Raw genomic sequence first — 72,089 nt, 5'->3', positions numbered from 1 at the left:
TTTTAGACAAACAAAGTTCGTTTCTCATTTGCTTTTCGCTGTAAGGAAGTGTATTTGGAAGAAAAGTATATACTTTTTGTGATAAACGTTTATTCTTTTCCAGGATGTAAAAACAATTTCATAAAGACTAGCTAAAAAAACATTATTTTCTTGCTAATTGCATTGTCCCTCACATCTTTCTCACATCCACGAGGATTTTTAGTTCTTAACACCTTTTCCTGTTATACCAACAATGTAGAAGAAATTATACGATTTTATAAATTTTTAAAATTTTTTTTACCTTTCGCCTGGACGGAGAATCGAACCGCGGACCATGCACATTGTAAGCCAACACACTAACCACTGAGCTATGTACCTGTTATGGTCATCAATAGATAAATATCCATTTAAGTTATATTTATATAGCATAGCTTGCGGCGCCCACGAACCGAATAAACAACGTTTATTTAACAGAAACAAACAGTTAGTTTGGCACCGTGGAGCAGTGGTAGCTACGTCCGACTCTCATGCCAAGGGTCGTGGGTTCGATCCCTGCTTCGGCCAAAGTTTTTTTTTTTGCTTTTGTTTTTTTTTTACATATATTCCAGATATATTCTATATATTAAATTTTTTTTACATATATTCCAGATATATTCTATATTAAATTTTGAACTGTAAAATGTGTCTTATTAAAGACCTAAAGTCAGAAAAGAACAGTGTTTGATATAAACGAAATGGACTGTGTTGTTATTTCAAAAATAACTTTTTTTATTGAAAAAATAAAAATTTTGTAACAAACGAATTTTTTTGGTGATAAAAGTTTAAAATTTTCGAAGCAATTCAAAAAACTCTAACAAAAGAAAAACGTTTTCGGTACACGTTTTCCAAACGTTTTTTTTCTTTGCGTGTAGAGAAATTGCAAGTTTTTGCTAGAGATTTCATACATGTAGGAGCTATACCTCACTTTACATCTACAGTATTAGTATCACGGTTGCCACTTGTGCCAAATATAATCCACCAAAATTTGAAGAAAATTTTATCAAAAATCGACCAAATACAAAAATATCTTGAAGTTGTTGATCAAATTTTTGTGGTTAGTATATATAAAAATTTTGTTTTACTCGAAAGAAATGTTTTATATGTAATTTAAAAAAAAAAAATTAACATTTTTTTACTACAGAAAAAGTTGTCAAAATTTTATTTCTATAGGAAATTTCGGCAAAATTTTATTTCTATAATAAATTTTGTCAAAATTGTATTTCTATAGAAAATTTCGGCAAAATTTTATTTCTATAGAATATTTTCTCAAGCCTTTATATCTGTAGAACATTTTTTCTATAGTAAATTCTTGCAAAAATGTATGCTTTTATGATGTTATGATTTGAAATTCACGTTTTTTCGCATGTATGTATGTTATTTTTATAAATTGTAATAATCAGTTCACGGTAAAACTGCATTGTCAGCCAACACTTCTTCGATTGAATAGTTTTAAGTCTTCCAAAAGAGTAAGTTTTTACTCATGTCTGTAAACAATCATTCTAAATGTTCGAAAATGTTGGCATTGTTGGATCAAATAAATAAAATGAAATAAAAGTGAAAAAGTTTCATACATACAATAAAACTTTTTGTTATTGTAATGATTTTTCTATGGAATAACGAACGATTTCGTATAAATGTATATTTTCATTGTCGTAATGAAAAGTTTTCGTTGTGTCAATGAAAACCAATTGTTGGATCAATTTTTATGAATTTTTTTCTTCTGGAGACTCCAATAGAAGGTCACATCATTTCCCAACTACCCAGCAAAAAAAGCGTCGCCAAAAAAGTACTGGAAATGTTCTTTTCGGATCCGGAAGTGGTGCAAAATTGACACAGAAGTGATGAATTTAACATGGACTTGTCATAGGACGAAAGTTCTCCATTTCAACAGCCGTTGCACTGAATTTGCATCACTTCTTTAGGTGTGATCCGAATTCAATATTTTGGATGTAAATTAAAAAATTCTGTGATATTTTGTCAAATAAATAATTTTTATATATTTTTTTTAATTTTTAATGGATTCTAACGCTTGCCGAAAACGTTTGACCTCAAATATTTTGAAAAATTCACAATTTTTTCAGATTGGATTTAGCATTTTTTTTCGACAAAATTTAAATGATTTGACCATTTTATGAACTCGTACTCTGTGTTTAACCTATGTGAAACAAAAAAAAAAGTTAAAATTATCCATTAAAAGTATGAAAAAAACCAAGTTATACAAAATTGAATTAAAAGAACTTCCTGGGTAGTTAAAATAAAGAACATCATTGGGAGTGCATCTTCTGGAAGTGCTTTTAAAGTTGTGCCTTTGGAAGAACTTCCAAATTTTTTTGCTGGGTACTTATTTGACATAAATAAGTCTAGTGTACCTTGCTGGTTTCCGAAAATCTTTAATCTTAAATCAACAAATTTCTTTGGCTTTAAACTGTCCGCCTATTGTCATTGATTTTTTATTTATACAAATGACCATTCGATTGGTTCTGCATTGACTACTTCTGTCCTATGTGGCAAACAAAAAACCAAATCTCCTCAAAATCAAATTCAACTAATTGTCCATTGTCAATGAATGGCTGGAGCAGCTGCAATCGGATTTGATTTAGAATTCGTGATTTTTCTCAAAGAGACAAAAGAAACATGATTTGTTGGCAGCGAAAAATAAGTCAAATTCACAAAACTAAAAAAACATAAAACAAACAAATCGTCCAATAAAACTCTTGTAAAACAAAAACTAAATAAAAATACAAATTAAACGGATTTGATGGAAAACAATCGCAGAACAAAAACCACCATACATATTTCATTCAGAAAATTAAAATGTAAAATGATGTTGTACTCGAGTCATGTTACATGTTCGTTGTTCGTTGGCTTGTTGTTAAATTTCCGTTTAAGTGTGGTTGCTATATTAGGCGAATTTTAAGGTCAACAGAATGTCAAAAAAACAGTCATAGGAAGGAGGCCATTTTACATTAAGGTGGACAGATGGAAATAAATTTTAACGGTAAATTAAAAATTAATTTAACGGTAAAATTAAAGCTATCCCTAAAATTCCTAAAGATAAAGATTCACATCAAGGGCAAGAACTCACCGATGCCAAAAACTGAACTGATAGACTGAAAAGCCATAATTCCAGTCAATGGATAGCCATAATTTGTGTCAATGCTTTTAAACAATAAAATTAAGAAAAAATATAGTGCTATAGGCCACATTAGGTTAGGTATGGTGGCAGTCTGATATTTCAGGCTCACTTAGACTACTCAGTACAGCGCTGCCCGAGTCTATATTTAGCTCACTGACATGTGGCTTCATTTTCATACACATGTCCGAATTAGAGGTGCACGTGATACGAAATTGTATAAGTTTTTCACGTACGTGATTAACTAACCCAAAGTCGTACGTATTGAATTTATTTGCAATTTTAGTGACATCTAGAGTGTTAAGAGCTTAAGAATTTTAATCAGCTAATGTTCTCAGCCAGGTCCCTCAGGTGAATTACTCATAAAATTTTTCGTGAATCACGACATTTTTCGTGAGTCATAACATGACTAATCGTAAGTGTTCGTGAGTGTGAGTTTTAAAAAGATTTTCGTGCGTGAGTAAAATATCACTCACGTGCACACCTCTATTTCCAATTTGTTCCACATTGCGGTGTAACCACATGGAAAAGTTTTGAAACACTCCGAAATGTCACCAGCATTACCGCTGAAAATCTTTTTGGTGCAAGTCCGGTATTGTAACCATTGCACCATGGTAGTTCCAAGATTTAAACTGATTCAAAAATGTGATGTTACTTCAGACATTCTTTATTTTTGAACAATAAAATTAGGAAAAAAACAAGAATATACGGCCGTAAGTTCGGCTAGGCCGAAGCTTATGTACCCTCCACCATGGATTGCGTAGAAACTTTTTTTAAAAACTGCCATCCACAATCGAATTACTTGCGTTGTGGTAACGCTTGACGATGGAAGGTATCTGAAAAGCTCCTAACACCGTAATATATACCATATAGTCCATACACTGAAAAAAATATTGTCATGAGGTCAAAGATATATATATATATATATATATATATATATATATATATATATATATATATATATATATATATATATATATATATATATATATATATATATATATATATATATATATATATATATATATATATATATATAATGTTTGTTTCCTTGTCCAAAAGTCGATAAACTTTTCAATGAAGTTGTATTGTCCTTATAATTAAGTGATAAGAGGCTCCGGAGGTCAAATCTGGTGATTGGTTTATATTGGGGCTATATATAATTATGGACCGATGTGGACCAATTTTTGCATGGTTGTTAAAGATCATATGCTGACGCCATGTACCAAATTTCAGCCGGATCGGATGAAATTTGCTTCTCTTAGAGGCCTCGCAAGCCAATTCGGGGGATCGGTTTATATGGGGGCTATATATAATTATTGACCGATGTGGACCAATTTTTGCATGGTTGTTAGAGACCGTATACTAACACCATGTACCAAATTTCAGCCGGATCGGATGAAATTTGCTTCTCTTAGAGGCCTCGCAAGCCAAATCGGGGGATCGGTTTATATGGGGGCTATATATAATTATGGAGCGATATGGACCAATTTTTGCACGGTTGTTAGAGACAATATACTAACACCATGTACCAAATTTCAGCCGGATCGGATGAAATTTGCTTCTCTTAGAGGCCTCGCAAGCCAAATTTGGGGGTCCGTTTATATGGGGGCTATACGTAAAAGTGGACCGATATGGCCCATTTGCAATACCATCCGACCTACATCAATAACAACCACTTGTGCAAGTTTCAAGTCGATAGCTTGTTTCGTTCGGAAGTTAGCGTGATTTCAACAGACGGACGGACGGACATGCTCAGATCGACTCAGAATTTCACCACGACCCAGAATATACACAGTCTCACATAAGTTTACATACCCTTGAGGTTTTTACCTTATAACTAAACATGTTTCTTGTTGTTGTTTATAATCCAGACTAAAAACATCTTCTTGAAAATGGACAAATACTTTGTTTTTCACATTAATTTACAAAATCTAAAGCATATATATATGCATATTTTATTATATTTTAATAATTAAAGAAAATACAATTTCTTAAACCGTATGTAAACTTGTGTAAGACTGTGTATATACTTTATGGAGTCTTAGAGCAATATTTCGATGTGTTACAAACGGAATGACAAAGTTAATATACCCCCCATCCTATGGTGGAGGGTATAAAAAGACCGATTAAATACGTATATAATTCAGTTTGACAAAATTTTCTATAGAAATAAAATTTTAACAAAATATTTTATAGAAATAACATTTTTGCAAAATTTTCTATACAAATAAAATTTTGACAAAATTTTCTATAGAAATGAAAACAAAATTTTATATATATAGCAAAATTTTCTATAGAAATAAAAATTTGACAAAATTTTCTATAGAAATAAAATTTTGGTAGATTATTTTTGGCTAGAGTGGCAACCATGTTTATGAACCGATATGGACCAATTTTTGTGTGATTGCGTATCGGCTATATTTAACAATGGATTGAATAGTCTAAGTGAGTCTGAAACTTAATCGGGCTGCAACGTTAACCTAACCTAACTATAGACGGATATGGACCAATTTTGGTATGGTTGTTAGCGACCATATACTAACACCACGTTCCAAATTTGAACCGGATCGGATGAATTTTGCTGCTCCAAGAGGCTTCGAAGTTCAAATTTGGAGAACGGTTTATATGGGGGCTATATATAATTATGGACCGATATGGACCAATTCTCGCATGGTTGTTAGAGGCCATATACTAACACCATGTTCCAAATTTCAATCGGATCGGGTGACATTGGCTTCTCTTAGAGGCTCCGCAAGCCAAATCTGGGGATCGGTTTATATGGGGGCTATATATAATTATGAACCGATGTGGACCAATTTTTTCATAGTTGTTAAAGACCATATACTAACACCACCTTCCAAATTTGAACCGGATCGGATGAAGTTTGCTCCTTCAAGAGGCTCCGGAGGTGAAATCTGGGAATCGGTTTATATTGGGCTATATATAATTATGGACCAATGTGGACCAGTTTTTTCACGGTTGTTAGAGACCATATACCAACACCATGTACCAAATTTCAGCAGGATCGGATGAAACTTGATTCTCTTTGTGGTCCCGCAAGCCAAATCTGGGGATAGGTTTATATGGGGACTATATATAATTATGGACCGATGTGGACCAATTTTTGCATGGTTATGAGAGACCAAATACCAACACCATGTACCAAATTTCAGCAAGATCGGATGAAATTTGCTTCTCGTAGAGACTCCGCAAGCCAAATCTGGGGGTCCGTTCATATGGGGGCTATACGTAAAAGTGGACCGATATGGCCCATTTGCAATACCATCCGACCTACATCAATAGCAACTACTTGTGCCAAATTTCAAGTCGATAGCTTCTTTCGTTCGGAAGTTAGCGTGATTTCAACAAACGGACGGAAGGATGGACGGACATGCTTAGATCGACTTAGAATATATATACCAAGACCCAGAATATATATACTTTATGGGGTCTTAGAGCAATATTTCGATGTGTTACAAACGGAATGACAAAGTTAATATACCCCCCATCCAATGGTGGAGGGTATAACATAAAAAATGAAAAAATAGCGCTTTACTTTTCTGCATTCAATATTATACCCTTGTATAAATATGTGAAATTGTTGTTTTATTTATTAAGAGAAAACTTTCAGTTCAGCCGAAGTCATCGATAGCGTTCGCCCATGTTGACGTCATCTCTTTCGGTCAACACTTTTTCTACTCTCCATCATAGGATGGGGGGATATATTAACTTTGTCATTCCGTTTGTAACACATCGAAATATTGCTCTAAGACCAAATATTCTGGTTCGTGGTGAAATTCTGAGTCTATCTAAGCATGTACGTCCGTCCGTCAGTCTGTTGAAATCACACTAACATAATAAGTAAGTGTTATTGATGTATGTCGGATGGTATTGCAAATGGGCCATATCGGACCACTTTTACCTATAGCCCCATATAAACCGACCCCCCAGATTTGGCTTGCGGAGCCTCCTGGAGGAGCAAAATTCATCCGATCCGGTTGAAATTTGGTATGCGGTGTTAGTATATGGTCTTTAACAACCATGACAAAATTATTTCAAATCGGTCCATAATTCTATATAGCCCCCATATAAACCGATCCCCAGATTTGGCTTGCGGAGCCTAAAAGAGAAGAAAATTTCATCCGATCCGGCTGAAATTTGGTACATGGTCCAATCACACAAAAATTGGTCCATATCGGTTCATAATCATGGTTGCCACTAGAGCCAAAAATAATCTACCAAAATTTTATTTCTATAGAAAAATTTGTCAAAATGTTATTTCTATAGAAAATTTTGTCAAAATTTTATTTCTAGAGAAAATTTTGTTAAAATTTTATTCGATTCATAATAAAATTTTCATCATTTTCAAATTTTTATTTCTATAGAAAATTTTGTCAAAATTTTATTTCTATAGAAAATTTTGTTCAAATTTTATTCGGTTCATAATCATGGTTGCCAGTCGAGCCACAAATAATCTACCAAGATTTTATTTCTATAGAAAATTTTGTCAAAAGTTTATTTCTATAGAAAATTTTGTTAAAATTTTATTTCTGTAGAAATTTTTGTCAAAATTTTCTTTCTATAGAATATTTTGTCAAAATTTTTATTTCTATAGAAAATTTTGTGAAAATTTTATTTCTATAGAAAATTTTGTTAAAATTTTATTTCTGTAGAAAATTTTGGCAAAATTTTATGTCTACTTTGTCAAACTGAATTATATACGTATTGGATCGATCTTTTTTGATTTAATATATACCACGTATGGACTTACATACAATTTAGAAGATGGTGTTAGGAGGTTTTAAGATACCTTGCCATCGGCAAGCGTTACCGCAACTTAAGTAATTCGATTGTGGATGGCAGTGTTTAGAAGAAGTTTCTACGCAATCCATGATGGAAGGTACATAAGCTTCGGCCTGGCCGAACTTACGGCCGTATATACTTGTTTGCTTTGTTGTCAAGACGCAAAAAGTTGACAAATTTAAAGACAATTTCTTTAATTTTCAAAATTGTTGTTGACCTAAGTCATACTATTTCTTTCATTTTAAGATACCCATTTTTAATTTGAATCACTGAATTATAAGGAAAAAACGACTTTATAGAAAAGTTAATCGTCTTTAGTACAAGGAAAAATACTTTATATCAGAGAAATTCGTCTTCTATGCTAAGCAAAAAGCGCATTCGTATTTTAAGGACATGAAATCTTTGGTCTCACGACTATATTTTTTTCAGTGTAATATATACCACGTATGGACTAACTTACAATTTAGAAGACGGCGTTAAGAAGTTTTAAGATACCTGGCTATGGGTGAGTATTGCCACAATCACTATCTTTAGTAGAAATTTCTACGCAATCCATTGTGGAGGGTACATAAAATTCGGCCTGGCCGAGCTTACGGCCGTATTTACTTGTTTTCTTCAAGTTCTATCAAAGTCCTTTAAAAACGTGAAAACTTAAACTTTCAGTTCCAATTCAGACTAGACACATCCTATTTTTATACCCACCACCATAGGATGGGGGGTATATTAACTTTGTCATTCCGTTTGTAACACATCGAAATATTGCTCTAAGACCCCATAAAGTATATATATTCTGGGTCGTGGTGAAATTCTGAGTCGATCTGAGCATGTCCGTCCGTCCGTCCGTCTGTTGAAATCACGCTAACTTCCGAACGAAACAAGCTATCGACTTGAAACTTGGCACAAGTAGTTGTTATTGATGTAGGTCGGATGGTATTGCAAATGGGCCATATCGGTCCACTTTTACGTATAGCCCCCATATAAACGGACCCCAAAATTTGGCTTGCGAGGCCTCTAAGAGAAGGAAATTTCATCCGATCCGGCTGAAATTTGGTACATGGTGTTAGTATATGGTCTCTAACAACCATGCAAAAATTGGTCCACATCGGTCCATAATTATATATAGCCCCCATATAAACCGATCCCCCGATTTGGCTTGCGAGGCCCCTAAGAAAGGCAAATTTCATCCGATCCGGCTGAAATTTGGTGCATGGTGGCAGTATATGGTCTCTTACAACCATGCAAAAATTGGTCCACATCGGTCCATAATTATATATAGCCCCCATATAAACCGATCCCCCGATTTGGCTTGCGAGGCCTCTAAGAGAAGCAAATTTCATCCGATCTGGCTGAAATTTGGCACATGGTGTTAGTATATGGTCTCTAACAACCATGTAAAAATTGGTCGATATCGGTCCATAATTATATATAGCCCCCATATAAACCGATCCCCCGATTTGGCTTGCGAGGCCTCTAAGAGAAGCAAATTTCATCCGATCCGGCTGAAATTTGGTACATGGTGTTAGCATATGGTCTCTAACAACCATGCAAAAATTGGTGCACATCGGTCCATAATTATATATAGACCCCATATAAACCGATCCCCAGATTTGACCTCCAGAGCCCCTTGGAAGAGAAAAATTCTTCCCATTCGGTTGGAATTTGGTACGTGATGTTAGTATATGGTATCCAACAACCATGTAGGAATTGGTTCCTATCAGTCCATAATTATATATAGCTCCCATATAAACCGATCCCCAGATTTGACCTCCGGTGCCTTTTGGAGAAGCAAAATTCATCCGATTTGCTTGAAATTTGGTACATTGTGCTAGTATATGGTCGTTAACAACCATGCCTAACTAGGTCCATATCGGTCTATAGTTATATATGGCCCTCAGATAAATCGATCCCCAATCACACAAAAATTGGTCCATATCAAGTTCATAATTGTATGTATTTAGCCCACATATAAGCGACCCCCATATTAAAATTCTGGCTCTCTACGTACCGTGCAAAAGTCCATATCAATTCGAAATTATTTGTAGACTTATCTATACATACCTTTTTATCTAATATATACCACGTATGGACTAACTCAAAATTTAGAAAACGATGTTAAGAAGTTTTAAGATACCACAACCCAAGTAATCCGATTGTGGACGACAGTCTTTCGTAGAAGTTTCTACGCAATCCATGGTGGTGGGTACATAAGATTCGGCCTGGCCGAACTTGCGGCCGTATATACTTGTTTAACGCTCTTTTGCTTTGTGGTCATGATGCAAAAAGACAAGAAATTTAAAGACAATTTAGCTTTGAAGAATTTTGGGAGAATTATTATAGCCAAGTTGATCTTAGTAAAACAAAATGCTACTTCTTGTAAAGATACCCAGTTTTAAGTCAAATTGCTTAACTATAAGGACAAAACGACTTCATTTAGAAGTTTATCAGCTTTTGGTCCAGAGATCTTTGACCTCACTACAACATTTTTTTTAAATATAGGAATGCCCCGGGCATTCGGGTCTGCAACGGCTGCAATCATTAACAGGAAACAATTGAGTGGCCTCAAGATTCTTCAGTGAAACTGTAAGGGGCTTATAAGGAAAATGATTGAAATTACACATTTCATTGTTAGGAAAAGTATTTTCATTGACAAGCTGAAGAAAACTAAAGGCTCCCAGAGACAGGACAGAACTAAACGGTGGTGGGGGAATAACCTTCATTTAGAGTTTTGAGAATAATGAAGAGAACTGAAAATCCTTTTGACCATTGTGACAAGAAAAAATCTTTATCTGCATGAATAAAATGATTGCACTGCGGAAATATAAAACTCCCTCTACAAGGCCGATATTTATGGTCAGTGGGGGAAAACAGTAATTTCCACAATGTTCATTTGGCTTAGCCTAAAAGGCAAGGGCACCGAAACTGTCCATGCATTTATCACCCATAATCCAAAAGTTTATTATGCCTATGTGTATGCCTGTCACGCTTTGACCAAGTCAATGATAACATTCCTATGAAATGAACTTCATTGGCAAACCTTGAGCTCCACCTTATACATATATTTTGTGTCTTTTTTGAGTTGATGCCAATTTAATTGGCCATCTTGCCATGACCACCACTAACCATATCACCTACTATAAAAAATTTTATCAATGAATTTTCCTACTATTCATTGGAATTGGAATTTTTTTGTCTTCACTTCCTTCAAGACTACTACTACAATTGCCAAAATGTATGAACGTTTAAATTTAAATGGTAGAATGTGCAAATAATTTAAAGTCCCTCCACCAAATACTAGCTCTGGAGAAAAGGAAAAAAATTGAGAAAAACCAAACTTGCCATTAAAATAATATTAACACCATTTGGCACTTGGCCCGTAGGCGGTGTAGTGGCCATAATTTAACCATTGATGAGGAAAACGACGACAAAAAACATTAAATAAACATTTCTAAATAGTTTTTGATAGTAACAACGTTAAACGTCATCATTCCAATGTTTGCCAGATTGATAGCCTAAACATTGTCCAGCATTTGGTGGTACTGCAAGTATTCATTGAGAAACACATTATGCATTTTTATTACAGCATAAAGACTTTTGCCCAGTCCAAGTTGGCAGATAGCTTAAATTTGTAATCTGCTTAAATTATCCACCAGTGGATGATATAGAGCTAGTCAATCTATGGGAGCATAAACAAGTTCGACAACATCGACTTTCAGTTGCCCATTTGTAATTGCTTTGAGAAATAATTTTGGAATCAAAAATGCGTTTTTAAGATGACCCTATTAAATATCGACCTCTATCAAAAACTAATTTTAAACTAAAAGTCTTTAGTTGATATTAAAGATTACGCCAATTAAATTTTAGGATGCGAAATTTACACAATATTAAACAAATTTCTTTAAAATAATTAAAAAATTAAAATAAAGATTCAATGTTTCGGTTAATTTAATGATAAATCAAAAATGTGTTTCTTTACTTCAAGGAAAATTTGCCTAAGTGCAAATTTCAAAAATGTGTATCCCCCATTTAATAAAAACAATTTTTGAAGCAAGGATTATTGATTCAAAAATGTTTTTATACCCTTCACCATAGGATGGGGGTATATTAACTTTGTCATTCCGCTTGTAACACATCGAAATATTGCTCTAAGACCCCATAAAGTATATATATTCTGGGTCGTGGAGAAATTTTGAGTCTATCTAAGCATGTCCGTCCGTCCGTCCGTCTGTTGAAATCACGCTAACTTCCGAACGAAACAAGCTATCGACTTGAAACTTGGCACAAGTAGTGGTTATTGATGTAGGTCGGATCGTATTGCAAATGGGCCATATGGGTCCACCTTTACGTAGAGCCCCCACATATAGGGACCCTCAGATTTGGTTTGCGGAGCCTCTAACGGAAGCATATTTCATCTGATCCGACTGAAATTTGGTACATGGTGTTCGTATATTGTCTCTAACAACCATGCAAAAATTGGTCCATATCGGTACATAATTATATATAGCCCCCATATAAACCGATCCCCCGATTTGGCTTGCGAGGCCTCTAGAGAAGCAAATTTCATCCGATCCGGCTGAAATTTGGTACATGGTGTTAGCATACGGTCTCTAACAACCATGCAAAAATTGGTCCACATCGGTCCATAATTATATGTAGCCCCCATATAAACCGATCCCCCGATTTGGCTTGCGAGGCCTCTAAGAGAAGCAAATTTCATCCGATCCGCCTGAAATTTGGGACATGATGTTGGTATATGGTCTCTAACAACCGTGCAAAAATTGGTCCATATCGGTCCATAATTATATATAGCCCCCATATAAACCGATCCCCCGATTTGGCTTGCGAGGCCTCTAGAGAAGCAAATTTCATCCGATCCGGCTGAAATTTGGTACATGGTGCTAGTATACGGTCTCTAACAACCGTGCAAAAATTGGTCCACATCGGTCCATAATTATATGTAGCCCCCATATAAACCGATCCCCCGATTTGGCTTGCGAGGCCTCTAAGAGAAGCAAATTTCATCCGATCCGGCTGAAATTTAGTACATGGTGTAAGTATATGGTCTCTAACAACCATGCAAAAATTGGTCCACATCGGTCCATAATTATATGTAGCCCCCATATAAACCGATCCCCCGATTTGGCTTGCGAGGCCTCTAAGAGAAGCAAATTTCATCCGATCCGCCTGAAATTTGGTACATGATGTTAGTGTATGGTCTCTAACAACCGTGCAAAAATTGGTCCATATCGGTCCATAATTATATATAGCCCCCATATAAACCGATCCCCCGATTTGGCTTGCGAGGCCTCTAGAGAAGCAAATTTCATCCGATCCGGCTGAAATTTGGTACATGGTGCTAGTATACGGTCTCTAACAACCGTGCAAAAATTGGTCCACATCGGTCCATAATTATATATAGCCCCCAAATATAAACCGATCCCAAGATTTGGCTTGCGGAGCCTCAAAGAGAAGCAAATTTCATCCGATCCGGCTGAAATTTGGTACATGATGTTGGTATATGGTCTCTAACAACCATGCAAAAATTGGTCCACATCGGTTCATAATTATATATAGCCCACATATAAACCGATCCCCAGATTTGGCTTGCGGAGTCTCTAAGAGAAGCAAATTTCATCCAATCCGGTTTAATTTGATCTTTATATGATCTTTAACAACCGTGCCAGAATTGGTCCATATCGGTCCATAATTATATATAGCCCCCATATAAACCGTTCTCCAGATTTGACCTCCGGAGCCTCTTGGAGGAGCAAAATTCATCCGATCCGATTCAAATGTGGAACGTGGTGTTAGTATATGGTCTCTAACATCCATGCAGAAATTGGTCCATATCGGTCTATAGTTATATATAGCCGATCTCCAATCACACAAAAATTGGTCCATATCGGTTCATAATCATGGTTGCCACTCGAGCCAAAAATAATCTACCAAAATTTTATTTCTATAGAAAATGTTGTTAAAATTTTATTTCTACAGAAAATTTTGTCAACATTTTATTTCTATAGAAAATTTTTTCAAAATTTTAAGTCTATAGAAAATTTTGTCAAACTGAATTATATACGTATTTGATCGATCTTTTTTGATTTAATATATACCACGTATGGACCTACATACAATTAAGGTTTTAAGGAGGTTAGGAGGTTTTAAGATACCTCGCCATCGGCAAGCTTTACCGCAACTTAAGTAATTCGATTATGGATGGCAGTGTTTAGAAAAAGTTTCTACGCTATCCATGGTGGAGGGTACATAAGCTTCGGACTGGCCGAACTTACGGCCGTATATACTTGTTTTATATAAAATAGAGGACACAAATTTTTGAAATTTGTACTTAGGCAAATTTTCCTTGAAGTAAAGAAACATATTTTTGATTTATCATTAAATTAACCCAAGCATTGAATCTTTCGATTTAACATAAAAACGCTTCAATATAGGCTAGGTTTGTAAATAAGGTTAGTTTAGATGGCAGCCTGATGTATCTGGCTCACTTAGACTATTCAGCCCATTGTGATACCACAGTGGTAAACTTCTCTCTTATCACTGAGTGCTGCCCGATTCCATGTTAAGCTCAATGACAAGGGACCTCCTTTTTATAGACGAGCCTGAACGGCGTTCCACATTGCAGTGAAACCACTTACAGAAACTTTGAAACCCTCAGAAATGTCACCAGCAATACTGAGGTGGGATAATCCACCGCTGAAAAACTTTTTGGAGTTCGGTCGAAGCAGGAATCGAACCCACGACCTTGTATATGCAAGGCGGGCATGCTAACCATTGCGCCACGGTAGTTCCCTAAGGCTAAGACTTATTTTGAGGATTTATCGTCGTTGTTTTAAAATTTTCTTGGAACTAAGAAAACATTTTTTACTTTGAAGTATCCGTTATTGTTTGAATTTTTAATCTGTCATTTGTTTGTACGTGAAAAGCTTTATTAATATACCGTGAGAAGGGAATGAAAACTCGAGAAATGAGATCTGTATCCTAATTTTAATTTAATTGCTCCTAAATGGTAAACAAGAATATACGGCCGTAAGTTCGGCCAGGCCGAATCTTATGTTCCCTCCACCATGGAATGCGTAGAATCTTCTACTAAAGACGGTAATCCACAATTGAATTACTTGGGTTGCGGCCGATGGCAAGGCATCTTAAAATTTCTTAACATCATCTTCTAAATGGCACGTTGGTCAATGCGGGATATACATATAACAGGTTTGCTGATAAGTCCCCGGTCTGACACATAGATGGCGTCGCTAGTATTAAATGCATATTATTTTTATATAGTACCAACCTTCAAATGATTCGTGTCAAAATTTGACGTCTGTAAGTCAATTAGTTTGTGATATAGTTTGTGAAGCAACTTTTGTTATTCTGAAAAAAAATGGAACAAAAGCAATTTCGTGTTTTGATAAAATACTGTTTTCTGAAGGGAAAAAATGCGGTGGAAGCAAAACCTTGACTTGATAATGAGTTTCCACTCTGCCCCAGGGAAATCAGCAATAATTGATTGGTATGCAAAATTCAAGCGTGGTGAAATGAGCACGGAGGACGGTGAACGCAGTGGACGCCCGAAAGAGGTGGTTACCGACGAAAACATCAAAAAAATCCACAAAATGGTTTTGAATGACAGTAAATTGAAGTTGATCGAGATAGCAGAGGCCTTAAAGATATCAAAGGAACGTGTTGGTCATATCATTCATCAATATTTGGATATGCGGAAGCTCTGTGCAAAATGGGTGCCGCGCGAGCTCACATTTGACCAACAACAACAACGTGTTGATGATTCTGAGCGGTGTTTGCAGCTGTTAACTCGTAATACACCCGAGTTTTTCCGTCGATATGTGACAATGGATGAAACATGGCTCCATCACTACACTCCTGAGTCCAATCGACAGTCGGCTGAGTGGACAGCGACCGGTGAACCGTCTCCGAAGCGTGGAAAGACTCAAAAGTCCGCTGGCAAAGTAATGGCCTCTGTTTTTTGGGATGCGCATGGAATAATTTTGATCGATTATCTTGAGAAGGAAAAAACCATCAACAGTGACTATTACATGGCGCTATCGGAGCGTTTGAAGGTCGGAATCGCGGCAAAACGGCCCCATATGAAGAAGAAAAACGTGTTGTTCCACCAAGACAACGCACCGTGCCACAAGTCATTGAGAACGATGACAAAAATTCATGAATTGGGCTTCGAATTGCTTCCTCACCCACCGTATTCTCCAGATCTGGCCCCCAGCGACGTTTTCTTGTTCTCAGACCTCAAAAGGATGCTCGCAGGGAAAAAAATTTGGCTGCAATGAAGAAAGAGGTGATCGCCGAAACTGAGGCCTATTTTGAGGCAAAACCGAAGGAGTACTACCAAAATGGTATCAAAAAATTGGAAGGTCGTTATAATCGTTGTATAGCTCTTGAAGGGAACTCTGTTGAATAATAAAAACGAATTTTGACAAAAAATGTGTTTTTCTTTGTTAGACCGGGGACTTATCAGCCAACCTGTTATTAGGCAAAACAAAGGCCTATTAAATACGTATATATTCAGTTCCTGACCGGTATATAAGGGAAGAAATAATTACGAATAGATAGCAACTTTTGTGCGGTAATTATAAAGCCAGAATTGAAATATGGGGGTCGCTTTATATGGGGGCTATATACAATTATGAACACGATTCTACCAAAAATGGCAGATTTTTTACTATACGGTAGATTAGTAGAATTCTTGATGTTTTGGAAGATTTTGCAAAATATTCCTCTCCAACTAAAAGGTGCTTCATAAATTTTCTACAGAAATACATTTTTAACAAAATTTTCTATAGAAAATATGCTTTGACAAAATTTTCTATAGAAATATAAAATTTTGATAAAATTGTCTATGGCAATAAAATGTTGGTAGATTATTTTTGGCAGTCGTGATTATGAGTCGAAAAGGGCCAATTTTTCTGTGATTGGGGATCGGTTTATCTCGGGGCTATATATAACTATAGATAGATACGGACCAATTTTGGCATGGTTGCTTGGCATAGTTATATACTAGAGCAATGTACCAAATTTTAACCAGGTCGGATGAATTTTAATCCTTCAAGAGGCTCCGGAGATCAAATCTCGGGATCGGTTTATATAGGGGCTATATATAATTATGGACCGATATGGACCAATTCTGGCATGGTTGTTAGAGACCATATAAAGGGTGATACGGTCAAAATTTGGTCAATATAAACTTGACGTATTTCTTTCAATTTTGCATTTAAAAAACCTGAACACCCCTCATTTTGAAGGTGTGTGTGTAGAATGTTGCTCCTATTTTGGAATTCACTCTTCAGCTGTCAAAATGCCGTCCAAGCAAGAAGAGCAGCGTATCAAAATTTTGCTCGCGCATCGCGAAAATCCGAGCTACTCGCACGCAAAGCTGGCCAAATCGCTAAAAGTTGTCAAATCAACCGTTACAAATGTTTGGAGAACGTTTGTCGACAGCCAGGAAGTCTGGATCGGGGGGAAATAGAAAACCGGAAGCCGCTGAGATGACAAAGAGAGTTGCCGGTAGTTTCAAGCGAAACCCTAACCTCTTTCTCCGAGATGCCGCAAATAAGCTGGGTGTATTGTCTATAAACGTGCATCGAGCCAAAAAACGAGCCGGACTATCGACTTACAAGAAGGTAATGACTCCAAATCTCGATGATAAACAAAATACGACGGCCAAAGCGCGATCCCGGAGGCTGTACACGACGATGCTAACGAAGTTTGACTGCGTGGTAATGGACGACGAAACCTACGTCAAAGCCGACTACAAGCAGCTTCCGGGACAGGAGTTTTAAAAGGAAGGGGAAAGGTAGCAGATATTTTCAAGCACATAAAACTGTCAAAGTTCGCAAAGAAATATCTGGTTTGGCAAGCCATCTGTACCTGTGGCTTGAAAAGCAGCATTTTCATAGCTTCCGGGACTGTCAACCAAGAAATTTACGTGAAAGAGTGTTTGAATAAACGTCTGCTGCCTTTCCTGAAGAAACACGGTTGTTCCGTACTGTTTTGGCCGGATTTGGCATCTTGCCATTACGGTAAAAAGGCCATGGAGTGGTACGCCGCCAACAACGTGTAGGTGGTTCCTAAGGACAAGAACTCTCCCAACACGCCAGAGCTCCGCCCAATTGAGAAATACTGGGCTATTGTCAAGCGAAACCTAAAGAAGACCAAAAAACTGCTAAGGACGAGCAGCAGTTCAATGCAAACTGGCTTTCAGCGGCGAAGAAGGTGGACAAGGTGGCTGTACAAAATCTGATGGCAGGTGTCAAGCGTGAGGCCCGGCAATTCGGATTTGGAAAAGCGAAAGCCTAACTGAATATTTTTCCTGAATTTTATACTAATTGAACTTGAAAAAGAAATTTAATTTGAATTTTGACCGTATCACCCTTTATATAATTCACTTATGCAAGACTTAAGTAGTTTTCCTTCCTTCCAGTTTCTGCAGTAATTTGTGAAAGGTTAACTATGAACGAGTACCGACCATCGAGTAGTTTATAGTTTCCAATTGAAATAACTATATTCTCAAGTTTTTCAAACTCGTTAATAATTTTATGAACGTTCCTGAGAATTGAAACTTCTTCGCATATATCATCATCTTGGATATCACTCGTTGCTTATCTGAAGGGTCCGAAGTATCATCATCTTGGATATCACTCGTTGCTTATCTGAAGGGTCCGAAGTATTTGGAGTTTGCGACATTTGCTACTTTTTCTACATTTACGACATGTATGTAACGTTTACGACGTTTACAACTTTGCGACAGTCGCAAACCTTAAAAAGTTTGATACAGACCATCTCTGTCCATAATCTAACCTTACCTAACCCAACCTATCATTCTCTCTAACGGACATTTTCTTGTAGCTCCGTTTGGCTTTAACTGCCAGTTAACAGAAAGTAAATTGCACATATATTCTCTCCGGTTAACTTTAACTGAAATATTTTCAGAAGTTAATTTTCTAACTGGCATGTGGAATATATAGGCTAGATGATAGATATGTCCATAGTACATTTTAAAAGTTCGTTTGCTAATGGAGCACTAACGGAGCTCCATGAAAATGGGGGTAAGTAATGTTGCCATATCGACGTATACTTTTTCTTTCAAATAATCGTAAAGGAAGAAGTCCAATGCAAATCACATGATCGTCCTCGTAGCATTGCAAAACAGTCATTGTTTTGAAAGCCTGAATAAATCAAATGCAGAAAAAATCACATCCATTTACTTCAATAAGAATCGTTTGACCAATCTATCATATCCCTATTTATTCAAAAGATAGATTGAATTGAAAAAACTGGTGAAGCTTCTTCCCTCAATTTATTCACACACTATTTTAATACTTTACAAACGTGATGACAAAGCAACAATATCTCCATCCTTTTGTGGAGGGGCTAAAATTACTCGTACATATTCATTGTAGAAATTCGCAAACCGCTAAATAGTTTCTATTAACATCAGCTACTGATTCATATGGTAGCCCACAAATTATTGGGCACTGCGGTTGAGACCATCAGTGAGCAATAATGTTTTATGTGACAGGTTTCAGTTTTTACTTGACGAGCACTGAGGTGCGCCTGTTCCTAGAAAATATGCCATTGCTTGGTTACCCGTAATTACTTGAATGTTACCACGGATAGTTAGATCTATGTGTCTGCCTGTTAAATATTGGAGAGTTAAAGCACTTGACGCACGAAGTGGATTTAGTGACAGGTGAAGGAATAGTACACATTGTTTGAAGAGTTAAAAAACATGTGATCAACTATATCCATGCCGTTTGTCCAACTGTCAAAATCAGTGATCTTAAATATATTTGGATTCTTGGGAGGAAATGTAATATCCAATATGCTTGCCTTTACTGTCGTAGTAGCAAATTGAAATAACCTTAACCCATATGGTATATGGGTCTGGACAAGAGAAGTGATGCTTAGTTGGTCAGAGGAATCTATTAATTTTTTTCTACAGATGATTACATTCTGCCTGAATAGTTCCTTGAATCGGTAAAAATGAGCTTAACGAATGCTATCTGCCAGTATTTTGGTTCTTGTCAGTACAAGGGTACATACTTACTGGCATATTTCCCAGCAAAAAATGGAGCACTATTTCAACAGGATTGTAAGGGAGAGAGGCAGTACCCACTGCTTACAAAACAACCGAAAAAGCGCTGATTTCATTTCATTTTCATTTATTTATTTGCTTTCCTAATACAAAAGATATATATCTTATAATGAGTATTAGAATCAGTAATGTTATAACAAATATAATAAATACAATAAGTAGAAAGATAATTTAATAAAGATAATAATAATAAGGAATTGAATTTACATATAATATGATACTGAATTAGATATTGTTGTTCACACATAAAGATTCCTTTGTGATTAACTGCCCTGAATTAGATATTTTCTCAGCTTTGTCTTGAACTGCACTGTGTTGTATATAAGTTGAAGTTGATTGGGTAACTGATTCCAGAGACGCGTCGCATTTATATAAAACTGCCGCTCAAATAACTGACTTCTATGTCGAATTTGTATCAAATTGTCACCACGGTTGGATCTAGCGCATGTTAATCGTTCGTAGAGATATGATGGTTCCTTTGTGTGTATGATCTTTTGGAGGAATATCAGAGTTCTGAGTTGAACGTATTTGTCAAACGGGATACCAAAAATTTTGTTCGCAAAAATTGTCACACTATCGTAACGTTTCAATCCGAAGACATAACGGGCAATGTTGTTGAACGTGGTTGTTAGTCTTTTTAAGTGAGTGGTGTTACATCCAGAGAAATTTTCACAGTAATATAACAAAGTAGGCAGAACATAGGATTTGACCAACAGCAGTCTTATACGAAAAGGTGTAAACGATTGAGTATACCAAAGATTACGCAACATACAGTATATTTTACCGCAGTTAGCATTAATATGATCAGACCAAGTTAAATTCTCATTGAAAGTTACACCAAGATTCTTCACTTTCTTGACAAGTTCTATTTGGCAGTTACCCAGAAATATGTCAACATTCCCCACAGTTGTGGAGTTGTGGAATCAGAATTGCCTTCGATTTATTAGGGTTTAGAGCCAGACCATTGCCATTCGCTCAATCGAGGATTCTGTTGAGATCATTGTTAACATTCATTACACACCTATCGATTGTATCAGTAGTGGCAGATGTGTATACATAAGAATGTATACTGATGATGTCCATCAGTATACATTCTTATGTTGGTATGTTCAAGCTGGTTCGGTAAATCATTCGAGTACATCCGGCCCCCAGAAACTTTTTCTTGTTCTCAGACCTCAAAAGGATGATCGCAGGAAAAAAATTTGGCTGCAATGAAGAGGTGATCGCCAAAACTGAGGCCTATTTTGAGGCAAAACCGAAGCAGTACTACCAAAATGGTATCAAAAAATTGGAAGGTCGTTATAATCGATGTATCGCTCTTGAAGGGATCTATGTTGAATAATAACAAGTATATACGGCCAGCCGAAGCTTATGTACCCTCCACCATGAATTGCGTAGAAACTTCTACTGAAGCTGATGGCAAGGTATCTTAAAACTGCCTAGTCCATACGTGGTATATATTAAACTAAACAAGTATATACGGCCGTAAGTTCGGCCAGGCCGAATCTTATGTACCCTCCACCATGGATTGCGTAGCAACTTCTACGAAAGACTGTCATCCACAAATTTCAACTCACATGGTTGTTAAATATCATATACTACCACCACGTACCAAATTTCAACCAGATCGGATGAATTTTGCTTCTCCAAAAGGCACCGGAGGTCAAATCTGGGGATCGGTTTATATGGGAGCTATATATTATTATGGACTGAGAGGAACCAATTCTTGCATGGTTGTTGGGTACCCTATACTAATATTACGTACCAAATTTCAACCGAATGGGAAGAATTTTGCTCTTCCAAGGTGCTCTGGAGGTCAACTCTGGGGATCGGTTTATATGGGGCCTATATATAATTATGGACCGATATCGACCAATTTTTGCATGATTGTTAGAGACCATATACTAACACCATGTACCACATTTCAGCCGGATCGGATGAAATTTGCTTCTCTTAGAGGCTCCGCAAGCCAATTCGGGGGATCGGTTTATATGGGGGCTATATATAATTATGGACCGATATGGACCAATTTGTGCATGTTTGTTAGAGACCCTATACTAACGCCATGTACCAAATTTCAGCCGTATCGGATGAAAATTGTTGCTCTTAGAGGGTCTGCAAGTCAAATCGGGGGATCGGTTTATATGGGGGCTATATATAATTATGGACCGATATGGATCAATTTTTGCATGGTTGTTACAGACCATATACTAACACCATGTACCAAATTTCAGCCGGATCGGATGAAATTTGCTTCCCTTAGAGGCCTCGCAAGCCAAATTTGGGGGTCCGTTTATATGGGGGCTACACGTAAAAGTGGACCGATATGGCCCATTTTCAATACCGTCTGACCTACATAAATAACAATTACTTGTGCCAAGTTTCAAGTCGATAGCTTGTTTCGTTCGGAAGTTAGCGTGATTTCAACAGACGGACGGACGGACATGCTCAGATTTGGCGGACATGGTCAGATTTGGCTCCTGCTCAGATTTGGCTCCGCAAGCCAAATCGGGGGATCGGTTTATATGGGGGCTATATATAATTATGGACCGATGTGGACCAATTTTTGCATGGTTGTTAGAGACCATATACCAATTTGGGGGTCCGTTTATATGGGGGCTATACGTAAAAGTGGACCGATATAGCCCATTTGCAATACCATCCGACCTACATCAATAACAACTACTTGGGCCAAGTTTCAAGTCTATAGCTTGTTTCGTTCAGAAGTTAGCGTGATTTCAACAGACGGACGGACGGACATGCTCAGATCGACTCAGAATTTCACCACGACCCAGAATATACACGCAAAGAAAAAAAAAACGTTTGGAAAACGTGTACCGAAAACGTTTTTCTTTTGTTAGAGTTTTTTGAATTGCTTCGAAAATTTTAAACTTTTATCACCAAAAAATTCGTTTGTTATAAAATTTTTATTTTTTCAATAAAAAAAGTTATTTTTGAAACATCAACACAGTCCATTTCGTTTATATCAAACACTGTTCTTTTATGACTTTAGGTCTTTAATAAGACACATTTTACAGTTCAAAATTTAATATAGTACAATGTAATGTTGACATTTTTTCAGAATCTTCCGAACATATCTGGAATATATGAAATAAACAAAAAAAAAAAAAACTTTGGTCGAAGCAGGGATCGAACCCACGACCCTTGGCATGCAAGTCGGCCGTAGCTACCACTGCTCCACGGTGCCAAACTAAATGTTTGTTTCTGTTAAATAAACTTTGTTTATTCGGTTCGTGGGCGCCGCAAGCTATGCTATATAAATATAACTTATATGGATATTTATCTATTGATGACCATAACAGGTACATAGCTCAGTGGTTAGTGTGTTGGCTTACAAAATGCATGGTCCGCGGTTCGATTCTCCGTCCAGGCGAAAGGTAAAAAAAATTTTAAAAATTTATAAAATCGTATAATTTCTCCTACATTGTTGGTATTACAGGAAAAGGTGTTAAGAACTAAAAAACCTCGTGGATGTGAGAAAGATATGAGGGAAAAAGCAAATAGCAAAAAAACAATGTTTGTTTTTTTTTTGTGTTTGTCTTTATGGAATTGTTTTTACATCCTGGAAAAGAATAAACGTTTATCACAAAAAGTATATACTTTTCTTCCAAATACACTTCATTACAGCGAAAAGCAAATGAGAAACGATCTTTGCTTGTCTAAAATTTCGTTTGGGAGGAAAGAATTATTTTTTTGCGTGTATATACTTTATGGGGTCTTAGAGCAATATTTCGATGTGTTACAAACGGAATGACAAAGTTAATATACCCCCATCCTATGGTGGAGAGTATAAAAACGAATTTTGACAAAAAATGTTTTTGTTAGATCGGGGACTTATCAGCCAACCTGTTATATATAGCAAAGGTCCAAGTATGGACCCCTGAGGAACACTCCTTTTTGTTGCCATCTGTGACGATGCATTGCATCCAGAAACGGTTATTTGCTTTCTGTCTTCCAAATAGCTAGACATTAATCGTACAGTAGATTCCGAGAAGAAAACAAGTGGATGAGTTTATAATACAAAGTCGGATAGTGGACAGTGTCAAAAGCTATCGAATGATCTAACAGTACCAAGATGGTCAGTTATAATCTTATGTTCAGTTGAATATTGAAGAATTTGTAGATTAACAAGTCTTTCAAACATTTTCGAGATAAATGGTAAAATCGCAATAGGACGGAATTCGTTGGAACCCTTTCGAACAGATATGATTTTAGCCAGTTTTCACTGTGTTGGAAATGAACGAGTTGTTATAATAGTGTTTATAATATGAGTGTTCATGTTTTTAAAAAAAGGTTAATATCCCATTTTTCTCACGAAGCTTAGCAGTTTAGTCATTGACAATCTTTGTCTAACACTTATTCATTATTTTTTTAGAAATGTGCATTGAGGATTCTGCTAGATTTTTAGATTTTTAAGTTTTTTTATAGTTTTAGAATTTTTCGTGTTAGTGCCTTAGCAATTTTTGATATATGTAATTAATATTTTAAATCTCATTATTGCTCTACTTTATATATCTATCAACATATGGTCCATGGGGGCTCAGTTTGATTAAATAAATAAATATAAATATATAAATATAATGTATTTAAGTATTCTCGGAATAACAAGTTTGACAAATTTTGGGCAGATTTCGTCAGTACCGACAGAGTTTGACTTTATTGTCATGATACTATTGAGCACCTCGTTATCAAATACATGCCTTAGACTAAAACCACATTGAAAGGTGGAAGTTACAGTTCGGGAACTATAGAAATCAGCAGTCACCTCAGGCATCGGTATATTTACAAACTTTTCATTAAGTACGTTAACATCCAAGTTCGAGCTATGATTAATAGTCTTTGTAATACCAATTTTCTTTATTTCATTCCACGTCTTCCTTTTGCTCATAGCATTATTGAATTTGTTAGTATAATAAATCAGTTTTTCATGTTTAACTTTTCGAATAAATCTTTTCTGGCAGATTGAAAGGTTGAGTAGAGCTCAGGAGTTTTGTATCTTTTCCACCTCTTGTATGCTCGTTCTCTTATATCGATAAGTGTTTTCACCTCACTTGTGAACCATGGTTTCAAGTCAGTTTTAATATTCTTTGTTACCATGGGTACATGTTGATTGTAGAGATCAACTATATTATCAGTTAGAAAGGTGACCTTGCTGTCCACAGAACTAAAATAATAAATTTGATTCCAATCAATTCGATTCACATCTAGTTTCAGATCAGATATGTTTAAACGCCTAAAGTCGCGGTATGTATAGGTTTCAGTTTGCTTCTTAATAGATAGACCTGCAAGGTATTGCAGGTTGTACCGAGATGGGTTTGTACACTATCGTTAACCAGCTTTAAGTTCATACCAGCCATGACATCCTTCAGTTGCGTATCCACGATCACATTGCTGTTAAAATCACCAGCTATTATGACATCGTTATATAGTACAGATATGGTTTCAAGCTTAGTTATCAAAGGATCAATATTTACAAAGCGATTCGGCCTATATTCACAGCCAGTTTTTCATTGTTAGCACGAAGTTCTAGGAATAAGTGTTCAGTGCTTTCTCCAGGTTCTGAGTTTAGAACAGTTCTACCAGAAATTCCATTGCGAAGATATATGGCAACTCCACCTCCATTGGTGTGCCGATCAGCTCTAAATAGTCTGTATCCATTTAGTTTGTAAATATTATCCTTTCTGTCCGGATGGAACCATGTCTCCGATATACAGATTACGTCAAGTGATGAGTTCTCGCTTGACGAGTTCCGATACCTTTTCGAGGTATCGGAACTGATATAATTACTCATTTTAATAGAAATATTGCTCAGAAGTGATATATAACCTTGATATAGCATTGTTGGCGTGAAGGAAAACAGCACTACCTTTCATGTATCTATACTGCCTGAATTGGTTGCAATAACGTAAACGATTGATCATAAACTAGTTTGATTAGTCGTTTACGTTATTGCCACCGATTCATGCAGTGCGGATGCACTGCCTACTTTATTGTATACCAAAAACCGCAACTAAACTCTTACTGCTGAAATATTTTTTGCTGGGTTGTTAGTCCTTGCCTTGCTGTCTAAAATTTCCCAAGCAGAAAAGCCTCCTACCCTGTGTGGTCAGTGTGTGGATGAAATCGGATTTTCAATATTCTTTGAGTGTTACCATCAGAGGTCACTGCTGCCTACCACCACTTAAGATGGAAAAATTACATTAAGTTAATAAATCTTAAAACAAAAACCTTTCCCAATACAAATTAAGATTTATGTGAGTTACTTTGTATGAGTGCTAGTCTTCCGCATATATCAAATACATTTTTGCAAATAAATCTCCTTTAGCATTTGTGCCGAAAGAAAATTAATAAAACTTGGAATTCCATTGAAGGAGTGTAAGATTTCCAAAAAAAAAACCATTCAGGCGGGCATAGGCCAAAATAAGCCTATTCACAAGCAAATTTATTCGTAAATAGGTATATGAGCAATTTTCTATAAAATTGACTAGAAATTTTGGATTATATAACAAGTAAGAAAAGTGAAAAGTAAATTACTACCATCCGATCCATGCAAATTAAATTTTGAGTCGTACACAGAAAAAAATTTCACGCAAATTTTTCCAATTAAAATCCGAAATTCATTTTTGTGATACCCCAACATTAAAATCATCGATATTTGGCTTTTTATTATGTTGATTATGTTGATTGCCGGTAATTTTATCGAATTTTTAAAAAATAGGGCATTAAGGCCAATGGCGATCAGTTTATGGCCAAATTAAGCAATGATATTCCTACAATGCCAGTTTTACACATTTAATCCATCTTCTTATAGGTCCTATAACTACAAAAAAGATTGCCCTTAAAGAAGAAAATATTACAGGGTGCTACGTAGTTGCAAATGTTTTGAACAGGTCGAATCATACGATTCTTTACTTTTCGTGAAATATCAATATTTAATAACAGCCCGTTCATTTTTATACCCTCCACCATAGGATGGGGGTATATTAAATTTGTCATTTCGTTTGCAACACATCGAAATATTGCTCTAAGACCCAATAAAGTATATATATTCTGGGTCGTGGTGAAATTCTGAGTCGATCTGAGCATGTCCGTCCGTCCGTCTGTTGAAATCACGCTAACTTGCGAACGAAACAAGCTATCGACTTGAAACTTGGCACAAGTAGTTGCTATTGATGTAGGTCTAACGATATTGCAAATGGGACATATCGGTCCACTTTTACGTATAGCCCCCCTATAAACCGATCACCCGATTTGGCTTGCGGAGCCTCTAAGAGAAGCAAATTTCATCCGATCCGGCTCAAATTTGGTACATGGTGTTGGTATATGGTCTCTAACAACCATGCAAAAATTGGTCTACATCGGTCCATAATTATATATAGCCCCCATATAAACCGATCCCCAGATTTGGCTTGCGGAGCCTCTAAGAAAAACAAATTTCATCCGATCCGGCTGAAATTTGGTACGTGGTGTTGGTATATGATCTCTAATAACCATGCAAAAATTGGTCCACATCGGTCTATAAGTATATATAGCCCCCATATAAACCGATCGCCAGATTTGACCTCCGGAGCATCTAAGAGAAGCAAATTTCATCCGATCCGGCTGAAATTTGGTACATGGTGTTGGTATATGTTCTCTAACAACCATGCAAAAATTGGTCCACATCGGTTTATAATTATATATAGCCCCCATATAAACCGATAACCAGATTTGACCTCCGGAGCCTCTTGGTAGACCAAAATTAATCTGATTCAGTTGAAATTTGGTACGTGGTGTTAATATATAAACATCAAAGCAAAAATTGGTCGAAATCGGTTCATAATTATATATAGCCTCCATATAAACCGATCCCCAGATTTGACCTCCGGAGCCCTTTTGAAGAGCAAAATTCAACCGATTCGGTTGAAATTTGGTACGTGATGTTAGTATATGGTATCCAACAACCATGCAGGAATTGTTTCATATCAGTCCATAATTATATATAGCCCCCATATATAAACCGATCCCAAGATTTGAACTCCGGGGCCTTTTGGAGAAGCAAAATTCATCCGAGTCAGTTGAAATTTGGTACATTGTGCTAGTATATGGCCGTTAACAACCACGCCTAACTAGGTCCATATCGGTCTATAGTTATATATATAGCCCTCAGATAAATCGATCACCTATCACACAAAAATTGGTCCATATCAAGATCATAATTGTCAAGGCCGTAGCCAGGATTTTAATTCGGGGGGGGTTCAACTTTAAAAAAAATATTCATATAATCTCATGTGTAGAAAATTTTATTTATGCAAAGGTATGTATACAATATTTTTATAATATGAAATTGAGCCGACGGGCTTTTTGGGCAGCAAATAAATCAATGACTTCTTCAGTCGGCACATTTATTCGGCGATGAACCGACATTAATGCCAATCCATTGAGTCTACTCTCGCCAGTCGAATTTCTAAGATACGTCTTTAATCTCTTCATTTTTGAAAATGAACGTTCGGATGAGCACGTAGTAACTGCAGGGATGGAAAATGCAGTACTAAAGTAATTTTTTCAATACTTTTTCACCCCGGTCAGTACCGTAGTACCCCCGCGAATGATTTAGTACCTTTTGTGTAGACATTTTTGAGTCGATATCAGATTTATGGTACAATAGCTTTGACAAAATATTTTAATATTTTGAGAAAGTCTTTATCAATCTTATTTGCTAATAGTCTTTTACAAATATGGCAAAACAGACATGTTAATGTGGGAAGAAAATCTCGATTTTGTAAAACACATAGTCAAAAACAGGATTTTATTGAACTTCAAGAATGTTTTAGTCGAAAAAAGAATGCGATTCTATATTACCGATTTTTTATTTCGGTAGAAAATGTTTTCAAAATTTTATTTCTATATAGATTTTTTGCAAAATTTTATTTTTATAGATAATTTTGTCAAAATTTTATTTCAATTGAAAATTTTGTAAAAATGTTATTTCTATAGGAAATTTTTGCAAAACTTTATTTCTATAGAAAATATTTTGCAAATTTTTTTTTCTATAGATTTTTTTTTGCAAAATTTTATTTCCCTTCGTTTTGTTTTGTTATTGTTGGTTTTGTTCTTTAAGCATTGTTGTTGTTTTTTTATTGCAGCTTAAAACCATACATTGACTAAACTACAAGTGTAGCTTAACCAACAGAGGAAAAGAATGTTTGTCAAATTTATTTGGGCAAAGCCCTATAGACTGCAAGATTTCCTCATCAGCATCCCCTACTTGCAGCAAAACTATCAACCAATTATAAGAATAAATTCTGGCAGTTCATTAAACCCAACAATAAACTACACTTGAACCTTCCGAAAAAAAAGGTTTTTGTATGGTAGCCGGCTATAGAAAATTTTTACAAAATTTTATTTATACAGAAAATTTTGTCAAAATTTTATTTTCTTTAAAATTCAGTCTCTTGACAATAATCTTCCAGTGAAATTTTTGTTGAAATTTAGTAAAAAGTACCTTTCCGCTCAAAAAATACCTTTTTTGTACTTTCTTAAAAATTGTATTTTCCATCCCTGAGTTACTGGCAAGGTGACCAAAATTTTTAAAAGAATATACACGTTTGGAAATATCTCTTTATTGCACTCTCCAAGTGCTTCCATCGCTGAATTAGGTAGGTTCTTTTCGCAGGTTTTGCGCCATTTCATTTACACATGTGTGTTTGGCTGTTTCGTTGTTGTTGCTATGGCCAAACAAAGCGAGTCATGTTCACAAAAAGAACAACAAACACACATAAAAAGCAGAAATACATTTTCCAAAAATGAAATTTGTGGTGCGAGAACAAAAACAATTTGTTTTTTTCGACCGTCGTTTGACGGGCTTTTCAACTAGTATTCTAGGATTTGTGCAAGTTTTATAGGTAAGCGTTTTTCAAAATAAAACCTCCAGCTTTTCTTCAACATCTTCGATAAGATTTTTCTATGCAGCTAAAAATATATATATATATATATTTATTTATATAAAAATATTCATTCATTTCGGGGGGGGTTTGATCCCCCTCATCCCCCCCCCCCCTGAATACGGCCTTGATAATTGTATATAGCCCACATATAAGCGACCCCCGTATTTAAATTCTGGCTCTCTACGTACCGTGCAAAAGTCCATATCGATTCGTAATTATTTGTAGACTTACCTATACATACCTTTTTTGTCTAATATATACCACGTATGGACTAACTCACAATTTAGAAAACGATGTTAAAAAGTTTTAATATACCACAACTCAAGTAATTCGATTGTAGATGACAGTCCTTCGTAGAAGTTTCTATGGTGGAGAGTACATAAGATTCGGCCTGGCCGGACTTACGGCCGGATATAGAATTTGAAAATACCACTCCATAACGATTATATTTTAAGTGGAAGCGAAACAATAAAGTTATTATTATGGGGGATATACCTAGATTAAGTTCATGGAAGGGCTAGTTGCAAATGTTTTGAACAGCACTGTATATACGAGCTATATCTAAATCTGAACTGATTTCAATGAAATATTGCACACTTAAAGGGTGGTAAATTAGATTACTTTGTGGCAAATTTGACGAAATCGGGAGTTTTATCTAAATTTGATCCGATTTTTTTTCAATAGTGTAAAAAGAACGCCATATACCATGATAATTGATCCAAATCGATTAATAATTGCGACCGGAAAACAAATACATGGACAGACGGTTGGACGGTGGGACACCAAGGGGTAGATCGACTCAGGAGGTGCTTCTCTGAGTCCATCGGTATATATTTTATGGGGTCTAAAATCAATATTTCTAGTAGGCATATTGTTTGGCAGATCAAAGTTATTATACCCTGACCACTATGTGGTTTAGGATATAAAAGAAATTTGTTACAAATAGAATCGAATGGTAGTGGACAGTAAAGTAGATCGATTCAACCCATCCTCTAGCCTAACAGTCTATAAAACATGGAATAATCTTCAATACTGGTTGTTACAGCACAAATACAGTCTTTGATCGATAGAAGAACTCAATGGAATCAAATTTTCGTAAATATTTGTTTAGTTACAAAAATATGAGTCGTTTTTAAATTTTGCTTGGCCCGGAGTCAGAGTCGAGCACAGTTTTTAAAACTCCGCCTCCAGCAAAATCTCCATACTCCGACTCCACCGCCTTGATGATAACCTCAACGATGTTTCATTAGCAAAATGTTATTTTTATACGGTAAGCATGATTGTTGAAACCATGTTATATTTTAGGATATTATATCTCTGATTTCGGCAAGCATTTTATGTCCGACGAGAAAACAAAATATTTGCGGTCAAAATGTTCCATGTCTCCCTCCAAAAATAATATTTTGCTCATGAAACATGTTTGATGAGTAAAATATTATATTTATCTATGTCCGTCTATCTCTAATCATGCTACACCATGCAATAATCTTAGCATTTCTCCCTGATTAATTCCTCCCTGGCAGATCATATATAAGACGGACGTATCAAATAACAAAGAATTGTATAAACGCTCAAGAAAACAAATTCGGAAATGAGTTAATTTTAAGAAAATTCTATAACTTTATATAAGCGTCTTTCAGATGTGCAACCAGAGAAGGAATATGATCATCTCAAACACGTTTCAAGAGCACCATGTTACTTTTTCACAGTGACCACGTAGCATTTTGGTCGCAAAAATATTCTTTACTCGTCAAACATAACATGCCAGATACATAATTTCCGAGAAAAGAACATGGTTTTGACAAACATGCTACATGTTTTCGGTGCAAAAGTAATATTTTGCTTTTGGAACATAGTTGGGGTAATCGTATTCCTTCTCTGCGTGTGTACAACAAATTTTGTATTTTTCGACGATTATTCCTTAATCGTGTAGATTAACCCATATGCGAATACATTGAAATTCGAAAGAGCAATAACAATGAAATCACAACCAATTTGAGTTTTATACCAAACATTGTGAAATGCATACAAATTGCATAAAATCCTTTTGGAAAAGTATTGGTCGCCATTATTGTAATCATTTCTGATCATTTCTATAATGACACTCACTTGCTCGCACATACGACCATGGAGGGGTGGAATGCATATCCCCCCAATATGCCATAAAAACCAAATACCTTCACTGAGACCAATCATGGTTAATATTTTTATGGATTATGGATTATGCAAAATATGTTTTGGTTACACCATAGAAGAAAGTCAATGGGAGTCAATTCTTTTGTAGTATTGCTATGTATGTCGCTAATTTTTGTTTACAACCAAAATGAAAGTCTGTAACAGGTGCAAAATCTCATGAAAGAAATGCTCACATGAGTCAATGAATTATGTCACACACCTTTAGTGTCATTTTTTAAAACTCCAGCAAATTTTCAATGGTAGGGATGCTGATACAATATTTTGGCAGATTTAGAAAAAATCTGATTTTTATTTACTAATTTAATTATCCATATGAAGAAGGAATAAGTCCTCATGGGATTATGGGCGAGTTCTAGCTAAATATTCATGGGTAAGTGAAGATAGAATCTTCCCAAGAAGAGGTCTACATTACCGACTTCTTTTATAAACCATATGGCTTTTAATAATTGACCAATGAGATCTCTTTCAAACTTGTGTTGCGTGCAGACAAGGTTAGGTTAGGTGGCAGCCCGATGTATCAGGCTCACATAGACTATTCAATCCATTGTGATACTACATTGGTGAAAATCTCTCTTATCACTGAATGGTGCCCGAGTCCCTGTTAACTTCAATGACAACGGACCTGCTTTTTATAGCCGAGTCCGAACGGCGTTTCACATTGCAGTGAAACCACTTAGAGAAGCTTTGAAACACTCAGAACTGCATTACTGAGGTGGGATCATCCACCGCTGAAAAAAATTTTGGTGTTCGGTCGAAGTAGATATCAAACCCACGACCTTGTGTAGGCAAGACGGTCATGCTAACCATTGCACCACGGTGGCTCCCATGGGGGCTATATACCATATACTTATGGACCGATGGACCAATATGAGCATGGTTGTTAGAGACCTCATACTAACACCACGTACAAAATTTTCAACAATTTCCAAAACAAAACAAATATATACGGCCGTAAGTTCGGCCAGGCCGAATCTTATGTACCCTCCACCATGGATTGCGTAGAAACTTCTACGAAGGACTGTCATCCACAATCGAATTACTTGGGTTGTGGTATCTTAAAACTTCTTAACGTCGTTTTCTAAATTGTGAGTTAGTCCATACGTGGTAGAGAGCCAGAATTGAAATCTGGGGGCTATTGGCCGTAAGTTCGGCCAGGCCGAATCTTATGTACCCTACACCATGGATAGCGTAGAAACTTCTACGAAAGACTGTCATCCACAATCGGATTACTTGGGTTGTGGTATCTTAAAACCTCTTAACATCGTTTTCTAAATTGTGAGTTAGTCCATACATGGTAGAGAGCCAGAATTGAAATATGGGGGCTATATACAATTATGAACTTGATATGGAACAATTTTTGTGTGATTGGGGATCGATTTATCTGAGGACTATATATAACTATAGACCGATATGGATTTAGTTAGGCATGGTTGTTAACGGCCATATACTAGCATAATGTACCAAATTTCGACTGACTCGGATGAAATTTGGTCCTCCAAGAGGCTCCAAAACCAAATCGTGGGATTGGTTTATATGGGGGCCATAAGCGTAGGAAGGCCTCTGGGGAGGGGGCTTAGACCCCCCAGAAAAAGTTTAGCCCCCCCAGAATTTGAAAACCTATTTTCGATTTTCCATTTTTATAAAAATTAAACAAGTATATACAACCGCACAAAGTTACGCTAAAGACTTTCATGCACAATCGAATTACTTGGGTTGTGGTAGCAGTTGCCGATGGCAATGTTTGAAGTGTGATATTTATGAAATAAATCTGTGGTTGTGATTTAGTTTATTATTTATTATTTTGTTAATCTGATTCAGTCAATTTAATTAAAAAAATAGTAATTGATAATAAAACTATTCTTTCATAAATTAATATCTTAATAATGCTGCAAAAAAGCACCGCGAAAAAGCAGCGAAAATGTTATTTTTGGGTCCGGGAGTGGTGCAAAATTGGCGTAGAAGCGATGAATGTAATATGAATTTGTCATAGGAGGGATGTCCATCGAACAGCCGTTGCAATTGATTTGCATCACTTCTTAGGGTGTGATCCGAATTCAGTGTTTTGAATGTGAATTCAAAAATTGTGTGATATTTTCCCAGCTAAATAATTTTTATATTTTTTATAATTTTTAATGCATTCCAAATTTTGATTGAAACATTTTCCCTCGAATATTTTCAAAAAGTATTGATTTTTCTATAATGGATTTGTAATTTTTGTGGCAAAATTTGAATAATTTGTACTACTTTATTTATTCTTACTCTTTTTTTAAACTATTTGAAAAAAAGAAAATAAAATAATTAACTTCTTTGTGGAAGTGCTTTTAAAGTTGTGCTTTTAGAACAACTCCCATTTTTTTGCTGGGAAAAGTGTGGAACTACTTTAAGTTGCTTTATTATAAATTAATTGTCGAGTTATTTTGATGTCTAATTTTTTATTAATTTTTATGAAATAAAAAAATTAATTGAAGTTATAAGTTCAGTCTATAAAATTTTAGTTAGGGGGCTATAGCCCCCCCTAGGAAGATTGTCTAGCTACGCTAATGATGGGGGCTATATATGATTATGGACTGATATGGACCACTTTTGGCATGGCTGTTAAATATCATATACTGCCACCACGTCCAAAATTTCAACCAGATCGGATGAGTTTTGCTTCTCCAAAAGGCACCGGAGGTCAAATCTGGGGATCGGTTTATATGGGGGCTATATATAATTATGGACCGATTTCGACCAATTTTTGCATGGGTGTTTGAGGCCATATATTAACACCACTTACCAAATTTCAACCGAATCAGATGAATTTTGCTCTTCCAAGGGGCTCCGGAGTTCAAATATGGGGATCGGTTTATATGGGGGCTATATATAATTCTGGGAGCCACCGTGGTGCAGTGGTTAGCATGCCCGCCTTGCACACACAAGGTCGTGGGTTCGATTCCTGCTACGACCGAACACCAAAACGTTTTTCAGCGGTGGATTATCCCACCTCAGTAATGCTGGTGACATTTCTGAGGGTTTCAAAGCTTCTCTAAGTGGTTTCATTGCAATGTGGAACGCCGTTCGGACTCGGCTATAAAAAGGAGGTCCCTTGTCATTGAGCTTAACACGGAATCGGGCAGCACTAAGAGAGAAGTTCACCACTGTGGTATCACAATGGACTGAATAGTCTAAGTGAGCCTGATACATCGGGCTGCCACATAACCTAACCTAACCTAACCTACATATAATTCTGGACCGATGTGGACCATTTTTTGCATGGTCAGTAGAGATCATATACTAACACCATGTACCAAATTTCAGCGGGATCGGATGAAATTTGCTTCTCTTAAAGGGATCCACAAGCCAAATCGGGGGATCGGTTTATATGGAGGCTATATATAATTATTGACCGATGTGGACCAATTTTTGCATAGCTGTTAGATACCATATACTTACACCATGTACCAAATTTCAGCCGGATCGGATGAAATTTGCTTCTCTTAGAGGCTCCGCAAGCTAAATCGGGGGATCGGTTTATATGGGGGCTATATATAATTATGGACCGATGTGCACCAATTTTTTCATGGTTGTTAGAGATCATATGCTGACACCATGTACCAAATTTCAGCCGGATCGGATGAAATTTGCTTCTCTTAGGGTCCCCGCAAGCCAAATTTGGGGATCCTTTTATATGGGGGCTATACGTAAAAGTGGGCCGGTATGGCCCATTTGCAATACCATCCGACCTACATCAATAACAACTACTTGTGCCAAGTTTCAAGTCGATAGCTTGTTTCGTTCGGAAGTTAGCGTGATTTCAACAGACGGACGGACGGACATGCTCATATCGACTCAGAATTTCGCCACGATCCAGAATGTATATACTTTGTATACTTTTGGGGTCTTAGGGCAATATTTCGATGTGTTACAAACGGAATGACAAAGTTAATATACCCCCCATCCTTTGGTGGAGAGTATAAAAATTAACAAAAAGTATAGCGCTTTACTTTGTAGCATTACATTTCAGTCACCCTGTAGACATGGCCACCCCACATTGACTTTGATGTATCTCAGAGACTACATTGGAATACAAATTTTTCTCTTCATATACAACCTTTCGCATATATCGCGATAGCTGAAAATCAATTACCCATTATGTCACACTTCTCGTTTTCTGTTGGAATTTTCAATAATGAAAAATTTCCAACTTTCGGATGGGAGCTCTATTGTGTAATAACAATTAATTGCAGTTGCCACCTCCCTATTGATGTTATAAAACACACCTGTCGCATTTGCTACATTTTAATGCGCATAGCTGTCAAAATGGCAGACAAATAACAGCAATCACATCAACTCCCATTGGGCAATGAACACGAAATCTCCCAATACCTAGAGACTTTCTGATGTTAATTTTCACGGACGACAAGAACTGTCTTGAATAATTCTTGTAATTTCACCACTAACCATTGAAAATATTGGAATGCAATTGGTGGGCATAAAGTTTTGATGACCATATGACTACAACTGTAGCAAGTTTGTTGCTTAAGTCTTTGGTTTTTGTTTGAGTTGTTATGACAGGCCCCCGTGTATTTGGATCAATTTTATAAATCTCTTAAATACTATTATTTAAATAAACCTAACAAGCCGTGAAATGTTTATAACATACTTAAACTTGTTCTCTATTGCGATATATATAATTGAATTGTGTTGTTTTTATTATATTTTTGAAAGTTCCACAAAATTATGATATCTTTGGGTGGAGAACAAAAAATCACGGATGATAACTGACAAATTCTTTGATACTGGTCATTTATTATATATTTCAGGATTTAAACACAATTAACCAGAGTTTAGTATCATAACGTATGTTGTCTTAATGATACCCTATGATTTATTATTGTCATATATATGATATATGTAAAATTAATGTAGAATTAAATGTGAACAATTATCACTTAAGATAGAATTTTTGTTAGCTTAGCGAATAAATGAATATTTAAATACAATTGCAAAAGTAAAAAAAATATTCTTGCCACACCCAAGATTTTATCTTTGTTTTTAATAAAATTGGGGTTGAGTGTTAAAATTAAAACTACACTGAAAAAAAGCATGCCCGGTTCCAAAGATTTTGTCTTTACTTTAACAATCTTGGTATTGATTCCGAGCCAAAGAAGCGGAGAATACAAGTAATGGGTCGTGGTGAAATTCTGAGTCGATCTGAGCATGTCCGTCCGTCTGTTGAAATCACGCTAACTTCCGAACGAAACAAGCTATCGACTTGAAACTTCGCACAAGTAGTTGTTATTGATGTAGGTCAGACGGTATTGCAAATGGGCCATATCGGTCCACTTTTACGTATAGCCCCCATATAAACGGACCCCGAAATTTGGCTTGCGAGGCCTCTAAGAGAAGCAAATTTCATTCGATCCGGCTGAAATTTGGTACATGGTGTTAGTATATGGTCTCTAACAACCATGCAAAAACTGGGTGACATCGGTCCATAATTATATATAGCCCCCATATAAACCGATCCCCCGATTTGGCTTGTGGAGCCTCTAAGAGAAGCAAATTTCATCCGATCCGGCTGAAATTTGGTACATAGTGTTAGTATATGGTCTCTAACAACCACCCAAAAATTGGTCCACATCGGTCCATAATTATATATAGCCTCCATATAAACCGATCCCCCGATTTGGCTTGTGGAGCCTCTAAGAGAACCACGCAAAAATTGGTCCACATCGGTTCATAACTATATATAGCCCCCATATAAACCGATCACCAGATTTGACCTCCGGAGCCCCTTGGAAGACCAAAATTCTTCCCATTCGGTTGAAATTTGGTACGTGATGTTAGTATATGGTATCCAATAACCATGCAGGAATTGGTTCCTATCAGTTCATAATTATATATAGCTCCCATATAAACCGATCCCCAGATTTGACCTCTGGTGCCTTTTGGAGCAGCAAAATTCATCCGATCTGGTTGAAATTTGGTACGTGGTGGTAGTATATGATATTTAACAACCATGCCAAAAGTGGTCCATATCAGTCCATAATCATATATAGCCCCCATATAAACCGATCCCGAGATTTGGTTTTGGAGCAAATTTCATCCGAGTCAGTTGAAATGTGGTACATTGTGCTAGTATATGGCCGTTACAACCATGCCTAACTAGGTCCATATCGGTCTATAGTTATATATAGCCCTCAGATAAATCGATCCCCAATCACACAAAAATTGGTCCATATAAAGTTCATAATTGTATATAGCCCCTATGTAAGCGACCCCCATATTTCAATTCTGGCTCTCTACGTACCACGCAAAAAGTCCATATCGATTCGTAATTATTTGTAGACTTAACTATAGATAACTTTTTGTCTAATATATACCACGTATGGACTACCTCACAATTTAAAAAAACGATGTTAAGAAGGTTTAAGATACCACAACCCAAGTAATTCGATTGTGTATGACAGTCTTTCGTAGAAGTTTATACGAAATCAGTGGTGGAGGGTACATAAGATTCGGCTTGGCCGAACTTACGGCCGTATATACTTGTTTCAGCTTTTTTCTTTATATGCTATCAAAGTCCTTTAAGAAGTAGTTAACGACAACTTTATTTTCCAAATTCAGACTCGACTTCCAATAGAAATTATGCTATGTTTCAAGTAAAAACTTATTTAAAATAAAGTGTTGAAAACCATGTCCTATTTTTGAAAGATTTTTTGGTTTGTAGCCAAAATGCAAAAAGACAAAAACTTTAAAGACAATTTCAATTTTACAATTTCATAATTTTAAAGAATTTTTCTGAATTATTAAAGTCAAGTTGACCTTATCCCAAAAATTTTTTATTTCATGTAATGATACCCATTTTCAAGTCAAATCTCTTAATCATAAGGACAATACGACTTCATTGAAAAGTTTATTGACTTTTGGACAAGGAAAAATCTTTATATTAGAGAAATGTGTCTTCCATACTAAGAAAAATATGCATTCGTATATTAAGGACATGAAATCTTTGACTTCACGATAATATTTTTTTAAGTGTAAAAGATATATTATTTATCAATAATGGTGGTCAAGAACAAAAAGTATTTTTTTTGGCACTTTTGTTATTTATAACTCTGCAATATGTATTAATAATAATAATAAAAAATAAAATAAATACAAATAATTCCCTTATTTCAATAATAAACTGTGTAATAATTGCAATAAATATCCTTTCATTGCCCTATGAGATCAATGACAGTGTTTTGACGGATTAAATGACAGAAGCACCCACACCCAAAGAAAAAATACTTTCCTCCGGAACGAAATTTTAGACAAACGAAATTCCATTTTCTTATAAAGTATTTTCGTTTAGAGCGAATTAATCCGAATTTATGATAAGCGACTCAACAATTGTCTCTAAAATTTTTAATTTACTTTGAAAGAAAATTTTTTAGTGTCAAAAGAAAACTTTATTTGTCTAAAATTTCGTTCCTCAGAAAAGAAAACTCTTCTTTCAGTGCAGAGCTCTAAAATTGTGCAGCACTGGGGATGAGATGAGCAAACTTTATGATAGCAACAAATAAGGCAAGTTTAAAGTCGTGTGGGCCGACTATATTATACTCTGCACCATTCTATAGATCAACGCCGGAAAACAAATTCCAATGAAGTTTTCCTTTTTTCTCCTCCCAAACGAAATTTTGGTGTAACGAAGGAAGTTTGTTTGGAAGAAAAGTATATAGTTTTTGTGATGAACCTTAATTCCATTACAGGATGTAAAAGCAACTTCATAAAGACTAACTCAAAAAAAAAAAAAAAAAACAAGTAAGGAAAGTCTAAAGTCGGGCGGGGCCGACTATATTATACCCTGCACCACTTTGTAGATCTAAATTTTCGATACCATATCACATCCGTCAAATGTGTTGGGTGCTGAATATATAAAGGTTTGTCCCAAATACATACATTTAGATAGCACTCGATCTGGACAGAATTTGATAGACTTCTACAAATTCTACAGACTCAAAATTTAAGTCGGCTAATGCACTAGGGTGAAACACAATGATAGTAAAAAAATATGGGAAAGATTTAAATATGAAGCAATTTTAAGGAAACTTCACAAACTTTTATTTATGATTTATCGCTCGATATATATGTATTAGAAGTTTTGGAATAAGCAGAGGCGATTTTAAAAGGGAACTGTTCGTATTTTGACCATTTTTGTCGAAATCAGAAAAACATATATATGGGAGCTATACCTAAATCTGAACCGATTTCAATTAAATCGCAGTAAAAACTTGGCTTTTGTGGTCATATGAGTGTAAATCGGGTGAAAGCTATATATGGGAGCTATATCTAAATCTGAACCGATTTCAATCAAATTTGGCACACTTGACTACACTACTAGTTGTACTCCTAATGCAAAATTTCAATCAAATTGGGCCTAAAATCTGGCTTCTGGGGCCATATATAAGTCCATATCGGGCAAAAGATATATATGGCAGCTATATCTAAATCTAAACCGATTTCAATCAAATTTTGCACACTCGACTATACTACCAATTGTACTTCTCGTGAAAAATTTCAAGCAAATCGGGATAAAACTCTGGCTTCTGGATCCATATAAGTGCATATCGGGCGAAAGATATATATGTGAGCTATATCTAAATCTAACTTATAATACCCTGTTCCACAGTGTGGCGCAGGGTATAAATATGGGAAACATTTAAATCTGAAGCAATTTTAAGGAAACTTCGCAAAAGTTTATTTATGATTTATCGCTCGATATATATGTATTAGAAGTTTAGGAAAATTAGAGTCATTTTTACAATTTTTCGACTAAGCAGTGGCGATTTAACAAGGAAAATATTGGTATTTTGACCATTTTTGTCGAAATCAGAAAAACATATATATGGGAGCTATATCTAAATCTGAACCGATTTCAATCAAATTTGGCACACATGACTATATTACTAATTGTACTCCTAGTGCAAAATTTCAACCAAATTGGGCCAAACTCTGGCTTCTGGGGCCATAAAAGTGCATATCGGGCGAAGGATATATATGGGATCTATATCTAAATCTGAACCGATTTCAATCAAATTTGGCACACATGACTATACTACCAATTGTACTCCTTGTGCAAAATTTCAAGCTAATCGGGATAAAACTCTGGCTTCTTGCTCCATATAAGTGCATATCGGGCGAAGGATATATATGGGAGCTATATCTAAATCTGAATCGATTTAAACCACGCACGCATAGCTACAACGCTAAATCTACTCCCTGTGCAAAATTTCAACTAAATTGGGCCAAAACTCTGGCTTTTAGGACCATATTAGTCCATATCGGGCGAAAGATATATATGGGAGCTATATCTAAATCTTAACCGATTTCAGTCAACTTTTGCACACTTGACTATACCACTAATTGTACTCCTAGTGCAAAATTTCAACCAAATTCGGCCAAAAATCTGGCTTCTGGGGCCATATAAGTCCATATTAGGCGAAAGATATATATGGGAGCTATATCTAAATCTGAACCGATTTCAATCAAATTTTGCACACTTGACTATACGACTAAGTGTTATGTTTGTACAAAATCTCAAGCAAATCGGTATAAAACTCTGGCTGCTGGATCCATATTAGTGCATATCGGGCGAAAGATATATATGGGAGCTATATCTAAATCTGAACCGATTTCTTCCAAAATCAATAGGGTTCTATTCTGACCCAAATTAGTAACATGTGCCAAATTTGAAGGCGATTGGACTTAAATTGCCACCTAGACTTTGATCACAAAAATGTGTTCACAGACAGACGGACGGACGGACGGACGGACAGACGGACATGGTTATATCGACTCAGGGGCCCACCCTGAGCATTATTTCCAAAGACACCATATGTCTATCTCGTCTCCTTCTGGGTGTTACAAACATATGCACTAACTTATAATACCCTGTTCCACAGTGTGGCGCAGGGTATAAAAATATGAGAAACATTTAAATCTGAACAAATTTTAAGGAAACTTCGCAAAAGTTTATTTATGATTTATCGCTCGATATATATGTATTAGAAGTTTAGGAAAATTAGAGTCATTTTTACAACTTTTCGACTAAGCAGTGGCGATTTTAAAAGGAAAATGTTGGTATTTTGACCCTTTTTGTCGAAATCAGAAAAACATATATATGGGAGCTATATCTAAATCTGAACCGATTCCAACCAAATTTGGCACGCATAGCTACAATGCTAATTCTACTCACCGTGCAAAATTTCAACTAAATCTGAGTTAAAAATTGGCCTCTGTGGTCATATGAGTGTAAATCAGGCGAAAGCTATATATGGGAGATATATCTAAATCTGAACCGATTTCAACCAAATTTGGTACGCATAGCTACAATCCTAAGTCTTCTCCCTGTGCAAAATTTCAACTAAATCGGAACAAAAAAGTGGCCTCTGGGTCATATGAGTGTAAATCGGGCGAAAGCTATATATGGGAGCTATATCTAAATCTGAACCTATTTTAACCAAATTTGGCACGCATAGCTACAATGCTAATTCTACTCCCTGTGCAAAATTTCAATTAAATCGGAGTAAAAGATTTGCCACTGTGGTCATATGAGTGTAAATCGGGCGAACGATATATATGGGAGCTATATCTAAATCTGAACAGATTTCAATAAAATTTTGCACACTTGACTACACTAATAATTGTACTCCTAGTGCAAAATTTCAAACAAATTGGGGTAAAACTCTGGCTTCTGGGACCGTATTAGTCCATATCGGGCGAAAGATATATATGGGAGCTATATCTAAATCTGAACCGATTTCTTCCAAAATCAATAGGGTTCTATTCTGAGCCAAAACACATACTTGTGCCAAATTTGAAGTCGATTGGACTAAAACTGCGACCGAGACTTTGATTACAAAAATGTGTTCACGGACAGACGGACATGGCTATATCGACTCAGGAGCCCACCCTAAGCATTTTTGCCAAAGACACCATGTGTTTATCTCGTCTCCTTGTGGGTGTTGCAAACATATGCACTAACTTATAATACCCTTTTCCACAGTGTGGCGCAGGGTATAAAAATTAATTTCATCCCCGCTGGGATTTGAACCTGTGCCGTTTGACTTTTTCGCTTCCATGGAAGTTCTTTTGAGAAGGTTTTGCAAATTACGAGAATTTTTAATTTTTTTTGTTGATTTTTAATGGGAAAAATATATTTATACGAAAGTATATGCCGAAACTATAAAATAAAAACGATGCATGACATAAAAAAATATTTTTTTAGAAAAATATTTTATAGAAAAATTGCCGCTGGTGAGATTTGAACCCGCGTTTCTTATTTATTCGTTCATACTAATAAAGAACATCTCGAGAAGCAATTAGAATGTTATTCCTTGGTGTCGTATTACGATCATATCACAAACATTTAAATTGAACTTCCGACGCTTTATGTTCAATGGCGTTAGTGACTGCGTGTTTTACGGCGTTCTGTTATGGTGCCAGCAAACCCAGGTTCGACCCCTGGTCGGAGCGAAAAAGTTTTTCAAATTTTAAAAATTAGATAATAGGAAAATAATTTTGTAATAAAACATATGGATGAAAAAAAAGTGAAATTGGTTGAAATTTTTTTCTTTTTAAATTTCTTCATTCAAATTAACCTCCAGGACACAACTTCTAAAGCAATGCAAAGGATACAAATAGGGAGTACTTCCGTCCTATGACAATCCCATGTAAAATTCATTGGATATGATCCAAGTTTGCACTATTTCCGGATCACAGATTGGGGATCCACACGCAGGGAAGGAATATGATCACCTCAAACATGTTTCAAGAGCAAAATGTTATTTTTGTGTGGTGACCATGTAACATGTTCACTAAAATGTTATTTTATCGTCAAATATAACCTGCTTGCCGAAATCAGATACATGATTTCCGAGAAAATAACATGGTTGCGAAAACCATGTTACATGGTCACCATCCAAAAATAAAATTTTGCTCTTAAAACATGTTTGAGGTGATCATATTCCTTCTCTGGGTGCAATCTACTTTTTGGAACCTCTTTTTTGCTGGGATAAAATTATGTTGCTAGTACCCACTAATAAAGATTACAATGTACACTTCAGATTAGATTTACTTCCTGATATCTTGCCTGATGGCAAATGATATTAATTTACCATTTCTCCACCTTGAACTTTCTAATTCGCTCTTATATAATGTTTTTCAGTTTCCCACAATATTCCTTGTGAGATTTACTTATTCCATGATCTCTTGATTACTTAAATCAGGGCATTGTTGTATGAGGTGAAACACATGCATGTCTCCCCACCACACATGGTTGATAGTGCTCCTGGGACAATACTGAAAACAACTCGATTCTATTGTTTCTGACAGGGAAAATGCATTTGGTAAACTCCACTGCTATACAATTAAAAAGCCGAAATCTGGTTTTTATTACAACGTACGCGAAAGCAGGACAAGTTAACATAATTTTTCACTGCAGTCACCTACATTTTCAATTAATGGATTGGTGGTGTTATTAGACTCGGTAGCTTTGGACTTTCCCAAAAGACAGTCATACCCACAAACAAAGCAAGCAAATTAACTTGTTGACAAACTTCATTGTGGACATAACATTAGTCTCCACATTAATGCTAAGCAAGTTTTTAAACACTCAATTACCTGGTCATAAATTGACCAAAATACAGGCGATCTGGCTGCTAGAGAAATGTTTGGATGCGTTTAGCGTCAAAGACCAAGTAGGCAGATAGACAGACAGATAATGAAACTTAAATCTTCGTTGTGGGATCCAAAACGAAATCAAGTACTCTTAACTAAATAAATTAATGTGGTATATTATAAGCTCAAGTTACTAAGAAATGTGATAGAATGACGGATTTAGTTGATAGTAGGGTCCCCCAATTTAAACCTGACGAATTAATGGGTTATTTTTGAAAAGTTTTTAACAAAAAAATTGTGAATGTTCTTTTAAATATTTTTTTTTTGTTTCACGAATGTCACACGGATTGATATCCACAGTTTTTGGAAACAAAGCAAGGAACCTTATTTCTAAGCCATTCTTGGTTGACGCGTATTCAGTGCGATTTTTTTTTTGAAGGCAGGTCAAGTTCGAAGATGAGCGATATCGGTCCAGGTTATGATATAGCCCCCATATAAACAGACTCACCGATGTGAGGTCTTGGGCGTCTAGCAACTGTATTTTCTATCCGATTTGCCTGAAATCGGAAACCTAGAGGTATTTTAGGAACACAATTAAGTCGAAAATGGGGTGTATAGGTATAGGAACAACACTTTTTATACCCACCACCATAGAATGGTGACGGGGTATAATAAGTTTGTCATTCCGTTTGTAACACATCGAAATATCGATTTCCGACTATATAAAGTATATATATTCTTGATAAGGGAGAAATTCTAAGACGATATAACGATATCCGTCTGTGCGTCTGTCTGTCTGTTGTAATCACGCTACAGTCTTCAATAATGAAGCAATAGTGCTGAAATTTTGCACAAACTCGTATTTTGTCTTCAGGCAGATCAAGTGCAAAGATGGGCTATATCGGTCCAGGTTTTGATGTAGTCCCCATATAAACCGACCACTCGATTTGGGGTCTTGGCCTTATAGAAATCGTAGTTTTGGTCCAATTTACCTGAAATTTGAAATCTAGAGGTATTTTATGACCATAAAGAGGTGTGCCAAAAATGGTGAGTATCGGTCCATGTTTTGGTATAGCCCCCATATAGACCGAGCTCCCGATTTTACTCCTTGGGCTTATAGAAACCGCAGTTTTTATTCAATTTACCTGAAATTGGAAATCTAGAGGTATTGTAGGACCACAAATCCGTGTGCCAAAAATTGTGAGTATCGGTCCATATTTTGGTATAGCCCCCATATAGACCGATCTCCAGATTTTACTTCTTGGTCTTATAGAAACCGCAGTTTTTATTCAATTTACCTGAAATTGGAAATCTGGAGGTATTGTAGGACGACAAATACGTGTGCCAAAAATTGTGAGTATCGGTCCATGTTTTGGTATGGTCCCCATATAAAACGACCTCCCGATTTGGGGTCTTGGGCTTATAGAAACCGTAGTTTTTATCCAATTTGTCTGAAATTGGAAATCTAGAGGTATTTTAGGACCATAAAGAGGTATGCCGAAAATGGTGAGTATCGGTCCATATTTTGGTATAGCCCCCATATAGACCGATTTCCCGATTTTACTTCTTGGGCTTCTAGAATCCGAAGTTTTTATCCTATTTGCCTGAAATTGGAAATCTAGAGGTATTTTCGGGTCAAAAAGAGGTGTGCCGAAAACAATGAGTCCATATTTTAGTATAGCCCCCATAAGAACGATCTCCCGATTTAACTCCTTGGGTTTCTAGAAACCGTAGTTTTTATCTGATTTGCCTGAAATTGTAAATATTATGGTATTTTAGGCTCACAAAAACGTGTATCCGATTAAGTTTTTATCGGTCCATTTGGTAATGCCTCCATATAGACCGACTTCACTTCTTGAGGGTGTAGAAGGCGCACTGATCATGAAAATTGCTTGAAACTCAACGTAAAATTTCCAGATTTTACTTCTACAAATTTAAGATTTCAAATCAAGACGTTATTTTATAATTTTCTTGCACACTTACAAGAGATGTGAATGATTCCTCTAATACTCAAACAAAAAGGGTTCTTATAAATCCAGAATTTGATATAGTCCTCATAGGTGAAATCTTTAAATTTATCTTCGGGAAGTGTTCTCAAGTCCTCAAGCCCTCCTGAAATTTCAAAGGAAACCCTAATATTTGGTTCATGGTGGTGGGTATTTAAAATTCGGCCCGGCCGAACTTAGTGCTGTATATACTTGTTTCTTCTTCATATGGGGCCGTTTTGCCGCGATTTCGACCTTCAAACGCTCCAATAACGCCATAAAATAGTGACTGCGCATCCCAAAAAAAGAGGCCATTACTTTTGCCGGACTTTTGAGTCTTTCCACGCTTCGGAGACGGTTCACCGGTCGCTGTCCACTCAGCCGACTGTCGATTGTACTCAGGAGTGTAGTGATGGAGCCATGTTTCATCCATTGTCACATATCGACGGAAAAACTCGGGTGTATTACGAGTTAACAGCTGCAAACACCGCTCAGAATCATCAACACGTTGTTGTTTTTGGTCAAATGTGAGCTCACGCGGCACCCATTTTGCACAGAGCTTCCGCATATCCAAATATTGATGAATGATATGACCAACACGTTCCTTTGATATCCTTAAAGCCTCTGCTATCTCGATCAACTTCATTTTAAGGTCATTCAAAATCATTTTGTGGATTTTTTTGATGTTTTCGTTCACCGTCCTCCGTGCCCAATTCACCACGCTTGAATTTTGCATACCAATCAATTATTGTTGATTTCCCTGGGGCAGAGTCTGGAAACTCATTATCAAGCCAAGTTTTTGCTTCCACCGTATTTTTTCCCTTCAGAAAACAGTATTTTATGAAAACACGAAATTCCTTTTTTCCATTTTTTCACAATAACAAAAGTTGCTTCACAAAAGACGTTCTATCTCGCAAACTAATTGACTTACCGACGTCAACTTTTGACACCAATCATTTGAAGGTTGGTACTATATAAAAATAATATTCATTTAATACTAGCGACACCATCTATGTGTCAGACCGGGGACTTATCAGCCAACCTGTTAGGTGTTCCGAATATATTGTGTATCGGTACAGATTTTGATATGTCCCCTTTATAAACCCGCCCTCCGATTTGGCGTCTGGATTCTGTAGTGTTTTCAGAACCACAATTAGGTATGCTGAAGTTGGTGTGTATCGGAGCATGTTTTTGGCATAGCCCCATATAGACTTATCTCCCGATTTAAGTCCTTGGGCTTATATAAACCGTAGTTTTTGGTAAGGCCAATTTCACTTCTTGATGTTATTGAAGGCGCACTAATCATGAAAATTGCCTGAAACTGTTTGTAAAATTTCCAGATTTTACTTCTCGTACTCATCACATAAGTTCAATATGAACTAAAGCAAACATAAGTAGTAACAGTGAACTACTCTATTGTTAAATTGGCCATGATTTGGCGCCAATGATTTTCTTCGTTCTTGGTAAGCATGTACTATTAAATGGAAATCTTGTTTACTTTTGCTAGCACATGTACCATTAGGAAAGTACTTCCTGTAGCATTACCAAGAGACAAAATGTAAGCGTAGACGGGATACGAGCAAAAAATATAGTCTGTGAGAGCACATTAAGAAGCATGCGCACCAAATGCCTATTATCGCTGTACTAGATGTTTGGGTTATTGGATCTGAACGTCCATTTTTCCCAAGGAATTGTGGGTTGAAAATTTATAATCATAGAGTATCATGAAATTGTCTTCATGCGCAAAAGGAAACAATTTGGTTTCTGCTCCCTTTTCGACATAAATGTCTAAACAGGGGAGAAACCACATCATGTAGCAACGGCCAATGGGGCCGTGATTGCGAGTGTTACCATGACCACTGTACTTTTTCTCCCACCTGTTCCATGGTAATGGTTGTCTGTGTGAAATTGTTTTAGTGTAGCCGAAAGCTAATCTTCCCGATACAACTTGGATACAACTAAAGTATCCAATTAAATAGACAATAGCTACTATAAAAATAGTTAACTTGTTGATTTGTGCCCAATGATAATAAAGTACATGTCTATGTCCAAACAGCAACACAATTTCACACTCTCTAAATAATTGAAAAAATATGGAAAATAGCATTGAACCATTGAAAACCTTTTCCCTTTTCATGTGGGTATAACATGACTTCAATAGGAGTTTCAATATGAGTCGAAGTTGCCAAATGGAAATCATTTCCAGTGGCAGTAACAAGGAGTATGAGCATTGCACAGTGGGAATAAATTTTCTATAGAAATAAAATTTTGACAAACTTTTCTGTAGAAATAAAATTTTGACAAACTTTTCTGTAGCAATAAAATTTTGACAATATTTTCTAAAGAAATAAACTTTTGATAAAATTTTGAACAAATTTTCTATAGAAATAAAATTTTGACAAAATTTTCCATAGAAATAAAACTTTGAATAAAATTTCTATAGAAATAAAATTTTGACATAATTTTCTATAGAAATAAAATTTTGACAAAATTTTCTATAGAAATAAAATTTTGGCAAAATTTTCTACAAAAATAAAATTTTGACAAAATTTTCTATAGAAATAAAATTTTGACACAATTTTCTATAGAAATAAGATTTTGACAAAATTTTCTATAGAAATAAAATTTTGACAAATTTTTCTATAGAAATATAATTTTGACAAAATTTTCTATAGAAATAAAATCTTGATAAAATTTTCTATAGAAACAAAATTTTGATAATATTTTCTATAGAAATTTTAACAAAATTTTCTACAGAAATAAAATTTTGGCAAAATTTTCTATAGAAATAAAATTTTGAAAAATTTTTCAATAGAAATAAAATTTTGATAATATTTTCTATAGAAATTTTAACAAAATTTTCTATAAAATAAAATGTGGACAAAATTTTCTATAGAAATAAAATTTTTACAAAATTTTCTATAGAAATAAAATTTTGAATAAAATTTCTATAGAAATAAAATTTTGACAAAATTTTCTATGGAAATACAATTTTGAAAAATTTTCTATAGAAATAAAATTCTAGCGCCCATGGTAGCCACTAGATTTAGAACGGCGAAAATGTGGTATGGGCGTTGACCTAACACGAAAATATTTAATTCTTTTCTGGGAAACGAATTTTTAGACCAACGAAGTTTTTATTTATTATTATTGGTTTTTTGTTATTGTTAGTTTCTTTTTTTTTTGGAGGGTATACACCATGGAATGGTGATAGTTTGTTATTCCGTTTGTAACACATTGAAATATCGATTTCCGACTATATAAAGTATATATATTCTTGATCAGGGAGAAATTCTAAGATGATATATGCATGTCCGTCTGTCTATCTGGTTGTGTGCCTGTCTGATGTAATCACGCTACATTCTTCAATAATGAAGCAATCGTGCTGAAATTTTGCACAAACACGTCTTTTGTCTGCAGGCAGGTCAAGTTCGAAGATGGGCTATATCGGTCCAGGTTTTGATATAGTCCCCATATAGACCGATCTCCCGCTTTTACTTCTTCGGTTTCTAGAATCCGAAGTTTCTATCCAATTTTGACAAAATTTTCTATAAAACTAAAATTTTGACAAAATTTTCTACAAAAATTAAATTTTGACTATATTTTCTACAAAAATTAAATGTTGACTAAATTTTCTATAGAAATACAATTTTGACTAAATTTTCTATAGAAATAAAATATTGACAAAATTTTCTATAGAAATAAAATTTTGACAAAATTTTCTAAAGAAATAAAATTTTGAATAAATTTTCTATAGAAATAAAATTTTGACAAAATTTTTTATAAAAATAAAATGTTGAATAAATTTTCTATAGAAATAAAATTTTGACAAATTTTTCTACAAAAATAAAATTTTGACAAAAATTTAACAAACTTTTCTACAGAAATAAAATTGTGGCAAAATTTTCCATAGAAATAAAATTTTGACAATATTTTTTATAGAAATAAAATTTTGAAAAAAAATTCTATGGAAATAAAATTTTGACAAAATGTTCTATAGAAATAAAATTTTGACAACATTTTCTATAGAAATAAAATTTTGACAAAATTTTCTATAGAAATACATTTTTGACAAAATATTCTACAAAAATAAAATTTTGAGAACATTTTCTATGGAAATAATTCTAGCAAAAATTTTCTATAGAAATAAAATTTTGACAAAATTTTCTATAGAAATAAAATTTTGACAAAATTTTCTATAGAAATAAAATTTTGACAAAATTTTCTACAAAAATTAAATTTTGACTAAATTTTCTATAGAAATAAAATTCTAGCAAAAATTTTCTATAGAAATAAAATTTTGACAAAATTTTCTACAAAAATTAAATTTTGACTAAATTTTCTATAAAAATAAAATTCTAGCAAAAATTTTCTATAGAAATAAAATTTTGCCAAAATTTTCCATAGAAATAAAATTTTGCCAAAATTTTTTATAGAAATAAAATTTTGACAAAATGTTCTATAGAAATAAAATTTTGACAAAATGTTCTATAGAAATAAAATTTTGACAAAATTTTCTATAGAAATAAAATTTTGACAAAATTTTCTACAAAAATTAAATTTTGACAAAATTTTCTATAGAAATAAAATTTTGACAAAATTTTCCATAGAAATAAAATTTTGACAAAATTTTCCATAGAAATAAAATTTTTACAAAATTTTCTATAGAAATAAAATTTTGACAAAATTTTGTACAAAAATAAAATTTTGACAAAATTTTCTATAGAAATAAAATTTCGACAAAATTTTCTATAGAAATAAAATGTTGACAAAATTTTCTATATATATAAAATTTTCAATAAAATTTCTATAGAAATAAAATTTTGACAAAATTTTCTACAAAAATAATATGTTAACAAAATTTTCTATAGAAATACAATTTTGACAACATTTTCTATAGAAATAAAATTTTGACAACATTTGACAAAATTTTCTATAGAAATAAAATTTTGACAAAATTTTCTATAGAAATAAAATTTTGACAAAATTTCCTATAGAAATAAATTTTTAACAAAATTTTCTATAGGAATAAAATTTTGACAAAATTTTCTATAGATATAAAATTTTGAATAAAATTTCTATAGAAATAAAATTTTGACAAAATTTTCTATAGAATTAAAATTTTGACAAAATTTTGTACAAAAATAAAATTTTGACAAAATTTTCTATAGAAATAAAATTTTGACAAAATTTTCTATAGAAATAAAATTTTGACATAATCTTTTATAGAAATAAAATTTTGACAAAATTCTTTATAGAAATAAAATTTTGACAAAATTTTCTATAAAAATAAAATTTTGACAAAATTTTCGAAAGAAATAAAATTTAGACAAAACTTTCTATAGAAATACAATTTTAACAAAATTTTCTATAGAAATAAAATTTTGACAAAATTTTCTATAGAAATAAAATTTTGACAAAATTTTCTATAGAAATAAAATTTTGAATAAAATTTCTCTAGAAATAAAATTTTGACAAGATTTTGTATAGAATTAAAATTTTGACAAAATTTTGTACAAAAATAAAATTTTGACAAAATTTTCTATAGAAATAAAATTTCGACAAAATTTTCTATAGAAATAAAATGTTGACAAAATTTTCTATATATATAAAATTTTCAATAAAATTTCTATAGAAATAAAATTTTGACAAAATTTTCTACAAAAATAATATGTTAACAAAATTTTCTATAGAAATACAATTTTGACAACATTTTCTATAGAAATAAAATTTTGACAACATTTGACAAAATTTTCTATAGAAATAAAATTTTGACAAAATTTTCTATAGAAATAAAATTTTGACAAAATTTCCTATAGAAATAAAATTTTGACAAAATTTTCTATAGGAATAAAATTTTGACAAAATTTTCTATAGATATAAAATTTTGAATAAAATTTCTATAGAAATAAAATTTTGACAAAATTTTCTATAGAATTAAAATTTTGACAAAATTTTGTACCAAAATAAAATTTTGACAAAATTTTCTATAGAAATAAAATTTTGACAAAATTTTCTATAGAAATAAAATTTTGACAAAATTTTCTATAGAAATAAAATTTTGACAAAATTTTCTATAGAACAAAATTTTGACAAAATTTTCTATAGAAATAAAATTTTAACAACATTTTCTATAGAAATAATATTTTGACAAAATCTTCTATAGATATAAAATTTTGAATAAAATTTCTATAGAAATAAAATTTTGACAAAATTTTCTATAGAATTAAAATTTTGACAAAATTTTGTACAAAAATAAAATTTTGACAAAATTTTCTATAGAAATAAAATTTTGACAAAATTTTCTATAGAAATAAAATTTTGACATAATTTTCTATAGAAATAAAATTTTAACAAAATTTTCTATAGAAATAAAATTTTGACAAAATTTTCTATAGAAATAAAATTTTGACAAAATTTTCTATAGAAATAAAATTTTGATAATATTTTCTATAGAAATTTTGACAAAAGTTTCTACAGAAATAAAATTTTGAAAAAATTTTCTATAGAAATAAAATTTTGAAAAAAATTTTCTATGGAAATAAAATTTTGACCAAATTTTCTACAGATATAAAATTTTGAATAAAATTTCTATAGAAATAAAATTTTGACAAAATTTTCTATAGAATTAAAATTTTGAAAAAATTTTCTATAGAAATAAAATTTTGACAAAATTTTCTATAGAACAAAATTTTGACAAAATTTTCTATAGAAATAAAATTTAACAACATTTTCTATAGAAATAAAATTTTGACAAAATTTTCTATTGATATAAAATTTAGAATAAAATTTCTATAGAAATAAAACTTTGACAAAATTTTCTATAAAATTAAAATTTTGACAAAATTTTGTACAAAAATAAAATTTTGACAAAATTTTCTATAGAAATAAAATTTTGACAAAATTTTCTATAGAAATAAAATTTTGACATAGTTTTCTATAGAAATAAAATTTTGACAAAATCTTCTATAGGATAAAATTTTGACAAAATTTACTAAAGAAATACAATTTTGACAAAATTTTCTAAAGAAATAAAATTTTGACAAAATTTTCTATAGAAATACAATTGTGACAAAATTTTGTACAAAAATAAAATTTTGACAAAAATTTCTATAGAAATAAGATTTTGACAAAATTTTCTATAAAAATAAAATTTTGGCAAAATTTTCTATAGAAATAAAATTTTGACAAAATTGTCTATAGAAATAAAATTTTGAATAAAATTTCTATAGAAATAAAATTTTGACAAAATTTTCTATAGAATTAAAATTTTGACAAAATTCTGTACAAAAATAAAATTTTGACATAAAATTTCTATAGAAATAAATTTTTGGCAAAATTTTCTATAGAAATAAAATTTTGACAAAATTGTCTATAGAAATAAAATTTTGACAAAATTTTCTATAGAAATAAAATGTTGAAAAAATTTTCTACAAAAATAAAATTTTGACAAAATTTTCTTCAAAAAAAAATTAACAAACTTTCTATAGAAATAAAATTTTGGAAAAATTTTCCATAGAAATAAAATTTTGACAATATTTTTTATAGAAATACAATTTTGACAAAATTTTCTATAGAAATAAAATTTTGACAATATTTTCTATAGAAATAAAATTTTGACAAAATATTCAATAGATAAAGTTTTGACAAAATTTTCCATAGAAATAAAATTTTGACAAAATTTTCTATAGAAATAAAATTTTGACAAAATTTTCTATAGAAATAAAATTTTGAAAAAATCTTCTATAGAATAAAATTTTGACAAAATTTTCTAAAGAAATACAATTTTGACAAAATTTTCTAAAGAAATAAAATTTTGACACAATTTTCTATAGAAATACAATTTTGACAAAATTGTCTAAAGAAATAAAATTTTGACAATATTTTTTATAGAAATACAATTTTGACAAAATTTTCTATAGAAATAAAATTTTGACAAAATTTTCTATAGAAATAAAATTTTGACAAAATCTTCAATAGAATAAAGTTTTGACAAAATTTTCCATAGAAATAAAATTTTGACAAAATTTTCTATAGAAATAAAATTTTGACAAAATTTTCTATAGAAATAAAATTTTGACAAAATTTTCTATAGAAATAAAATTTTGACAAAATTTTCTATAGAAATAAAATTTTGACAAAATCTTCTATAGGATAAAATTTTGACAAAATTTTCTAAAGAAATACAATTTTGACAAAATTTTCTAAAGAAATAAAATTTTGACAAAATTTTCTATAGAAATACAATTTTGACAAAATTTTCTATAAAAATAAAATTTTGACAAAATTTTCTATAGAAATAAAATTTTGACAAAATCTTCTATAGGATAAAATTTTGACAAAATTTTCTAAGAAATAAAATTTTTGACAAAATATTTTTTTTTGGTTTGGTACTTTTTTGGCAAGATTTTCTTCATAATTTGGTAGAGTGGCAACTGAGCCCATGGTGCATTACATTACACATAATCAGCGTAATGGTTTTAGGTATTAACCTTGTTAGGGTTGGCAACATAATCGTGAGGTTACCTCTATCGTACTATCTCTTAGGTTACCCCCTATAATACAATCTTGGGCTGCTGCTGCATTGGTTTTAAATTTATTTCGTCATTTTTTATGAAAAGGTTGCTAATCTTAAGGAAGTTTATTTGCAACTCTAGTCATATAAATAAAATCAAGACAAAGTACTGACACAAAGTAGATTAGTAGGAGCATTTTATGAAACAAAAAATATATATGTGGCGGTAAGATCAGCCAGGCCGAATCTTAAATACCATGGATCAACTGTAATAGTTTCATTTAAAAATCTCTCTTCGTAACATTTTACTTTATAACATGTGGAACACAGTTCAGACTCGGCTATAAACAGAAGTTCCCATGTCATTGAGCTAAGCATAGAATCGGGCAACGCTCAGTTTACCACTCTGGTATTTATTATTATGTTTTTTCTAAATTTCTTCTTTCATATGAACCTGCAACGGCTTTTAAAATGGTGGACATTGGTCCTATGACAAGCCTATGTTAAATTCATCGCTTCTGCTCCAATTTTGCACAACTTTCGTATCCAAAAAGAACATTTTCAATACTTTTTTGGCGACGCATTTTTCCTGGGAAGTTGGGGATCCAAAATATTTTCTGGAGGGATATCATGAAAATCCTGCACCTTAAATATATGACCTGATCTTGCTGTGCATATAAACATTAAATATGTTATTTAAATAAATTACATATCATCCACCCTGTATATAATCCTCCCATTTTATGGTGAGTCCTTGTATGAGTGTATACATATATAGGAAATTAATTGGTTTCTAAAAGTGATGAGTTTCTTAAAAATTTTGAATTAATAAAATCTATTTTTTAAGTATAATTTATGTTTAATTAAATACGCCAAGCTGCTTACATATCAATTCTCTACTGATTACAATTTCTTCAAATTCATCCATTATCTTTTCAAAATGATTACAAATCCCAAATGGATTATTCTTCACATATTGCTCTCCCAGTTTAGGGCTATGACATAAACATTCACATTTGGCTGTTTTTTTTTAAACCAAGAAAAAAAACAGACCCCTCAAAAGGAGTTCACCAATTGGAAAAGGAGACCCATCGATATCTACCATAGGTCCATGGGGAGGCAATTGTGTGGAGTGTCTATGGTGAACATGACTTACTAACTTGGCCTATGAATTGTTACACATTTGTGTTTTTGTAGCTTTGTTGTTTGTTATGTACCTTGTTTGGGTTTATTGGAGTAGGACATTGGCCATTGCTGGATTGGCCGGTTACTCAGTTGCTTTATAGGTTTTGCTGTGGTGGCCCATAATATCTGTTATGTCGGCTATTGTTGTAACTCTTAAGTCTCCTCATCGAGGTGATTGTCTTTTGGTGTTGCTGACGGTTATATAATTTAGCTTTTGTTTTTGCTTCGTCTTGGTCTTCTTGTCGTTTAACTTTTTTCCTTTAGGTTTTCACAGCAATCGAATAGGTAATCAATTTTACCCTCCATTTAATCAATTATGTGGCTTTGGCCTGAGAATAGTTAGCAGTTGGTTTAGTAGGTCATTTGTTTGATGTACATTAATTTTAATTACCTCCATTGTAAATTTATAGAGCATAATGAATGATTTGTTCAAGCCTATTTTAGTCAATGGAAGCCGAGAATGATTTGTCGGAAGTTAAATTTTGATTGATGACCAAGAATGTATAAACCGATCCCCAGATATGGCTTGCGGAGCCTCTAAGAGAAGCATATTTCATCCGATCTGGCTGAAATTTGGTAATTGGTGTTGGTATATGCTTTCTAACAACCATGCAAAAATTGGTCCACATCCCCCCATAATTATATATAGCCGCCATATAAACCGATCCCCAGATTTGGCTTGCGGAGCCTCAACAAGAAGCAAATTTCATCCGATCTGGCTGAAATTTGGTACATGGTGTTGGTATATGGTCTCTACCAATCATGCAAAAATTAGTCCACATCGGTCCATAATTATATATAGCCCCCATATAAATCGATCCCCCGATTTGGCTTGAGGAACCTCTAAGAGAAGCAAATTTCATTTCAAATTTGGTACATGGTGTTAGTATATGGTCTCTAACAACCATGCTAAAATTGGTCCACAACGGTCCATAATTATATATAGCCCATATAAACCGGTCACCAAATTTGGCTTGCGGAGCCTCTAAAAGAAGCATATCTCATCCGATCTGGGTGAAATTTGGCACGTGGTGTTGGTATATGGTCTCTAACAACCATACCAGAATTGGTCCATATCGGTCCATAATTATATATAGCCCCCATTTAACCGATCTCCAGATTTGACCTCCGTAGCCCCTTGGAGGAGCAAAATTCATCTGATCAGGTTGAAATTTGGTACATTTCTCTAGTGTATGGCCGATAACAGCCATGCTAAAATTGGTCCTTTTCGATCTATATTATACATAGCCCCCATATAAACCGATCCCCAATCACAAAAAAATCACGATTGCTACTCGAGCCAAAAATAATCTACCAAAATTTTATTGCCATAGAAAAATTTTGTCAACATTTTATGTCTTTATGAAATTTTGTCAAAATATAATTTCTATACAAAATTTTGTCAAAAATTTATTTCTATAGAAAATTTTGTCAAAATTTTATTTTTTTATTTGTTATTTCTTCTTTTATTTCAAAATTTTATTTCTATAGACAATTTATGAAGGATTTTATAGTTGGAGAGGAATATTTTGCAAGATCTTCCAAATTATTAAGAATTCTACCTATCTACCAAACAGTAACAAAGCTGCCATGTTTGGTAGACTCGTGTTCATAATTGCATATAGCCCCCATATAAAGCGACCCCCATACTACATTCTGGCTCTATAATTACACCACAAAAGTTCCTATTGGTTCGTAATTATTTCTTCCCTATACCGGCCAAGAACTGAATATATACGTATTTAATCGACCTTTATTTTGTCTACCATATATCCTACATGGAGTGACTTATAATTTAGAAGATGATGTTAAGAAGTTTTAAGATGCCTTGCCATCGGCCGCAACCCAAGTAATTTATTTGTGGATGACCGTCTTTAGTAGAAGTTTCTACGCAATCCATGGTGGAGGGTACCTAAGATTCGGCCTGGCCGTATATACTTGTTTCCATTCGTTTTGTTTTGTTATTGTTATTGTTCTTTTTTTCTTTAATCATTGTTGTTGTTTTAAGCTGAAATCAAAAACAACAACAATGATTAAAATTCTATTTCTATAGATAATTTTGTCAAAATTTTATTTCTATAGAAAATTTTGTCAAAATTTTATTTCTATAGAAAATTTTGTCAAAATTTTATTTCTATAGAAAATTTTGTAAAAATTTTATTTCTATAATAAATTTTGTTAAAATTTTATTGCTATAGAAAATTTTGTAAAAATTTTATTTCTATAGAAAATTTTGTCAAAATTTTATTTCTATAGAAATTTTTGTCAGTATTTTATTTCTATAGACAATTTTGTCAAAATTTTATTTCTATAGAAAATTTTATCAAAATTTTATTTCTATAGAAAATTTTGTAAAATTTTATTTCTATAGAAAATTCTGAAAATTTTGTCAAAATTTTATTTCTATAGAAAATTTTGTCAAAACTTTATTTCTATAGGAAATTTTATTTATTATATTTTTTTTACACCCTTCACCACTACTGTGGTACAGGGTATAATAAGTTTGTGCATTTGTATGTAACGCCAAGAAGGAAAAGCCTGAGACCCATCGTTTAGTATACCGATCGTCTTAGAATTAAATTCTGAGTCGATTTAGCGATGTCCCTCTGTCTGTCTGTCTGTCTGTCTGTCTGTCCGTTTGTCTGTCTGTTGATGTATTTTTGTGTGCAAAGTACAGCTCGCAGTTTTAGTCCGATTGTCCTAAAATTTGGTGTAGGGTCCTGTTTCGGCTCAAAGGCGATCCCTATTGATTTTGGAAAAAATCGGTTCAGATTTAGATATAGCTGCCATATATATTTTTCACCGATCTGGTCATAATTGGCGTGTATATCAACCGATCTTCCTCAAATTCCGTACATCCGAATATTTTATGAGTCTCGAAAAACTTGCAAAATATCAGCCAAATCGGTTCAGATTTAGATAAAGCTCCCATATATATCTTTCGCCCGATTTACACTCATTTGCCCATAGAGGCCAATTTTTTGCTCCGATTTAGTTGAAATTTTGCACAGGGAGTAGCATTAACATTATAGCTATGCGTGTCAAATTTGGTTGAAATCGGTTGAGATTTAGATATAGCTCCCATATATAGCTTTCGCCCGATTTACACTCAAATGACCACAGAGGCCAATTTTTTGCTCCGATTTAGTTGAAATTTTGCACAGGGAGTAGAATTAGCATTGTAGCTATGTGTGTCAAATTTGGTTGAAATCGGTTCAGATTTAGATATAGCTCCCATATATAGCTTTCGCCCGATTTACACTCAAATGACCACAGAGGCCAATTTTTTGCTCCGATTTAGTTGAAATTTTGCACAGGGAATAGAATTAGCATTGGAGCTATGCGTGCCAAATTTGGTTGAAATCGGTTCAGATTTAGATATAGCTCCCATATATAGCTTTCGCCCGATTTACACTCATATGACCACAGAGGCCAATTTTTTGCTCCGATTTAGTTAAAATTTTGCACAGGGAGTAGAATTAGCATTGTAGCTATGCGTGCCAAATTTGGTTGAAATCGGTTCAGATTTAGATATAGCTCCCATATATAGCTTTCGCCCGATTTACACTCATATGACCACAGAGGCCAATTTTTTGCTCCGATTTAGTTGAAATTTTGCACAGGGAGTAGAATTAGCATTGTAGCTGTGCGTGCCAAATTTGGTTGAAATCGGTTCAGATTTAGATATATCTCCCATATATAGCTTTCGCCCGATTTACACTCATATTACCGTAGAGGCCAATTTTTAACTCCGATTTAGTTGAAATTTTGCACAGGGAGTAGAATTAGCATTGTAGCTATGCGTGCCAAATTTGGTTGAAATCGGTTCAGATTTACATATAGCTCCCATATATATGTTTTTCTGATTTCGACAAAAATGGTCAAAATACCAACATTTTCCTTGTAAAATCGCCACTGCTTAGTCGAAAAGTTGTAAAAATGACTCTAATTTTCCTAAACTTCTAATGCATATATATCGAGCGATAAATCATAAATAAACTTTTGCGAAGTTTTCTTAAAATTGCTCCAGATTTAAATGTTTCCCATATTTTTTTACTAACATTGTGTTCCACCCTAGTGCATTAGCCGACTTAAATTTTAAGCCTATAGATTTTGTAGAAGTCTATCAAATTCTGTCCAGATCGAGTGATATTTAAATGTATGTATTTGGGACAAACCTTTATATATAGCCCCAACACATTTGACGGATGTGATATGGTATCGAAAATTTAGATCTACAAAGTGGTGCAGGGTATAATATAGTCGGCCCCGCCCGACTTTAGACTTTCCTTACTTGTTTTATATAAATATATTTTGTTTATATAAAATTTTATGTCTATAGAAATTTTTGTCAATATTTTATTTCTATAGAAAAGTTTGTCAAAATTTTATTTCTATAGAAAATTTTGTCAAAATTTTATTTCTATAGAAAATTTTATCAAAATTTTAATTCTATAGAAAATTTTGTAAAAATTTTATTACTATAGAAAATTCTGTTAAAATTGTATTTCTATAGGAAATTTTGTCAAAATCTTATTTCTATAGAAAATTTTGTCAACATTTTATTTCTATAGAAAATTTTGTCAAAACTTTATTTCTATAGGAAATTTTGTTTATTATAATTTTTTTTTATATAAATATATTTTGTTTATATAAAATTTTATTTCTATAGAAAATTTTGTCAAAATTTTATTTCTATAGAAAATTTTGTCAAAATTTTATTTCTATAGAAAATTTTGTAAAAATTTTATTTCTATAGAAAATTTTGTAAAAATTTTATTTCTATAGAAAATTTTGTCAAAATTTTATTTCTATATAAAATTTTGTCAAAAATTTATTTCTATAGAAAACTTTGTCAAAATTTTATTTCTATAGAAAATTTTGTCAAAATTTTATTTCTATAGAAAATTTTGTCAAAACTTTATTTCTATAGGAAATTTTGTTTATTATAATTTTTTTTACATAAATATATTTTGCTTATATAAAACTTTATTTCTATACAAATTTTTGTCAATATTTTATTTCTATAGAAAATTTTGTCAAAATTTTATTTCTATACAAATTTTTGTCAAAATTTTATTTCTATAGAAAATATTGTCAAAATTTTATTTCTATAGAAAATTTTATCAAAATTTTATTTCTATAGAAAATTTTGCAAAAATTTTATTTCTATAGAAAATTCTGTTAAAATTTTATTTCTATAGAAAATTTTGTAAAATTTTATTTCTATAGAAAATTTTGTAAAAATTTTATTTCTATAGAAAATTTTGTTAAAATTTTATTTTTGTAGAAAATGTTGTCAAAATTTTATTTTTGTAGAAAATTTTGTCAAAATTTTATTTCTATAGAAAATTTTGATAAAATTTTATTTCTATAGAAAATTTTGTCAGTATTTTATTTCTATACACAATTTTGTCAAAATTTTATTTCTATAGAAAATTTTATCAAAATTTTAGTTCTATAGAAAATTTTGTAAAAATTTTATTTCTATAGAAAATTCTGTTAAAATTTTATTTCTATAGAAAATTTTGTAAAAATTTTATTTCTATAGAAAATTTTGTCAACATTTTATTTCTATAGAAAATTTTGTCAAAATTTTATTTCTATAGAAAATTTTGTCAAAACTTTATTTCTATAGGAAATTTTGTGAAAGTTTTATTTCTATGGAAAATTTTGTCAACATTTTATTTCTATAGAAAATTTTGTTAAAATTTTATTTCTATAGAAAATTTAGTCAAAATTTTATTTCTATAAAAAATTTTGTAAAAATTTTATTTCTATAGAAAATTTTGTTAAAATTTTATTTCTATAGAAAATTTTGTAAAAATTTTATTTCTATAGAAAATTTTGTCAAAATTTTATTTCTATAGAAATTTTTGTCAGTATTTTATTTCTATAGACAATTTTGTCAAAATTTTATTTCTATAGAAAATTTTATCAAAATTTTATTTCTATAGAAAATTTTGTAAAAATTTTATTTCTATAGAAAATTCTGAAAATTTTGTCAAAATTTTATTTCTATAGAAATTTTGTCAACATTTTATTTCTATAGAAAATTTTGTCAAAACTTTATTTCTATAGGAAATTTTGTTTATTATATTTTTTTTTATATAAATATATTTTGTTTATATAAAATTTTATTTCTATAGAAATTTTTGTCAATATTTTATTCCTATAGAAAAGTTTGTCAAAATTTTATTTCTATAGAAAATTTTGCCAAAACTTTATTTCTATAGAAAATTTTATCAAAATTTTATTTCTATAGAAAATTTTGTAAAAATTTTATTTCTATAGAAAATTCTGTTAAAATTTTATTTCTATAGGAAATTTTGTCAAAATTTTATTTCTATAGAAAATTTTGTCAACATTTTATTTCTATAGAAAATTTTGTCAAAACTTTATTTCTATAGGAAATTTTGTTTATTATAATTTTTTTTATATAAATATATTTTGTTTATATAAAGTTTTATTTCTGTAGAAATTTTTGTCAATATTTTATTTCTATAGAAAATTTTGTCAAAATTTTATTTCTATAGAAAATTTTGTCAAAATTTTATTTCTATAGAAAATTTTGTAAAAATTTTATTTCTATAGAAAATTTTGTAAAAATTTTATTTCTATAGAAAATTTTGTCAAAATTTTATTTCTATATAAAATTTTGTCAAAAATTTATTTCTATAGAAAACTTTGTCAAAATTTTATTTCTATAGAAAATTTTGTGAAAATTTTATTTCTATAGAAAATTTTGTCAAAATTTTATTTCTATAGAAAATTTTGTAAAAATTTTATTTCTATAGAAAATTTTGTTAAAATTTTATTTCTATAGAAAATTTTGTCAAAACTTTATTTCTATAGGAAATTTTGTCAAAATATTATTTCTTTGGAAATTTTGTCAAAGTTTTATTTTTATAGGAAATTCTGTCAAAATTTTATTTTTAAAGAAAATTTTGTCAAAATTTAATTTCTATGGGAAATTTTGTTAAAATCTTATTTCTATAGAAAATTTTATCAAAATTTTGTAGGCGCTCAAGGAGTAGAATTGACAGATCAGCCTATATGGGGATTATACAAAAATATGGACCGATATACATATTCGGCACACCCTTTGTAGGCCTAAAATATCGCTAGATTTCCAATTTCAGACGAAATCTGGCACAGATGCACAGATTATTGAAGGCTGTAGCGTTAGTACAATAGGCAGACAAACGGCCAGACGGACATGGTTATATCGTCTTACAATTTCTCCCGGATCAAGAATATACATACTTTATATAGTCGAAAATCGACACGTCGATGTGCTCCAAACGGAGTGACAAACTCATTATACCAAAATCCTTATATTGAAGTCAAAGTATTTGCATTCAAGCGAACTTTATTTGAGAGCTCTTGTAATTGTCTTGAATCTGGCGGTTATGCTAAGTATCCAATCAATACAAACCTCCTCATACTGAAACTATTCAGAAAATATTATTGTTGTTGTATTTATTTAAGATAATATAAATTCGATAGAAATACATTATGTCAAAACAATTAATTTGCACATAAGAAGGGATATATAATTTTCCCAATTTATTCGCTTTAGCAATTGTGCAGGTGTGCGATTTGCTTTTTAATCCCCCCACTAACTAGGATTAAGTTATTAGGAATTGCTTTATTAAATGTGGACAGCTAAAGCCATACAGCATATCACAATATTACCACAAGTGGTGGTTAAATGTTATTTCTTTTCTTAAATGATATTGACTGATTTTTGTTTTTGTTTTCAAACCTTCATATCTTGCTGATCAAAAGTGTATGCTTTTAGTCTTTCTGCACGAATATCCTAGAACATTTCTTTGTATCTTTCAGTATATCTAAGGGGGCAAAACAATGCCGGTAGCACCTGCCGAGATAATAATCAATGGTCATACCGACACAGAACATAACCCTGCTACCCAGCGACCAAATCAGGCTCACTCCAACATGGCCCCCACAATCGTGAAAAATGTTATCAACAAATAAGGCACGATTTCAATTACACATTATGCATATAATTTTCGTGAAAATAAAACATACTGAAAGACCATTTAACTATTGACCATAGAAGAATTCAATCGTTTAAATTATGATGATGACAAAAGGGTGTTTAAACAATGGTATGATAATATGTCTAATATTGTACAGTTGTCTCAAAAGCTAATATGATTAAATTGCTTTCTATCCAAATAATTGAAGATATCTTTTCATAATTATATCTAAACATGCCCGCATCCAAAGATCTTGTTTTTATTCTATTGATTTTGGTATTGATCACGAGCCAATGAAGCGTAGACTTCAAGCAAGGATACTTTTAAGACGCAATTCTCTTTTAAATTATGGTTTTGCGTACTTGATTCTAGGAAGCATATTTTAATTTTTCGTTTTTTCCAGTTGTTTTCTTCATATGCTGTCAAAGTCCTTTACAAATGTGTTAACGACAACATAAATTTTCAAATTCAGACTAGACTCCCAGTAGAAATTGTTATATTTCAAGTATAACATGTCTTTAAAATAAAGTGTTTAAAAACATTTCCTATCTTTTTATACCCTCCACCATAGGATGGGGGTATATTAACTTTGTCATTCCGTTTGTAACACATCGAAATATTGCTCTAAGACCCCATAAAGTATATATATTCTGGGTCGTGGTGAAATTCTGAGTCGATCTAAGCATGTCCGTCTGTTGACATTACACTAACTTCCGAACGAAACAAGCTATCGACTTGAAACTTGGCACAAGTAGTTGTTATTGATGTAGGTCGGATGGTATTGCAAAAGGGCCATATCGGTCCACATATAAACGTACCCCCAGATTTGGCTTGCGGAGCCTCTAAGGGATGCATATTTGATCCGATCTGGCTGAAATTTGGTACATGCTGTTAATATATGGTCTCTAACAACCTTGCAAAAATTGGTCCACATCGGTCCATAATTATATATAGCCCCATATAAACCGATCCCCCGCTTTGGCTTGCGGAGCCTCTAAAAGAAGTAAATTTATCCGATCCGGCTGAAATTTGGTACATGGTGTAAGTAACATATATGGTATCTAATAACTACATAACAATTGGTCCACATCGGTCCATAATTATATATATAGCCCCCATATTGATTTTGGAATTCACTATTCAGTTGTCAAAATGCCGTCCAAGCAAGAAGAGCAGCGTATCAAAAATTTGCTCGCGCATCGCGGAAATCCGAGCTACTCGCACGCAAAGCTGGCAAAATCGCTAAAAGTTGCCAAATCAACCGTTACAAATGTAATTAAAGTGTTTGGGGAACGTTTGTCGACAGCCAGGAAGTCTGGATCGGGGGGAAATCGAAAACCGGAAGCCGCTGAGACGACAAAGAGACTTGCCGGTAGTTTCAAGCGAAACCCTAACCTCTCTCTCCGAGATGCCGCAAATAAGCTGGGTGTATCGTCTACAACCGTGTATCGAGCCAAAAAACGAGCCGGACTATCGACTTACAAAAAGGTAGTGACTCCAAATCGCGATGATAAACAAAATACGACGGCCAAAGCGCGATCCCGGAGGCTGTACACGACGATGCTGACGAAGTTTGACTGCGTGGTAATGGACGACGAAACCTACGTCAAAGCCGACTAAAAGCAGCTTCCGGGACAGGAGTTTTATACGGCAAAAGGAAGGGGAAAGGTAGCAGATATTTTCAAGCACATAAAACTGTCAAAGTTCGCAAAGAAATATCTGGTTTGGTAAGCATCTGTACCTGTGGCTTGAAAAGCAGAATTTTCATAGCTTCCGGGACTGTCAACCAAGAAATTTACCTAAAAGAGTGTTTGAATTAGAGTTGGGTAGTTCCGGAGCGAACTAGCTCTTTGGAACTATTCCGTGGCTGGAACTAAATGAACTGGATCCGATATCTTTACTCTTTCAACTCCTCAGTTCCTTATATTCATTTCGTTGTGTACTCATTCCATTTCTTTCGCTCTTTATGGCAACAGCTCTCACTTAAATTGAAATTGCCAAATCCTTAATGAAGATACCGAAACTGTTCCAACCTAAAAATCAATACCAACATGATTTACAAAAATTATGTAAATCAGCAAAACCTGTACAATGCGGAAGAATATTTTACGCAATAGAAACAAATCATAAACGAAAGGCGAAGTCTTTTGGTCTAAAGTCGGCAAAATAATTTTTTACATAGTAACTTTTGATTTTCTCAATGAAAAAATTTAAACACAATATTTTTAAAATAAATGTAGATCTTTGTATTAGTATTGATCTCTGAAAATTTTTTACAGAGTTATACCATTATCTAATTTTAGCCCCAAAATCTTTATTATACAAATTTATGTTCAAGAATTTTTGATTAAATTCTTGTGAACTTTTATGTTTTACTTAAGTTTAGTGTTCATGCGTTTTATTTTCTTGCGGAGCTAAAAGAAAATGTCAATATATGGGATTCTTTAAGCACTTTCCTTATCCGGATCCAAAAGGAACTGTGGAACTAAATGATGGAGCTAGTTCCTTTTTAGGAGCGGATCTGAAAAGACCGATCACTTCAGTGAGCCGGGATCGCCCAACTCTAGTTTGAATAAACGTCTGTTGCCTTTCTGAAGAAACACGGTTGTTCCGTACTGTTTTGGCCGGATTTGGCATCTTGCCATTACGGTAAAAAGGCCATGGAGTGCTACGCCGCCAACAACGTGCAGGTGGTTCCCAAGGACAAGAACCCTCCCAACACGCCAGAGCTCCGCCCAATTGAGAAATACTGGGCTATTGTCAAGCGGAACCTAAAGAAGATAAAAAAAAACTGCTAAGGACGAGCAGCAGTTCAAGGCAAACTGGCTTTCTGCGGCGAAGAAGGTGGACAAGGTGGCTGTACAAAATCTGATGGCAGGTGTCAAGCGTGAGGCCCGGCAATTCGGATTTGGAAAAGCGAAAGCCTAACTGAATATTTTTCCTGAATTTTATACTAATTGAACATGAAAAAGAAATTTAATTTGATTTTTTAAATAAACGATTTCACCGATTTACACGCGTTTTCCCTTGGCCAAATTTTGGCCGTATCACCCTTTAAGTTCGTTTCTGCCAAAAACGAATATCTTTATCTATCTCCGTAAATAGGGTCTCAAACCCAGGGATGTTAACTTATTTATGCGAAATAATATGCCTGCCTATTTTTTCGTGCGAAAAATCCAGGGTTGTATAAATATGTGTTTGAAAATGTTCAAAACAAAGATTTTGCATTTATTACGCGCAAACGTTTTTTGTATGGAGTATAACAGTTTTTCGTGCGAAAACATTATCTTAGTACTAGGCTTAAAAACGAAATTTAATTTTAGCCTTAGTTTCTCGGTTCAGATTTAGATGTAGCTTCTAATTAATCAGATATTTTACAGAGATAGTAGACTTAACAATGGCTGCAATGCAAAAAACATGAGCACAAAGATTTCTTGTCCTTAGAAATGAACGTCTCTTATCATAAAAGACGCATTTCTCTTCACCCAAAATAACTCAGCAAAAAATTTGGAATTAAAAATTTTAGAAAACTTTCGAATTTTTGAAAATATTTGAGGTCAAACGTTTTAGACAAAATCATAAAACATTACAAAAATTATTTATTTTTATAATGTTTTATTTCTATATTCATTATATTATTATATTTAGTTTTATAATGTATTTATTTCTATAGAGAATAAAAGTTTGTGAAGTACCTTTTAGTTGGAGAAGAATATTTTGCAAAATCTATCAAAACATCTAGAATTCTACAAATCTACAAAACAGTAGAAACTTAACCATTTTTGGTAAAGTTCGTTAGTTAGACTCACCAATGCGTATTTCTTTTCATTTTGGGCTTCATAGATTTAAAGAAAACAAGTAAGGAAAGTCTAAAGTCGGGCGGGGCCGACTATATTATACCCTGCACCACTTTGTAGATCAAAATTTTCGATACCATATCACATCCGTCAAATGTGTTGGGGGCTATATATAAAGGTTTGTCCCAAATACATACATTTAAATATCACTCGATCTGGACAGAATTTGATAGACTTCTACAAAATCTATAGACTCAAAATTTAAATCAGCTTGTGCTTTAAAAAACAAGTGAGTAAAGTAGAAAGTCGGGCGGGGCCGACTATATCATACCGTAAACCACCCCTACTGAATTAGTAAACATAAGTATTTGTGGGGTATCATTGGTATAGGTTTTGGAGTATCATTGGTATAGGATTTGCAGAACATAAAGGGAGGTACATGTTTACACAATCTGAGCAGAAATGTCCAATATTATGAGCTATAGTTTATTTTGCACCAAAAGAGTTTGTATGCCACTAATATTGAGTCCATTATTAAAAAAGAGGAGGTCAATTAGTTGTGGGTAATAAATCCATATTTGCAAAAAGAGCTACATGTAAGTCTAAATACGATCAGCTAGTACATCAAAATTTGAAATATGAATAACATAGGTAAATAAATAAGAGTATTATGGCCAAATATGACAAAATCGAGCGATGCATATATATGGGACCTATATCTAAATCTGAACCAATTTGTATAATATTTTGCAGGTATGATTGATACCACAGGAGGTTACCCTGTATAAAATTTGAGTATGATCAGTTAATAAATGAGGCCCCTATGGTCAAAGTAAGGTTATTAGGGACACCTTTTTCAAAATAGGGCGATACATATATATGGGAGCTATATCTAAATTTGAACCGATGTCGATGAAATTTTGCACATACAGTTAGTGCTATAGAAGATTACATTTGGCCAACCTTGGTTACGATCGTTTGATAAATAAGGGTTTTACGGCCAAATTTGGCAAAATCGGGCGATACATATATATGGGACCTATACCTACACACAAAAAATTTTTTCTCTGATTCAATCACCAAATTAATTGATCCAATTAATTTTTTAATTGAAATGTCTTCAATCACGAAAATGATAGTATCAATCACAGTTTTAATTGGGCATAGAAAAAATTCTTGATTAAAAAATTAATTGATTTTTTCAGCAAAATTCAATTAATTTTTAATTGATTCAATTAAAAATTTAATTGATGTTGATTGCAAAACACAATTAATTTATTAATTAAAAAAGGTAACTATTTTTAATTACTTAGTTAGATTGGCTTAGAGTTTTTATTTGGATTAACAAATGATTGTTTGAAATACATTTTTAATTAAAAAAGTAAAAAAAAATCAGCACTTTTTTTTAACTGAATTAGTCTTCCGAATTTGATTAAAAAGTTAATTGTATCAATTAATTTTTTAATTAAACATTTTAAAAATTTCAATCATTGACTTAATTAACTTAATGTTTCTATCATGATTAAAAAGTTAATTGTATCAATTAATTTATTAATTGAAAAAATTTTCAACTTCAATTAACTTTTTAATTGGAAATATTTTTTCTGTGTAACCTAACCTAGAGCTATAGAAGATTACATTTAGCCAACTTTGAGTAAGATAGGTTGATAAATAAGAGTTTTACGGCCAAATTTGACCAAATCGGGCGATACATATATATGGGAGCTATATCTAAATCTGAACCAATTTCGATGAAATTGCGCGCATACAGTTAGAGGTATAGAAGATTACATTTAGCCAACTTTGAGTACTATCGGTTGATAAATAAGGGGTTTACGGCCAAATTTGGCAAAATCGGGCGATACATATATATGGGAGCTATATCTAAATCTGAACCGATTTCGATTATTTTTAGCACATATTGACAGTACCATCAAAGATTAGAGTAAGCCAAGTTTGAGTAAGATCGCTTAATAAATAAGGGTTTTATGGTCAAATTTGGGAAAATCGGGCGATACATATATATGGGAGCTATATCTAAATCTGAACGGATTTCGATGAAATTTTGAAGACTTAAAGGATGATGAAAAAGTTTACTATGTGCAAAATTTGATGACGATCGGTTTATCGTTCGTTCTTGTGCGTTCGTCCGTGTGCCCAAAAAACACCCTGTACCAAATTTCATCCAAATCGGTTAATAATTGCGACCGGAATCCTGTGAACAACAAATACATGGACAGACGGACACCAAGCGCTAGATCGACTCAGGAGGTGAGTCTGAGTCGATCGGTATATATTTTATGGGGTCTAAAATCAATATTTCTGGTAGGCACATTTTTTGGACGATCAAACTTATTGTACCCTGACCACTATGTGGTTTAGGACATAAATATGGGAAACGTTTAAATCTGAAGCAATTTTAAGGAAACTTCGAAAAAGTTTATTTATGATTTATCGTTCCATTAGAAGTTTCGGAAAATTAGAGTAATTTTTACAACTTTTCGACTAAGCAGTGGCGATTTACAAGGAAAATGTTGGTATTTTTACCATTTTTGTCGAAATCAGAAAACCATATATATGAGAGCTATATCTAAATCTGAACCGATTTCAACCAAATTTGGCACGCATAGCTACAATGCTAATTCTACTCCTGAGCAAAATTTCAATTAAAACGAAGTAAAAGATTGGCCACTGTGGTCATATGAGTGTAAATCGGGCGAATGATATATATGGGAGCTATATTTAAATCTGAACCGATTTCAATAAAATTTGGCACACTTGACTATAGTACTAATTGTTCTTCTTGTGCAAAATTTAAAGCAAATTAGGGTTAAACTCTGGCTTCTGGGCCATATAAGTCCATATCGGGCGAAATATATATATGGGAGCTATATTTAAATCTGAACCGATTTCTTCCAAAATCAATAGGGTTCTGTTCTGAGCGAAAACACATACTTGTGCCAAATATGAAGTCGATTGGACTGAAAATGCGACCTAGACTTTGATTACAAAAATGAGTTCACGGACAGACGGACATGGCTATATCGATTGAGGAGCCAACCCTGAGCATTTTTGCCAAAGACACCATGTGTCTATCTCGTCTCCTAATATAATACCCTGTTCCACAGTGTGGCGCAGGGTATAATAGGGTGGTCTTAAAAGCAATGTGAATGAGTGGGCAACATTTCTGGCGGGAACTTTATGAGTTTCTGACTACCACTAAAACAACATTAAGAATTGCATTTATACTAAAGGTATTTCGAAAGAAATACACACACGAGTGCTAACCGTATAGGATAAATATTTTCTTTATGCATTCATACGAATGCATAATATATTATGTATCCCTTACAAATATAACCAAACCAAAACTAATACTACTACTAACGAGCTGGTCATCTACAAACAACGAATTACCGTACATAACCGACAGCTTTGCATATTCAGAAATTTGAAAATATTAACTTACATGTATTTCATTAATTGTTTGCTATGCTAAACTCGAACAATATTTCAATGGAGAATAAAAACAATCCACACTTATGCACGCTTTTTTTTCTCGTCACTTTAAAACACTTCTTTTTATATAGATCACAGTTTGCAAATAAATGATTGACACAATAATGAAATTCCGCGAAAATAAACGCACGACAAAAAACCAACTGAACGAAGCGAGCTCAACAACCCAACTGAGTAAAATAATGCATTGTCAATGTCATTATT

The sequence above is a fragment of the Haematobia irritans genome, chromosome 5 (genome assembly GCF_050003625.1).
Source record: "Haematobia irritans isolate KBUSLIRL chromosome 5, ASM5000362v1, whole genome shotgun sequence".
In the NCBI taxonomy this organism is placed as follows: domain Eukaryota; kingdom Metazoa; phylum Arthropoda; class Insecta; order Diptera; family Muscidae; genus Haematobia; species Haematobia irritans.
This window is presented reverse-complemented; position numbering follows the sequence as displayed.